The sequence below is a fragment of the Mytilus californianus genome, unplaced genomic scaffold, assembly GCF_021869535.1.
Source record: "Mytilus californianus isolate M0D057914Y unplaced genomic scaffold, xbMytCali1.0.p SCAF_2, whole genome shotgun sequence".
Classification (NCBI taxonomy): Eukaryota; Metazoa; Mollusca; class Bivalvia; order Mytilida; family Mytilidae; genus Mytilus; species Mytilus californianus.
Genome location: NW_026262668.1, coordinates 98,592,477 through 98,664,565, shown reverse-complemented (window position 1 = coordinate 98,664,565; position 72,089 = coordinate 98,592,477). Strand labels below are relative to the sequence as shown.

At 33.6% G+C, this 72,089-nt stretch overlaps 2 protein-coding genes across 2 annotated transcripts in view; both read right to left on the bottom strand.

Moving 5' to 3' along the window:
- Positions 1–32,579: 32,579 nt before the first annotated feature.
- Positions 32,580–43,780, bottom strand: LOC127730527 (mytilin-2). Its single transcript, XM_052238961.1, has 4 exons — positions 43,763–43,780; positions 37,320–37,348; positions 35,323–35,460; positions 32,580–33,535 (listed from the first exon to the last, which is right to left on the bottom strand). Exons 3-4 carry the CDS (start codon positions 35,429–35,431, stop codon positions 32,619–32,621), a joined length of 1,026 nt encoding a protein of 341 aa, XP_052094921.1. The 5' UTR covers positions 35,432–35,460; positions 37,320–37,348; positions 43,763–43,780; the 3' UTR covers positions 32,580–32,618.
- A 22,242-nt stretch (positions 43,781–66,022) lies between these two features.
- Positions 66,023–72,089, bottom strand: part of LOC127730525 (uncharacterized) — a 6,631-nt gene continuing 564 nt past the window's right edge. The window contains exons 2-3 of the mRNA XM_052238957.1: positions 71,298–71,391; positions 66,023–70,421 (exon numbers count right to left, since the gene is read on the bottom strand). Of these exons, the coding sequence (XP_052094917.1) occupies positions 69,007–70,421; positions 71,298–71,382 (1,500 nt within the window). The 5' untranslated portion in view covers positions 71,383–71,391 and the 3' untranslated portion in view covers positions 66,023–69,006. The remainder of the gene's footprint in view (positions 70,422–71,297; positions 71,392–72,089) is intronic.

Sequence of the window (72,089 nt, the reverse complement as noted above, 5' to 3'; positions counted from 1 at the left end):
ACTACAAAGTGTGACCTAGCTATTTCATAAAAAACACTCCGCTAAAAAGTGAATTTGATTGACTGATTGCTGTTTGCTTTACGTCCAGTGGCAAATATTTCATGCATGTTCAGGACGAGAAGTAAATTAACAATTAATACAAGAAGTAGGTCCTGAAATAGGATATCGCCTATATGCATATTCATCAAAAATCAAACTCTTAAAACAAAACCTAAACAAAAAATCGTTTATCGGTAATGAACAGCATAAGCAAACATAATGTGTGAAAATAACTCTGTTACAACAAAGTCATACAATAGCACAGGAATAAAATGAACGTGTGTACGCGTATAAAAATTTAACATACACAAAACTATTCATGCATTTTTAACGTGCTAGGAATAACGGGCATATTATTCACCAGTCTTTGCTCTTGCTTGGCATAGAAATAGCAAATACCAGAGTCGTTTATTTGACAGACCGAAGATCGACCTGACGTCCTCCTGTTTTATGCGAGACGAGCAAGACACCACTGATACGGTAGTATACGGAAATAATCTGGACTTGAGTTCTTGACCGAAAATCCAAATAAATAGGACAAGATAACCAGCGAAACCCTAAATAGAGTCCTGTATGGTTCCTATTCAGGCAAAGGAAACGATATTTTTTTTACACTCAAATCTTCCTCATCTTTTTGTATGTTTTAGAACTTTTTTGTTTATTTCAAGACTTAGTTTTTTGGCATGCAGGTATATCACCATAAGAAATGTTTGGCTTATGATTATAACTATTGCATAGCCTTCAACTTTTACATTGTGTAAAATCATTAATGTTTTGGCAAGTAAGTCTGACCGGGCCATTCTGTAAAATTATACATGTTTTTGGAAAGTAAGCCTGGGCGGGCCTGAAATTTCATGTTCAAATAACGTTTATCTGAAGTTACTTGGTGTCTTAATTATTGACCTTTGCTTGACATCATTTGATTTTCTTATTAGTTCTCTAGTTCCCCAAGTGTGACTGTGTATAGAAATAAGGTAATCACTTGGTCTTCTTCCGACCGACAGTATAACCCTTTTCAAAGTGGGGTGTCTGTTTGGATGTGCTGGATGTTTAAATTCGCAGCCAAGTCCGGTCAGAATAGGGACGTGCAGTTCGATGCCTCGTGAACAAGAGTGACAAACTCTTTGCACTTTAAGAACCACCATAGCAAGTCTTTGAAGGGTCCGTAGGTTACTCGTTGTAAGGCTATCTTTCTTTACTTTTCCAATATACCCTCATTTTTCAGCGGCATTCTGAATTTCCAGTCCTTAATTCCGGTAGACCCCTATTGCAGGACTTACTTGTATTTATTGTTAATTATGTCTCATCTTGAACAGTTATTAAATATTTGACATAAAGCAAGCAAAAATCAACACTATTAGTTTTTTTCTCTGCTCCAGCTTCATACATATGAGGAGTATTGGCATGTTCCTGTGATAAAAACAGCTAAACAAGAAATAAAAAAGTGGTTGGCACGGAAGGATTTGAATTGTTTTCACAGCAAAGAACCATACTGATTTTATACAAAACTCCAATAACTTTATGACCTCATGTCATGTTAAGGAAGATTGAACCACTTTACTCACTGTTTGAAAATGAGCAAAATTACTACAGAATAGTTCAAGACAAATTTTCTGCCATAATTTTCATTCTTTTTTTAACATTGGTGCCCATATAGACAAACTATACAGCATGGTGTTCCTCTTGAAATAATGGCTATACTGTTACCTTTTAGAAAAAATCAATTATAATAAGAAGTTATAAAATTAGTTAACCGTTATTCCTTTTTATCGTTTGATTTATACCAGAAAAACGTGCCCGTCTTATTCACTCAAACCATATTCACATATATAATCGTGTAAACAGCAGACCTTCATTTGTTCATTTATTTTCTTACTGAGACTCTTTAACATGTATCTGAGAGATAGTGTATCCAGAGATGTCTAAGTAAATCAAAGTATTGTGTGCTTATAGTTACATTGGTGATGAAATGCTGCTACTTCAGTACGAATACCTATCTTGATAACTTGCATCACATGTTCATACGAAGAACAAGGTCCTATTTTTATTTGGCTTTCTAATATAATAATAATATTTTTTTTAATATTCCGATGTCGGACCAATGGGTTGTTGGACTATTAGGGTGTCGGACCAATAAGGTGTCGGACTATTGGGGTGTCGGACCAATGGGGTGTCGGACTATTGGGGTGTCGGACTAATGGGGTGTCAGAATAACGGGGCTGCCCCACCTTAACAAAGGTCAATTGATAAACTTATCCAACTTATTCCTTGTTATTGGATGAACTCAAAAACCGTAATAGAACAATAAAACGTAAACGATGTAAAACGCTAGAGACATCAAACCGAAACTTTGTTATTGACCGAAAAATCATGACTCCTCTGTTCCGTAAGGGAGATACCGGTAATCCCCATCGGAGGTTACATAAATATCGTAAGTGCCAATAAGTCAAAAGTACATAAGATCTTCACCATTGGACTCAATAATATGCTACCTTGATAACGTTAACATGGTTAAAGGTCAAGTTAAAAAAAAAACGGAGTGTCTATTCGTCCGGCTAGCCGGACGAATAGTTAAAAATCTCTATTCGTCCGGCCATCCGTCTGCGGATGCGCAAATCTTCAATATCAATAAAAGTGTCATGTGACGCGGAAAGTGTCCCGGATGAGGTGTCGGATAACAAACGCGCGTATGCAATGGACGTTTTGAGAATCGGAGATCGTGATTTATATTTAACGATGTCATAAAGAAAACAAGAGAAAATGTGATTGCTTTAAACAAATTTCTATAGGAGTGATTCCAGAACAATAGCGTATACATGTTAACTGTGAGGAATAAGCCTGAAATCAAAGTGAAATTGATGATTTACCCCCATTTACCTTATGGAGGCAAAACGCATTCAGAAAATACTATATCAAACTTGCTTGGATGCATTATTTTTAAGTTATACTACAATGGAGATCTATGAAAATGCACTGATATGCCTGGACTGGGAATATGACACCAGGGTTGGGGTATCCCCCCTTTTTTTCTGTTGTATCTAATATTCATTTTTTTTTTAAATTCTATCGAAAACCCAATCCTACTGTTGGGGACATGTTACACGTGCCTACCCTTTTCTCTAATTTCCTATGAATTAAAAATCGCCGAACAATTTAAATGAAGAATCGTGCATAATCATTTCAGGACCTTACTTTAATCAAACTACACAGAAACAATAAATTCAGGATCTTTTGGAATCATAGATGTCTAATGAAGCCAATAATCATTGGCCCGACTATTTACCTTGCAGGAAATTCATACAAAAGAGAGAATCATTTTTGCCCCCCACCCCCCATCCCCAAATTCCTTTAGAATGAAAAAAATCTGAATCAGATGTATAGTTTATTTTTTTATTTGAATGAGTTCTTTTTCATAAAACGATGTTGGACAATATATTTTAAAACTACTCATGCTTTAATTATCTCCTTCAAAACACGATGTTATATCTTCAGCATTATATTTTGGCCGGACAAATAGCGAAAAACCGTAAAAATGCTATTTGTCCGGCTTGCCGGATGAAAAGACATTTTTGACTATTTGTCCGGCTAGCCGGACGAATAGCCACTGCCAAAAAAAAAATTCACATTATACCTTTTCATGCAAAATATTTCGGAAAAGAGATGTAAGGGATACAGAAAAAGTAAATGATAAAAAATGTGATAAGGTTTTGACAGAAAAGCTACGACCGATATAATCCTACCGAAGGTTCAGAAATATCCAAAGTATCCATAACTAGTAGCTATTAATCGTAGGAGCTTACTGTCACTATTGGACTCCTACACATGTGACCTTAATAATAAAAACAATCAAAGGTCAAGGTCACCTTAGTCAAACCGACGGTATCGTTTTTGTTCAGCAATGTACCCAGCAAAAATATACTTTTGGGTTTAGGAGAATGATGACAACGATGAATCCGTTTTTTTCATCCAGTGACAATTATTACAAGCATTCTCAGGACTAGAACATGTTAATGTGATACGGATAAGTACCTTGTTTTGTACTAGAACGACACACTTAGCCGGATTTTTAACGTTCTTAAGCAGAAAATACCAAATGTCTGGTTTTACCCGGCCGAGGATCGAACCCAAGACTATCCACTCACACTCGAGACGAGCACGCTACCACGAGACCACCTAGGTGGTTGGATTCATGAGGATCTTTGCATTTGCGGTTTTTAAAAGTCACATCCGGTTAACAAGAGTATATAACAATCATATATTTTGGGATTCGGTAGAGCATGCTCTATCCCATGATTCAATTTTCAGCCATTAAAGGATACCTAGTTTAACTACCTGTTTACACGTAATTAGTAACCAAATATTTTTGAGATAAACCAAGTATTTGCTTTTCCAAAAGGCTACTCTATTACGGGAAAAACAGTCTATTTCTGACGATTCATCTATGTTAACATGTCCAAAGACATAGCCTTTGAGTTATATGTGTTCATCGTGTGTGTATCTAATAGTTTTTGTAACCAACTTCAAATACCGGTAACATTCACACTTAAACTGTGTCATATTAAAATAATTCGCATCCAAACAGAGACTTACGTCTTCAGGCATGTAAAAATAAATAAACATGTACAAAATGTATGTTTAATATATAAATTATCAAATAAAACTAGCATTATTCTCAAGATATCTAGGTGTATAAGTCAAGGTTTAAAGAAGTAAAAAGGACATTTAGATATTATGGAAGCAGTTCCTCGCGCTAACTGAAATAAAAATTGATGTAAACGAGAATTCTGAGATAATAAATGTCTCCACCGTGACCATTTCATTTTCGTAGTAATATATTATGTATAAATTTTTACGAACATAAAATATGTATTTTAGCTTACACATATGAAGAATAGAAACTAATGAAAAAGAAGAGGCAAAGAGTACATGTAAATCCAATTCTTTAAAAAAAAAAATGAGAAATATGACAATTGTCTTTATCAGATATTTGAGTAATACTTCTCATAACTTTTAGTCTCGCAGACGTGATGAAGGTAAACCAGAAACACGTGACGTGTGCGGTGGAACATTTGGTATACCGAACAGTGTAATAGATTTCCCAAAAGCAAATGCAAAGGCTGATTCATATACATTGTATAAAACTAGTATTCTGAAAAGACCTTAATATCTTTATTTTTGTTTAGAAGAATATATTAAATACTTAAAAATCTTTGTAATGCTATCAACGGGTTATACTTATATTCTAAACAAATACCAGTACAACGAAAACTACTGCTTGTGTCATACTAGACTACAATAATTGTTCAATGCATATTTTGCATCTTTATCTTTTTTACTGTCTTGTTTTTATTGCATGTTTTATAGTGCGTGTTATAAGATGTTGTATCTAAATGAAGCTTGTTTATACGGCATTATATCTAGATACGCCATTACCGTGATTACGGTGCATTAAAATGTCATATTTACAAACAAACAAAAAGGGTTAAGCTCATACCATGAAATATAACAAAAGATATATTTTACTTCGTTTTATATCGTATTCGTCAGTTTGACGAGCTAGTAAAATTGAAAACATACCAGTTAACCCTTTTTATCCCATATTTTAAATTGAAACATTAAAAACATCAAAATTTGAAATAACTCAAGTGATTATTCGTTTCTATATATCATAAGGAAATCAAAACTAAATAATAAGGAGATAGGTATGCAAATTACGTACCTGAAATGAATTAAAAATCCCAGACCTTAACATTTAATATGCCATTGTTATTCTGGTAAGTTACCAATAAACCCAATAGATAGATATACATCAATTGCTTGACAATGACAAGGCCGGGGGAAATGACAATAAAACATTAACTTGTAGTGTTGATTCATTGTCCAGTTTGTTTTTTAGACAGAAATAAATATTTGTGAAATGCAATAAAATTTTGATAAGTAATGATTGTTTTAATTTGCAATACATACAGTCAGAAGTCAAAATTGTTTCACTATTTGAAAATTCCTCTATTTCATTTAAAATCAAATTTTAATAAAAATTCTCCTAGAGCTATTCCTTGTCCGAATTGCATGAAACTTTTACCATTAACTACAGAAATTTGTGCAATTGATTGCAATAATTTTGAAATATATTATGTATGATTTATACTTTTAATGAATTATCACTGTATAAAGAAAAATATGGATTCAAATGCTGCACGAAAGAAATAAACGGATATATAGGAGAAATTACGTTTAATTTAAATATTTGTATATAAATAATGATTTTGTCAGTAATGACAGTAATGACATGCTATTAAGAAATTTCTTAACAACCATAAGAAATTGTACACATTAAGGAGTTTAACAGTAAAAATTTCATAAAAATCTGACCTTAAATAAATTTTTGACAATCGTTAAAAAATGTGTTTTTATATGAAACATATAGTGGAATTTCCGAGTGGTGACACACTTTGTAGTCATCCCATCTATAATAATTGTATTAAGGAAATACACGAATTGATTTTTAAATGCATAAACTTGTTTTACATAAACGATGGAACACAACATGTCAAATATTTCTCCTCGACACATTTTAACGGAAAGTTCATTAATAGATGCATTTGAAACCGATATTAAATTTATATACATTAGAATTGAAATTATATCTTTCTGACGAGTTGCAAACCTACGTACATCTTCAGTGAAAAACAATCATATTAAGAAGAATACGCTAGAAGAAATTGGCGCAGTACATGTAACCTTGAATTAATTTGTCCACTAATCAAATAAAACTGATTTCGAGTTTACTTGCGACATTCGATAAGAAATATAGACACAATTGGTAGAAGTCATATTCTTGAAATTTTGTCACGAGTAAAAAAAATATCAGTTTAAAAGAACACAGTCACAAAGGAGACAAACAATGAGACACAATTAATCTTAAAATATCTTAAATTCATGAATATTATTATATCATATTAATTTGATTAGTTACTGTTTGTACGTTCACTTTGTAGTACCAGGTATTAAAACTAATTTACAATACAATTCCATAGTGCATCTCTTTAGGGAAGTATATTTGCAAACAATGTGTAATTGTTTTTTTTTTTCTAAAGAGCATGTACATGTATTAGGGTAATTTTAGATTGCATGTCAGTCACTGCACGAAACACTGTAAACACTATGTGTTATTGTCAAATCCTAAATTGAACGAGTAGGTGGTCATTAATAGTAGATTAAAGGTAGGTCATGTACTACTTATGTTTTATTGTTTAATTATATATCTGTCAATCAACAATGATTTTATGTACACGCAGTCCGAAATGTTTATAGCCATATTCACACTCCTTAAATCATATAGATCAATTCATAAATCTGGAATGTTAAGGACCAATATAGTAATACATGTATAGACATAGCAAAACATGTGATTATAAAATAAACATAAGGGTATACTAACACCTTTTGGGGATTCAACTCGCCTAACTTTAGTCAGGTGCACAAAAGTTTTCCAAACTACAAAATATTAAAACAGTTGAAATAGGATAACTTAAAAGTGTCTATAAAGAACCGACATACTCTATTTGGAGACGGATAAACACAATCTAATACATTTACTTCCGATTTAAATTCACTATGCTTGTTTGATTTGCCTATTCTTAAAAAAGAAAAGCTGAATGACTTTAATCATCAATAATAATACCTGGCAAGGTTAAATAAGTTGATTAAACCAGCAGTGATATGGCATCACAATGACTATTGAACCAACAGTGATATGGCACTCAACAATTATTTAACCAGCAGTGATATGGCATTACAATGACTATTAAACCAGCAGTGATATGACACTCAACAATTATTAACTTAGCGGTGATATGGCACCACAAAGATGATTTAACCGGCAGTAATATGGTATTTCAGCGATCATTGAACCAGCAGTAATATAGCACATTAACAACTATCAAACAAGAAGTGATATAGCACTACAATGAATATTAAACCAACAATGATATGGCACTCAACAACTATTAAATCAGCACTGATATGGCACTACAAAGATGATTTATTCAGCAGTCATATGGTACTTCAGCGATAATATACCAGCAGTGATATAGCACTTTAACAACTATGAAACCAGATGTGATATAGCACTTTAACAACTATGAAACCAGATGTGATATAGCACTACAATTACTATTAAATCAGCGATGATATGACACTACAGAGATGATTTAATCAGCAGTGATATGGTACTTCATCGATCATTGAACCAGCAGAAATATAGCGCTTTTTAAAACAACTATTAAACCAGAAGTGATATAGCACTACAACGATGACTAAACCAGTAGTAATATGGCACTCAACAACTGTTAAATAAGCGGTGATATGTCACTACAACGACTATCAAACCAGCAGTAATATGGCACTCAACAATTATTAAGTCAGCAAAGATATGGCACTACAACGACTATCAAACTAGCAGTGATATGGTACTCTACAATTATTAAGTCAGCAGTGATATGGCACTACAAAAATGATTTAATCAGCAGTGATATGGTACTTCATCAACGATTATCAAACCAACAGTAATATGGTTCTATAACGAGTATTGCACAAGCAGTGATATGACACTACAACAACGACACTATAACGACTATTTAACCAGCAGAGATATGGCACTACATCGATAATTCAACCAACAGTGATACGACACTCGACAATTATTAAATTAGCAGTATTATGTTAGTACAACGATGATAAACTAGCATTGATATGGCACTTCAACGATTATGTAACCAGCAGTGTTATGGAACTTTATTGATTATAAAACCAGCAGCGATATAACAGTTCAACGATTATCAAACAAACAGTGACATTAAACTTCAACGACTATCTAACCAGTAATGATATGTCACTTCAACGGTATTTTCGCTGTCGACTCTTTCTGTTTTCGTTTATAAAAGTTCTGACATTGAAAAACCTAGATTATAAGAAGTTAATAAATGAAAACAAATAGTTATAAAAATATAAAAGTAGAAATTTCTTGTTTAAAAATTCCCTTTTGTTGAATATCTTCTTTTATATAAACAAAAAGATTGGGTCAATATCCCCTGACATTTTATATATATATATATATATATTCAAAGTACTGTGGGTTTTAGCATCGTTCTGATTTGTCCTGCGAGTGAAACAAATATAGGAGAAATTGTCCATACCTCTTTTTTGCTCCAACCACATTACATATATTTCATCATATAATGTAATTAATCAAACTCAATTGGGAATTTTTAACGTCTTTCAAAAAAGTCGTTTAAAAAACAGTTCAATATTGGGACAGAAAATTTGGAGTGTGTTTGATTTCAGTCGTTAATTAGTAAGTTGGTTCTAAAATTAAATAACACACTTAAATGGAATATATCTTTTTTATGTTACGTTGCATCATTTCGATTTTAGTACAATAATAATTTTTTTTTATCAACTCAATAATGGACACTGAGAAATATTTTGATACCAAATTGAATACTATACACAAGAAAATATTTAATGAAAGGTATTGTAGCAAGCACATAATTTCCTCCACTTTAAATGATGTACTTTGTCATTTGAAAGGTAACCTAAAGACACAAATGTACCTGAAATTCATGTTACTAGAATATTATACATAAAGTTTCATTTCAATTAAAAGGAAACTGAGTTTATAAACATTATGCAAAATAAACTTTATTTTTAATTTTTAAGTTAGAAAATAATCACAAGTGTATTAAAGCGACAAACTGGCACGAAAATAATGTGAAACTAAACAATCGTTTAAATTTTTTTTTTTAAATGACATTGGTAGATATATCTGTTGCACTGTATGTATAAATAATTGGAGATAATACTATAATGGATATTCTTTAGTATATTCAAATAAGTTAGTAGAATCATAAACAAAGGTCAACATACGGTCTCCAACAATACACAAGTGTCCATATGATATGTCAGCTAAACTTCACCTCGAGTCCAGTCAAGTATTGGATTAATTAATCGGAGACTACCAAATATTTACCACCAACACTAAATTCCTTAATGAACAAAGTGCACTAAGAAAACTATAAGCTCACACATATACCCCGAATCCCAGTTGTACACATATACCCCGAATCCCAGTTGTACACATATACCCCGAATCCCAGTTCTATGGATACTGTCTATGTTTTGCTACAGAATCACTTAACATCATTCGTATAAAAAATAAAATATAAGGTGCACAATCGCATTAAAAACTGACTATTTTGAGTCACGTAATTGGTTCATGATGAGTTGCATACAGAAGATGTCATACTCTTTTGTCGTTGTTTTGTAATGGAAATTCCAAAAATCATTCTGATTCAAAAAAAAGAAAAAAAGGGAGTTGTACATTACGTTACAGAAATTCTGTAAAATTTCCATTGAAACCATAGTGAGAGTTTCAGGAGGACCCACGGACGTATTCCAAATTGTAGATATGGCAAGATCCGTATTGCACAGTGGCATTTGGCGTGAAATGTCAGAGAAATACAGGGAGTTTTAATTAGGATGACTTACGGGTACAAAACACATTTCCTCTTCTGTAGGTATGGCAAAGTATTTTTATTTCATATCAATTATAAAAATAAGAGATGCAAAATTGCACTATGTAAGACCTATCCAGTGAAAGTTTCCTTGAATACATATCCCTTCTTTAGATAGGTAAGTCAATTATTTGCTTGGTAAAATCCTAAAAATCTTTTGGAACAAAACAAAGTGAGAGATTCGCAATATCATTACATTTAAATTGATATATTGATTGTTGGTTGTTTAAAGTCCATTCAGTACGTTTAGAGAGTGTCTGGTTGTTTCATTGGAATACAGTCACTGGTTCAAGAGAGTGACGAACCCCAAAAGCATGCAACGAACAAACTAACAAGCAAACGAACAGAAAAGAGAACAGGCGAAAGAACGAATGGACGCTGCGATCACTAATATACCACCTGCTTCACTTAGCAGGGATATAATAAACAAAGACAACCTACGATGGTCCTGACTTAGAACTTTCACATGCATTTGGCAAGGTTATAAGGTGTTAATAGATTATTTCCCGAAAATATGAAGGGTATAGCGACTAAGTGAATGACCAAACCGAAAGGAGATATCGGTTTTGCCATATATGCGTGAATTATAAATAAGCAGCCACGTCTGGTCAAAATAGGACGTTAAATGCCTCGTACAGAGAAAGTTATAAGCTCTCTGCACGTTAAGGAACACTTGCAACTATTCTGCGGTGAGTTCGTAGTGCTTTGTTGCTACCTCTATCCAAAATACTCTCCTTTTCAGTGACTGTACAAATCTCGCATTTCATTCTGATAGTTCCTACAACAACCGTACGACACAAAAAAAAAAAAACAACAAAAAAATCCCAAAACATCTACAAGTCAGTATATGGTCTTGTAGCTAAAATTGAGAATGGAAATGGGGAATGTGTCAAAGAGACAACAACCCGACCATAGAACAGACAACAGCAGAAGGTCACCAACAGGTCTTCAATGCAGCGAGAAATTCCCGCACCCGGAGGCGTCCTTCAGCTGGCCCCTAAACAAATATATATACTAGTTCAGTGATAATGAACGCCATACTAAACTCCAAATTGTACACAAGAAACTAAAATTAAAAATAATACAAGAATGACAAAGGCTAGAGGCTCCTGACTTGGGACAGGCGCAAAAATGCGGCGGGGTTAAACATGTTTATGAGATCTCAACCCTCCCCCTATACCTCTAGCCAATGTAGAAAAGTAAACGCATAACAATACGCACATTAAAATTCAGTTCAAGAGAAGTCCGAGTCTGATGTCAGAAGATGTAACCAAAGAAAATAAACAAAATGACAATAATACATAAATAACAACAGACTACTAGCAGTTAACTGACATGCCAGCTCCAGACTTCAATTAAACTGATTGAAAGATTATGTCTTCATCATATGAATATCAGGCACAATCCTTCCCGTTAGGGGTTTAGTATCATACCATCATAACATATATGAGAAGAACATAACCCGTGTCATGCCAACAACTGGTTTTTAAATAAATGTGTTTAGTGCCGATGCAAAGACCCTATAAGTGAATCAATATTAACGCCAAAATATGCAATCTTTAATGACCTGACAACAGTATCGTAACTATATCCCTTCTTAATAAGTCTATTTAAAGGTTTTGTTAGCTTCAGAGGTGAATACTGACATTTTTGTGCTTTATAAAGAATATTTCCATAAAAAATTGGATGTGAAATACCTGAACGTATAAGAAGTCTGCATGTTGAGCTATATTTACGAATGATGTCCTTATACCGATGATAAAATTTAGTAAATGTTTTGACTAGTTTGTGATATCGAAAACCCTGGTGTAATAATTTTTCAGTAATACATAAATTTTTCTCGTTAAAATCTAAAACATTGTTACATACACGAGCGAATCGTACAAGTTGAGATATATAAACACCGTAAGATGGTGACAAGGGAACGTCACCATCTAAAAATGGATAATAAACGATAAACAAATATATATACTAGTTCAGTGATAATGAACGCCATACTAAACTCCAAATTGTACACAAGAAACTAAAATTAAAAATAATACAAGACTGACAAAGGCTAGAGGCTCCTGACTTGGGACAGGCGCAAAATGCAAAGTTAGTTTGTTCTCGTCATGAATATAACTGAAGCATTTGCCACTAATCTTGAACAAACAACATACAATGCATTAAACTATGTTACAAACAGCTTAGATAAAAAAAACGTAAATATTTTGACAGACGGAAATAAAAACGATTAAAATATGAAACTCCTTCAAAAATGTAAGACATCGTTCATACCCCCATCACACTAGGACCACGATCCCGCTACGACCTCAGAAATTGTGAAAACATTTGGAAGTCGTAGTAAGATCGTGGTGGTCGTGGTAAGGTCGTAGTAAGGACATGCCAAGGTCTTCATGATCAACTTTGAACATGCTTTAAACATTCGTAGTGCAGTCGTGGCCAAAATTAGTCATAGTAGAAGCGTAGGAAGGTCGTCGTTAGGACTTTGTAAGATCGGGATGGGCGTAGAAGCATCGTATGGGAATCGTGGTGCAATCAAGAAGCCAATGGAAAAGTTTTCGCTGAGACCTTACTACGATTTCACTGCGACTATCTCGATTTCACTACGTCTTTATTAAGCTTCTGCTACGATATTGATACGATATACTACGACGAGGAAGATAATAGTACGCTGCTACTAAGCGCTTGCCGTCCTTCGTACGAACTTACTACGATACTACTACGTCCTAGCCACGATAATTGCACGACCTCATTCTGTTGATATAAAAAAACGGATGCAATAAAAAATGAAAACAACACGTTATAAATTTTATGCAATAACTTCTACCTTTAGTTTAACCATGGACACACATGAGCAAACCTACTTCTGCAATCTTTAATTCGGCTGCACTGTATCGATTTGGCTGATACCTACTTGACTGACTGTTTAGCCCTCGCACGGTCGGCTCGGTGCCCCAAGGCATTTGGTGAGCATTATAATGTTGTTGTTGTTTTCGTCAAGTTGGAAAAAGGCAGCCATTTTGGTTTTACGTAGATCGATTTGGTATGTTTACTATTTTGGTTACTGCCTTCACAACGGCTGTTTCCAAGGCCAGGTTGATCAGCTGGGTAGCCCGCTAACCACGTTGAGTAGTACTGGTCGATGAATCGTAGACATAGTATTGATGGTTACAGCAATCATTATCGTGACCACTGTCGTGAGACGGTGAAATGGCGATGCATTACCCAAAATGGGTACATGCTAACTGTACGGCGTTGAGTTGGTTACTGTAAACATGGTAGTACGTCCTTGGACCATCCTCAGCACCACATGTTGTAGCTAGCAGATAATCAGAAGCTGATCCAGCACGTTCGTTCAGCTGTAAGGACTGAGACGTGCGTAATTGATCTATCGATTTGGCTTTTAACTTTTAGTTATAAGAAGAAGGAGAAGACATACTAGACAGCATAGGTCCTGTTGGGTGAGCCCTTGGCTTTCTGTTGAAAGAAGACTCCAGTTTGGGCATTACGACCAACTTATGAAAGCATTAAGGATGGAGGATCAACAGTCATTTGAAACGTAGTGGAGTGGCGGTTCGATGGTAGCAGACTCGTATTGAGATCGTAATACGATCGGGAAGGTCTTGATAGAAGTGTACAGAGATCGTGTAAGTCGTGGTAAGGTCTTACTAGACGTAGCAAGAGCGTGACAAGATCGTAACTAGAACGTGTTACTATCGTAGCGAAATCGTAGCAGGATCATAGCAAGGTCGTGGTATGAACATGAAAACTATGAAATATTGAATATTCAAGCCGACCATACCTGGATCTCATCGCTATCTTATCTTTTTATAGATCGTAGTAGGATCTTCGTGGTCTTGGTATAGTTTGACGGGGGCTTAGGGAAATGTACTTGTCGTTTCTTGATACAACCACTATAAAACGGGAGCTGAATAAAATATGAATTTGTATTTGTCACAACATGTTTTAAAATGATATTCTCATGAAATCCAATACTTTAACCATCATAGGATGTTATTACATTATCCACAAGACTTTAAAATAGTCACCAGTCTCTGCATGTAATAGGAAGCTTCCCTCCCTCAAAATAGGTGTGAGCTTTGTTGCTTTTTACTTTGTTGTATTTACTTTGGTTGAGGGTTGTTTGTTAAACAAAAACACAGAGAAAAGACAGTATACATGCAAATCATATTCATATTTTTTGTTGTATAAAAAAATATGTATGAATAATAAATTACAGTATGTGTTGTTTATATTTCACTGTTTATATATTGCATATATTAGTTTTTGTGTCTGTTGGTTATATTTCCTGACCTCTAAGACACAGGCTATGCATTATTCTGTTTTTAACCAGCCATAAAATTGAGAATGGAAATGGGGAATGTGTCAGAGAGACAACAACTCGACCAAAGAGCTGACAACAGCCGAATAAGGCCACCAATGGGTCTTCATTACAGCGAGAACTGTTCATAGTTTAGGTCACACAAATTGAGTTTTGTAAACGTTTCCAGGACTTATACTTGATAATCTGGACTTTTCCGTCCTGCAGTGCGATACTTACTTAGACGGCATCTGTTTCGTTGTGTGAGATGTTGAAATACTTAACCACACCCAAACTGATTTGTGATGTCAAATCCCGTATCGAGGCACTATGTTGTCAGGGTGGCGCTCTGCAAGTAAATGAACCTTAGCAATAACTTTTTAGTGGCCTGGTGATGATAGAAAACACTCCGTTCTAAAAGTTCATTTGCTTGTTATATTAGCAAACACCCAAATATTATCAAATATATAGAGGACATTACAGTGTTTTGGTTTTAGCATATTACCAATGTTGATTGATGGACTGAAATATAATTGACAAACTAGAACCAGAATATACAAAGGATAAAATGAATAGCCCAAAATATTAAACAGTGCAAATGGCGACACCAACCACCAACAACAGACTCTACACGGATCAGTCATGTCGCGTTTGATTTAAATTGCCTCAACAATTTAGTCGGAGTAGATCTTCCAAAACGTTTACGACGGAGATCTTTCAAATTGTTAACGACGGAGATCTTCCAAAACGTTAACGACGGAGATCTTTCTAAAAGTTTACGCCAGATCTTCCAAAACGTTTATGGCGGAGATCTTTCAAAAAGTTTACGAGGAAGATCTTTCAAAACGTTTACGACGGAGATCTTTCAAATCGTTTACGACAAAGATCTTTCTAAACGTTTACGAGTGAGATCTTTCTAAACGTCTACGACGGAGATCTTTCTAAATGTTTACGACGGAGATCTTTCTAAACGTTTACGTTGGAGATCTCTTAAAAAGTTTTCGACGGAGAAAATCTTTCAAAAGTAAACGAAATATGACAGAGGCCATGTGAAAGCAAAGTTTTAAAGAGCATATTCCCCTTAAATAGCGAAGTGAGCTAAGTGAGCTAAAACAAATTTAAAGTATAAAGCAATAAAAATGTTCAATAATAAAGCTAAAAAAAGAAGACGTTCTAGATTTCATGTGTACAAAGCGCTTTTCTGGACTTACCTTCATCAGGAACACTTAAAGCCGAATATTTTGAAAATTTATGATGTATAAAAACCAAAACATTTGGAGAGCTATATGACAAAAAAAAAGAAAAAAACCCAATTATAACCAAATTCATCTAAGGTCAAATTTGCCTGAGGGAGTTGAAACCTTAGTTTCTTAATAGTTTCTAAATTTAGAAAACGGACAATTTAAGAAAGATTTGTTATAAATCATGTCAGTACCTAAGTACTGACTACAGAGCTGATGATACCATCGGTGACTGATAGTCCACCAGCAGCGGTATCGACCCAGTGCTGTTAAAAATAAAAACAACACGTTATGAATTTCATGATCCCAAATCGCAACTTATTAGTCTTTATCAGTTGCTACATGAATTCAAGATCACCACATATTTAGCTAGCAGCAAAGTATCATCACTTGACTTATCATTATATGTGTGATGTGTAGGGAATTTGTTTATATTTTACAGGTTATCATTTAAGCTAAAAATCTTAAAAGAAGCCGAATTTGACTTTATGGAACCAAACAGTGTATACAAATGTTAGTCCAGATCAGTAATTGCTAACACGAGTTGTCGCGACTTGTGTTCGTAATTGCTGTTGTTTTTTGTAATTTAAAAAAAATTGAATATGAATTAAAGGAAATATGTGTTATACGTCTGTCATTCCCTTATCTCTGAAGTTTACCTTCACACCGTTACCCGTATAAACCCGGAAATAACAATTTTCTTAAATATTTGTCAACAAAGCATATTCGTTCATTGTAGTACTTTCCATTTGTCAGAATCTTTTTAATTTTATTGAAATCATTTGTAATTTGTAATCGTCCCGAATATGCGTTATCTATTTGGCAAACAACAGTCAATCAATCATTCAACAAATACAACTGGAAATATTATAATCTTTTATTGATGAGGATAGATTTAAACTAGTTGAAAAAGTCCATGACGTCGTCACTGTAACATGTGTAAGTGATGACCTTTTTTTTTAAGGAAAGTGCAGATATTTTTTTTACCTTATACGTTTAACCTGGATTGCAATTGTTCTGAAATTAAGGATGATTCTGATAACAAAAGGCTAAGTCCTAATTACACGTAGCCACCAACCCTCAATATGAAACTATAAAGCAAAGATTTTTAGATAAGTTGCATTCACAGAGTTAAAAGTAAAACAACAAAAATATCGAACTCCAAGGAAAATTCAAAACGGAAAGTCCTTCATCAAATGGCAAAATCCAAAGCTCAAACACATCAAACGAATGGAAAACAACTGTCATATTCCTGACTTGGTATAGACATTTCCTTATGTAGAAAATTGTGGATTAAACCTGGTTTTATAGCTAGCTAAACCTCTCACTTGTATGACAGTCGCATATAATTCCATTATATTGACAACAATTTGTGAGCAAAACAAACAGACATAAAAGGTAGAAATGTCAAAAATTGGGGTACAGCAGTCAACATTGTAATATAATCTTAATCACTATAAAAACAAATAACTATTTCAACAAAGAAAAACAAAATGGCATATAGACACTCTATAGACAAAGTACATAAGCAAAGATGAAAGACAAGAATACAAAAATGTGCATAGCACAATAACACAATGGCGGGATGCACAAATATCGAGACACGCCAAAAGTATATTACCAAAAATGGATTAAACAGTAAATGTTAAAAATATACAAAGACAAATAAAAAGAACACTATAAGACGTAATTAAGATGATGAACAACGTCAGTTCCTAGAATCTTTACTTCAAGACCATCATGTATTACGTAATATAGATACAATGAATAAGCGTTGATTCTTGAAGAAGAAACCATGAGCCCGGAGGGCGAATGGTTTGTTTTTTATGAATCAACGTTTATTATTGTATCTATAACTTAAACTATTGTGTTGATATCTTTTCAAAATCAAAGCATTTTCTTAATTAGAAGGTATTGTAAGTGAGTATAAATAACCCTGTTATCATGTTCAACGATGCATTAAAGTTCACAATTAATTGGTTGGAGAAATTCAAATATAACATTACACGTCTGCTTTTAAATTATTATGCATCTGAATATTATCCGTAATTTACGAAATAAGACATATTCGAACTTATTTTAAGGAATATATAATAAGTATATTACCAATATTTCTAGCAAGAAACCTAATTCTAGCACATCACAATTTACTCGCATAGGTATTTGCGAATAAACATTTGTAAAGATATGTAGCAAAAGAGATGAAATCATACCATATATATAAAACCAAAAATGCATAAATTGAATGTAAATACTTTTTTTCAGGTACATGAATTGGTCAATAATAATCCAAAAATAAACGGCAAAACCCGCTACTAGTCCGAGATTACTCTGACGTCCAACGGCTGTTTTGCCAGACCAGCTGGGGCCGTGGCCACGACCCCAGCTTGTCTGGCAAAACAGCTGTTGGACGTCAGAGTAATCTCGGACTAACCCGCTACTATTACAAAAATATCCACAATAACATACAAAATAAGAAAAACGGAAAAACGAAAGAATAGGGACAACAAAGAGAAAACAGGGATTCGAACCTAAACCGACATGTCTCTACTTCTAACTTGACTCTATAACTCACAGATCTTAACCTCGCGTCTACCAACTTATACTATACGATTGTCTATTATTCAAATTTAATGAAATTAGACACACAAAGGAAACAATTGAATATGATTTGGTGAGTCCATTTCAGCGACTAATTTAGGAAGTGTTGATTCTAGAAAAAGAATCCACGGTAAATGAATAGGCTGACGTCACGGCAATGGTTTAATTGTGAATATTTATCAATAAGGTCGTGGTATCTTCCGATGAACTTTTTTTTAGAAAAAGGACAAGACGCGTTTTTTGACATAACCCTGGTTCATCAACTTTTTGCTCAAAATTAAAATCGTCTCATTTGTCATAGATATCGGTACTGAGATGACCGCTTATGTCAAATTCGAGATATAAGTCTAAAAATGAGGCGGAGGAAGCCGTGTCTGTTGTTTCTTTTATTTCTTGTTCTGGAGGATATATTAATGGAACCCAATCAGAAAAGTTTGGATTGTTCATGGAAAGAACAGCATCAATATATCTGAAAGTGAAATTAAATGATCTGGCTTCTTTGATCTTCTTGTTTTTGACAAGTGTCTAAAGAAACTCCAACTCATATGAAAATAAGAAAATGTCGACAAGGAGAGGCGCACAGTTCATTCCCATAGGAATGCCGACAATTTGTTGAAAATGTCTACCTCCAAATTCAACAAATATGTTGTCAATTAGAAACACCAGCATGCTGATCACTTGTTAATTTGTGTAGCATGTTTTACCTTTTTAGAATATGGTTAATACCACTGCGCGAGTTAACAGTTTCACAGTATTTCTGAAGACCCTCTTTCACTGCGGACATAATTTTTGTCAATCTAATGGACATGCAGATGAGCCGGCAATGTACCGTTGTTTGTACGGAATTTTGTGAAGCTTAGGTATCCAATACAAACAAGGTAAGTCCTCAGATTTGCGGTTCAATGTAATGTTCATTGAAACCATGAAGGACTTAAAATGTGCGATTAAAATCATATATACAAACAAAAAAGTTCATATACAAATGTAGGAATAACGGTGATAATCAGCAAACATCCTGATTGTTAATGTAAGTTTTTGATATATAGAATGCGATTCCCTTAGGTAGTGTTCACCCTAGACGATTAAGTTTTCCCTCATGTAATGTCCACCATAGACGATTTAGTTTCCCCCTCATGTAATTTAAATGTTCACCCTAGAAGATGTAGTTGTAATGTTCACCTTGGACGATTAAGTTGTAATGTTCACATTGGACGATTAAGTTGTTATGTTCACAATAGACGATTAAGTTATAATGATCACCCAAGACGATTAATTTGAAATGTTCACCATAGACGACTAAGTCGTAATGTTCACCTTAGACGATTTAGTTGTAATGCTCAACTTGGACGATTATGTTGTGATGTTCACCCTAGACGATTTAGTTATAATGTTAAACCTACAAGATTCAGTTGTAATGTTCACCTTGGACTATTTAGTTGCAATGTTCATCTTTGACGATTCATTCGTGAGTTGAACTTAGAATCGTAAACATCGTTGACAGACATTATGGAACTACCATATGAACTGAAAGCCTTACTGGTAACAATGAGGAGGCAAAGACGAAGCGCTAACCGTTACGCCCAATGGATGGCCACAAAAACAGCCGTTGTACCCGCTGCAGAACAACAACAGACCACCGCGGCCAGCGCAGACAACAACACTCAGACCGAAGATAGAGACACGATAGTTGGTCAACTACTTACACCAACTAAGTACAGAGGGGAACCAGTTGGAGTCGTCATAAACAAGGATATTGTCATCAGTCCTTACAACCCCAACAAGGCATGTCATCGCCTCATCTACTATACCTCCACAACAGACAGAGGCAAGCGCAGTAGGATCGACTTCGATGAAGGGTTTGACATCAACGACCCTGACCTACTGACCACACCACCGCATACATCGCCCTTCAACATAGAATCTCAAGAGGCAATGAAAGCAACCATCCTGGCAGAACGGCCTAATACTCCTTACCAGCCACAACACCGCAGTAGGAGTAAGATGAAAGATAAAAGACAGACAGATCCTAATCTGTAACTATGTACATTAGTCCGCAATATCCAGAAGGAAAACAGGACGGTAAAACTCATCATCATCATCATCATCATCATCACCCTACAAGACTCAGTTGTAATGTTCACCTTGGACTATTTAGTTGCAATGTTCACCTTTGACGATTAAGTTAAAAAGTTCACGGTAGACGATTTATTTGTAATGATCACCCTAGACGACTAAGTTGCAATGCTCACCTTGGCTGTAAATGTTCACCATAGACGACTAATTTTTATTATTATACTTTTGGTCAAAATGCCAGATTTTGATTGGTTAATACGAGGGAGACAATTTACACTATCCCTTGCAAATACTCTATTACCCTTCAAGGAGACGCTTGCTCAAGTGTGCGCTTTAATAAATAATTAAATACGGATGATTGTTATGTGTAGGACGACATAGTTTATTACTTTGCATTTGAAATTTAAAGACAGAACATTCAGTATAATAAATTAAATAACACATATCTGAGAGGGTGATAGAGCAGATTGTCACCCCTCGAAAAGACATTGTCAACCTTGGCTTCGCCCCAGTTGACAATGTTAGTTTCACCCTATAATAGTTAGTTGTAATGTTAACCCTTGAGATTTAGTTGTAATGTTCACCTTCGACGTTTTAGTTGTGATGTTCACCTTGGATGATTAAGTTGTGAAGTTTACCCTAGATGATTAAGTTGTAATGTTCATTTTGACGATTTAGTTGTAATGGTCACCTTAGAAGATTTGTTGTTATATGTTCACCTAAGACGATTGAGTTTTAATGCTCGCCTTGGTCGATTTAGTTGTAATGTTCACCTTGGACGATATTGTTTCGATGTTCACCATAGACAATTAATTTATGATGTTCACCTTAGACGATTAAATTGTAATGCTCACCTTGGACGATTCAGTTGTAATATTCACACAAGACGATTTAGTTGTAATTTTCACCCTAGAAGATTTAGTTGTAATGTCCACCCTAGATTATTCAGTTGCAATGTTCATCTTAAACGATTTAGTTGTAATATTCACTCTAGAAGATTTAGTTGCAACGTACATCCTAGACGATTTAGTTGTAATGTTCACCCTAGACGATTTAGTTGTACTGCTCACCTTGAACGGTTTAGTTGTAAAAAAATGTTCATCTTAGAAGATTGAGTTGCATTGTTCACCCTAGACGATTTATTGGTAATGCTCACCCTAGACGATTTGGTTGTAATGTTCACCTTGAACGATTTAGTTGTAATGGTCACCTTAGAAGATTTAGATGCAATTTTCATCCCAGACGATTTAGTTGTAATGTTCAACCTAAAGGCCAAAAATTGTGCTTTTGATGTCATTGTACAAAACTAAACAACAAATTTGATGAAATGAAGCTTTTGGTGAAAGAGAAATATATGTGTACCGTTTTGAGCCAAAATTTACTTGCCCATGATTTTGCATTAAAAATTGAAAATTAATGCGCTCCATAGTATACTTGTTTAAGATTTCCAGAAAAGCAGGGGATATTTTAGTAGTATTTGACTTCAGAACGGTAGTATTTCACTATAAGACTTTAAACATCGGTAGAAAATTGGCATGTAGAAAGGTGATATATGTACAATTCAGGATATACCTGGTTTTTATGAAGTTAAACTTAAGGTAAAATATTTAGAAAGCTATGAAAATTGCAAAATTTGGTTGAATAGATAGGGATTTTGAATTGGTGGTCTGACACTTTGAATGTTTACCAAATACGATTTAGTTTTATTATACTTCACCATAGAAGATTTAGTTGTAATATTTAAACTTGAAGATTGAGTTGTAAAGTTCAACCTAGAAAATTTGGTCGTACTGTTCACCCTAGAAGATTTATTTGTAATATTTAACCTTGAAGATTTAGTTGTTTTATTCAACCTAGAAAATTTAGTCGTATTGCCCACCCTAGAAGATTTAGTCGTATTGTTCACCCTAGAAGATTTAGTTGTAATATTTAACCTTGAAGATTTAGTTGTAATATTTAACCTTGAAGATGTAGTTGTAATATTTATCCTTGAAGATTTAGTTGTAATATTTAACCTTGAAGATTTAGTTGTAATATTTAACCTTGAAGATTTAGTTGTTATGTTCACACTAGAAGATTTAGTCAATACGTATTGTTCACCCTAGCTAGAAGATTTAGTTGTAATATTTAACCTTGAAGATTTAGTTGTAATGTTCAACCTAGAAAAGTTAGTCGTATTGTTCACCCTAGAAGATTTAGTTGTAATATTTACCTTGAAGATTTAGTTGTAATGTTCAACCTAGAAAATTTAGTTGTATTGTTTACCCTTGGCGATTTAGTTATAATATTTACCTTGAAGATTTAGTTGTAATGTTCACACTAGACTTTTCCTTGTAATCTTCATCCTAGACGATTTAGTTGTAATGTTCAACCTAGAAGATTTTGTCGCATTCTCTATTCTTGATAAATAGTGCTCTGATTGGAAACTGGGCGTAAACAGAACAACAGCAAATATTGTTCTTTTTCAAATAGTAAATTAACTCAAAATTATTTTTTAAAATTGTACCAATAAAATATGGAGGTAAAAGTTTCCAACATTTATCGTTGCCTTTTGTTTGATTATACTGGAAATTTCTGTCAAGCTCGGAAGCATTAAGTGACCAAGCCTCAAAGCACCGTTATTTTCTTTACCAGGAGATACAACTAAGTGACCAAGACCCAAGCACCGTAACGCTCTTTACCAGGAGATGCAACCAGACTCAAGCTGGCAGCCACTTTTAGCAGCCACCTTTTCTCTATACAGGAAATGAAACAATTCGATAAACATGCTATGTGAATCTGTCTTTTAATGTGAACAAGTATTTTATATGAAAATTCTACGTTGACTATTTTGTACGGCATGCACCATTACCAACATATTAATGTGAACCTGTCAGTAACTGTGAGTACTCTCAGATCTGTACTTAATGTCTTTTTTTACCAACTTAGTAATGTAAACTTCTGCACTTGGGTCCAAAGTTGCTCCTTAACGTATTTTACATGTGAACCACAAATTCGGTACTCCTCGGCAAGTCCCTACGGTAAAATTCTGAACCGGACCAAGCTCATTTCAAAGGTATTGACCGAGGATATTCCCCACTTAAATATTTTTCTGGGACCCGGGCTCGTCTGGACACCACAGGGGTCCAAAGTTACTCCTTAACATATTTTACACGTCAACCACACGTTCGGTACTTCTCAGAAAGTCCCTACGGCAGAGTTCTGAACCGGACCTACCTTATTTCAAAGGTACTGACCGAGAATATTCTCCACTTAAATACTTTTCTGGGATCCGGGCCCGTCTAGACACCATAAGGGTCCAAAGCTGCAACTTTTCATATTTTGCTCGTCAAAAACAAATTTGTGGTATAATTGCCAATGAGACAACTCTCTACAAGAGACCAAATGGCATAGAAGTTAAAAGCTATAGGTCACTGTACGGCCTTGAACAATGAGCAAAACCCATACCGCATAGTCAGCTATAAAAGGTCCCGAAATGAAAAATGTAAAACAATTCAAACGAGAAAAACTAACAGCCTGAATTCTGTAAAATAACAATGAACGAAATACAAATATGATATACAGCCACAAACGACAACAACTGAATTATAGGCTCCTGACTTGGGACAGGCACATACAGAATATGGCAGGGTTAAACATGTAAGCGGGCACCCGACCCTCCCCTAGCCTGGAACAGTGGTGTAACAGTACAACATATGAACAAACTATAAAAGTTGAAGATGGCTTAACTCATCAGATCGATACAAAGCAGAAAAACAAGTAACAAAAACACATACCGGACGTGGCAAGGTATTTATTCATCCCTAAAACAAAACAGACATTAAGTACAGATCTGAGAGTACTCACAGTTACTGACAGATTCACATTAATAAGTTGGTAATGGTGCATACCTTTGCACCTTTTGTTTGCGGTATACCATCTTTTCCGCAAGTTTATTGTTTTCTGTTTAGTATTAAATTTATAATTAAGATCCATTTATTACATCGGTGATCCGTTTATTTGGCAATCGCCAATTGCAGGGTTTAAGAACATCAGTTGTTCGACCTGCTAGTCAAATGCGTTTTGTTAAAATATACTTTTTCACTTTTTTGGTCTTTTGGAAAATGTTGTTTGTGCTGTATTTAGACCCCTCTACCAAGAAATTTGTTTTGCATGCACACGTATAAAAATTGCGGTTTTTATCCAATGCAATCATAGGTTTGAACGTTGTTTTCAATTTAGACTTCTTTATATATTATTATCCAATGCAATCATAGGTTTGAACGTTGTTTTCAATTTAGATTTGTTTATATATATATATATATATATATATATATTATATATATATAAATACAACTCGTCTAAACATCAGCCCAACAATGTTAGATCTGTAAATTTGCTTTCGCAAATTTTTAGTTCTTCCCTCGCCGGGATTCGAACTCATGCTACTGAGATATCGTGACACCAATTCGCCTGCACTGTATCTGACGCGCTAGACCACCGATCACCTAGGCTTCTATAATAAAGCTTTCGGTGGCCAGGTGTTACCTTTTCTCGTCAGTTTTAATCTAGCGTCGTAATACAGTACATGATATATAAGGCATGAAGACGGAATAGTTACAGATCAGCTGAAATATCTATTGTAAAGGATCCTACAAATTAATGCAAGATACAGTCACAGAAATAATTATATTTATAAGTACGTCTGAACCAGTGACAACTCTACAACAGATTTATTCATCGGATCACCAGCAGTGATGGTGATACATGGCTGTGTACAATTTGTATATACAACTCGTCTAAACATCAGTCCAACAATGTTAGATCTGTAAATTTGATTTCGCAAATTTTTAGTTCTTTCCTCGCCGGGATTCGAACTCATGCTACTGAGATATCGTGACACCAATTCACCTGCACTGTATCTGACGCGCTAGACCACCCGACCACCTAGGCCTCTATAATAAAGCTTTTGGTAGTCGGGTGTTACCTTTCCTCGTCAGTTTTAATCTAGCGTCGTAATACAGTACATGATATATAAGGCATGCAGATGAAATAGTTACAGATCAGCTGAAATATCTATTGTAAAGGATCCTACAAATTAATGCAAGATACAGTCACAGAAATAATTATATTTATAAGTACGTCTGAAAAAGTGACAACTCTTCAACAGATTTATTCATCGGATCACCAGCAGTGATGGTGATACATGGCTGTGTACATTCTGTATAAACAACTCGTCTAAACATCAGCCCAACTATTTAGATCTGTAAATTTGCTTTCGCAAATTTTTAGTTCTTCCCTCGCCGGGATTCAACTCATGCTACTGAGATATCGTGACACTAATTCGCCTACACTGTACCCGACGCGCTAGATCACCCGATCACCTAGGCTTCTACAATAAAGCTTTCGATGGCCTAGTGTTACCTTTCCTCGTCAGTTTTAATCTAGCGTCGTAATACAGTACATGATATATAAGTCATGAGGATGGAATAGTTACAGATCAGCTGAAATATCTATTGTAAAGGATCCTACAAATTAATGCAAGATACAGTCACAGAAATAATTATATTTATAAGTACGTCTGAACCAGTGACAACTCTACAACAGATTTATTCATCGGATCACCAGCAGTGATGGTGATACATGGCTGTGTACATTCTGTATATACAACTCGTCTAATCGTCAGCCCAACAATGTTACATCTGTAAATTTGCTTTCGCAAATTTTTAGTTCTTCCCTCGCCGGGATTCGAACTCATGCTACTGAGATATCGTGACACCAATTCGCCTGCACTGTATCCGACGCGCTAGACCACCGATCACCTAGGCTTCTATAATAAAGCTTTCGGTGGACGGGTGTTACCTTTTCTCGTCAGTTTTAATCTAGCATCGTAATACAGTACATGATATATAAGGCATGAAGACGGAATAGTTACAGATCAGCTGAAATATCTATTGTAAAGGATCCTACAAATTAATGCAAGATACAGTCACAGAAATAATTGTATTTATAAGTACGTCTGAACCAGTGACAACTCTACAACAGATTTATCCATCGGATCACCAGCAGTGATGGTGATACATGGCTGTGTACAATTTGTATATACAACTCGTCTAAACATCAGTCCAACAATGTTAGATCTGTAAATTTGATTTCGCAAATTTTTAGTTCTTCCCTCGCCGGGATTCGAACTCATGCTACTGAGATATCGTGACACCAATTCACTTGCACTGTATCTGACGCGCTAGACCACCCGACCACCTAGGCCTCTATAATAAAGCTTTTGGTAGTCGGGTGTTACCTTTCCTCGTCAGTTTTAATCTAGCGTCGTAATACAGTACATGATATATAAGGCATGCAGATGAAATAGTTACAGATCAGCTGAAATATCTATTGTAAAGGATCCTACAAATTAATGCAAGATACAGTCACAGAAATAATTATATTTATAAGTACGTCTGAAAAAGTGACAACTCTACAACAGATTTATTCATCGGATCACCAGCAGTGATGGTGATACATGGCTGTGTACATTCTGTATAAACAACTCGTCTAAACATCAGCCCAACAATGTTAGATCTGTAAATTTGCTTTCGCAAATTTTTAGTTCTTCCCTCGCCGGGATTCGAACTCATGCTACTGAGATATCGTGACACCAATTCGCCTACACTGTACCCGACGCGCTAGATCACCGATCACCTAGGCTTCTATAATAAAGCTTTCGGTGGCCAGGTGTTACCTTTTCTCGTCAGTTTTAATCTAGCGTCGTAATACAGTACATGATATATAAGTCATGAGGATGGAATAGTTACAGATCAGCTGAAATATCTATTGTAAAGGATCCTACAAATTAATGCAAGATACAGTCACAGAAATAATTATATTTATAAGTACGTCTGAACCAGTGACAACTCTGCAACAGATTTATCCATCGGATCACCAGCAGTGATGGTGATACATGGCTGTGTACATTCTGTATATACAAGTCGTCTAAACATCAGCCCAACAATGTTAGATCTGTAAATTTGCTTTCGCAAATTTTTAGTTCTTCTCTCGCCGGGATTCAAACTCATGCTACTGAGATATCGTGACACCAATATCGCCTGCACTGTATCCGACGCGATAGACCACCCGACCATCTAGGCTGCTATAATAAAGCTTTTGGTGGCCAGGTGTTACCTTTCCTCGTCACTTTTAATCTAGCGTCGTAATACAGTACATGATATATAAGGCATGAAGATGGAATAGTTACAGATCAGCTGAAATATCTATTGTAAAGGATCCTACAAATTAATGCAAGATACAGTCACAGAAATAATTATATTTATAAGTACGTCTGAACCAGTGACAACTTTACAACAGATTTATTCATCGGATCACCAGCAGTGATGGTGATACATGGCTGTGTACATTCTGTTTATATAACTCGTCTAAACATCAGCCCAACAATGTTAGATCTGTAAATTTGCTTTCGCAAATTTTTAGTTCTTCCCTCGTCGGGATTCGAACTCATGCTACTGAGATATCGTGACACCAATTCGCCTGCACTGTATCCGACGCGATAGACCACCCGACCATCTAGGCTGCTATAATAAAGCTTTCGGTGGCCAGGTGTTACCTTTCCTCGTCACTTTTAATCTAGCGTCGTAATACAGTACATGATATATAAGGCATGAAGATGGAATAGTTACAGATCAGCTGAAACATCTATTGTTAATTATCATACAAATTAATGCAAGATGCAGTCACAGAAATAATTATATTTATAAGTACGTCTGAACCAGTGACAACTCTACAACAGATTTATCGATCGCGTTATATATATATATATATATAATTCGTCTAAACATCAGCCCAACAATGTTAGATCTTCCCTGGCCGGGATTCGAACTCATGCTTCTGAGATATCGTGGCACCAAATCGCTTTGCACTATGCCTGAGGCGGTAGACCACTCGACCACCTAGGCTCTATCAATAATAAAGCTTTTGGTGGCTATATATATATATACAAGTCTAAATTGAAACGTTCTAACCTATGATTGCGTTGAATAAAAACCGCAATTTTTATACGTGTGCATGCAAAACAAAGTTCTTGTTAGAGAGGTCTAAATACAGCACAAACAACATTTTCCAAAAGACCAAAAAAGTGAAAAAGTATATTTTAACAAAACGCATTTGACTAACAGGTCGAACAACACATGTTCTTAAACCCTGCTGACTGCCATTGGCGATTGCCAAATAAACGGATCACCGATGTAATAAATGGATCTTAATTATAAATTTAATACTAAAGAGAAAACAATAAACTTGCGGAAAAGATGGTATACCGCAAACAAAAGGTGCAAAGGTTTTTGTACACCATATCCGGATTTCGACAATTAATGTCTCTTCAGTGATGTTAGGAATCGAAACAGTGTTTGGAAAGCCATACAATTTACCTCAATTTAGGACAGACTCTTGAATTTTGAGGAGTCAAAATAGGGTGAACTGATCATATAAACCCGAAGGTAAATATAATACAAGCCCAAACAAAAATATATAAACAAGTCTAAATTGAAAACAACGTTCAAACTTATGATTGCGTTGGATAAAAACCGCAATTTTTATACGTGTGCATGCAAAACAAATTTCTTGTTAGAGGGGTCTAAATACAGCACAAACAACATTTTCCAAAAGACCAAACAAGTGAAAAAAGTATATTTTAACAAAACGCATTTGACTAACAGGTCGAACAACACATGTTCTTAAACCCTGCTGACTGTCATTGGCGATTGCCAAATAGACGGATCACCGATGTAATAAATGGATCTTAATTATAAATTTAATACTAATCAGAAAACAATAAACTTGCGGAAAAGATGGTATACCGCAAACAATAGGTGCAAAGGTTTTTGTACACAATATCCGGATTTCGACAATTAATGTCTCTTCAGTGATGTTTGGAATTGAAACGGTGTTTGGAAAGCCATACAATTTACCTCAATTTAGGATAGACTCTTGAATTTTGAGGAGTCAAAATAAGATGAACGGATCATATAAACCCGAAGGCAAATATAATACAAGCCCAAACGAAAAATTATAAAAAAGTCGAAATTGGAAACAACGTTCAAACCTATGATTGCGTTGGATAAAAACCGGAATTTTTATACGTGTGCATGCAAAACAAATTTCTTGTTAGAGGGGTATAAATACAGCACTAACAACATTTTCCAAAAGACCAAAAAGTGAAAAGGTATATTTTAACAAAACGCATTTGACTAACAGGTCGAACAACACATGTTCTTAAACCCTGCTGACTGCCATTGGCGATTGCCAAATAAACGGATCACCGATGTATATGGATCTTAATTATAAATTTAATACTAAACAGAAAACACTAAACTTGCGGAAAAGATGGTATACCGCAAACAAAAGGTGCAAAGATTTTTGTACACCATATCCGGATTTTGACAATTAATGTCTCCTCAGTGATGTTAGGAATTGAAACGGTGTTTGGAAAGCCATACAATTTACATCAATTTAGGATAGACTCTTGAATTTTGAGGAGTAAAAATAGGATGAACGGATCATATAAACCCGAAGGCAAATATAATACAAGCCTAAACGAAAAAATATAAACAAGTCTAAATTGAAAACAACGTTCAAACCTATGATTGCGTTGGATAAAAACCGCAATTTTTATACGTGTACATGCAAAACAAATTTCTTGTTAGAGGGGTCTAAATACAGCACAAACAACATTTTCCAAAAGACCAAAAAAAGTGAAAAAGTATATATTAAAAAAACGCATTTGACTAACAGGTCGAACAACACATGTTCTTAAACCCTGCTGCCTGCCATTGGCGATTGCCAAATAAACGGATCACCGATGTAATAAATGGGTCTTAATTTTAAATTTAATACTAAACAGAATACAATAAACTTGCAGAAAAGATGGTATACCGCAAACAAAAGGTGCAAAGGTTTTTGTACACCATATCCGGATTTCGACAATTAATGTCTCTTCAGTGATGTTAGGAATCGAAACGGTGTTTGGAAAACCATACAATTTACCTCAATTTAGGATAGACTCTTGAAATTTGAGGAGTCAAAATAGGATGAACGGATCATATAAACCCGAAGGCAAATATAATAAAAGCCCAAACGAAAAAATATAAACAAGTCTAGATTGAAAACAACGTTCAAACCTATGATTGCGTTGGATAAAAACCGCAATTTTTATACGTGTGCATGTAAAACAAATTTCTTGTTAGAGGGGTCTAAATACAGCACAAACAACATTTTCCAAAAGACCAAAAAAAGTGAAAAAGTATATTTTAACAAAACGCGTTTGACTAACAGGTCGAACAACACATGTTCTTAAACCCTGCTGACTGCCATTGGCGATTACCAAATAAACGGATCACCGATGTAATAAATGGATCTTAATTATAAATTTAATACTAATCAGAAAACAATAAACTTGCGGAAAAGATGGTATACTGCAAACAAAAGGTGCAAAGGTTTTTGTACACAATATCCGGATTTCGACAATTAATTTCTCCTCAATGATGTTCGGAATCGAAACGGTGTTTGGAAGGCCATACAATTTACCTCAATTTAGGATAGACTCTTGAATTTTGAGGAGTCAAAATAGGATGAAAGGATCATATAAACCCGAAGGTAAATATAATACAAGCCCAAACGAAAAAATATAAAAAAGTCGAAATTGAAAACAACGTTCAAACCTATAATTGCGTTGGAAAAAAAACGCAATTTTTATACATGTGCATGCAAAACAAATTTCTTGTTAGAGGGGTCTAAATACAGCACAAACAACATTTTCCAAAAGACCAAAAAAGTGAAAAAGTATATTTTTACAAAACGCATTTGACTAACATGTCGAACAACACATGTTCTTAAACCCTGCTGACTGTCATTGGCGATTGCCAAATATATGGATCACCGATGTAATAAATGGATCTTAATTATAAATTTAATACTAAACAGAAAACGATAAACTTGCGGAAAAGATGGTATACCGCAAACATGAGGTGCAAAAATGTATACACCATATCCGGATTTCGACAATTAATGTCTCTTCAGTGATATTAGGAATCGAAACGGTATTTGGAATATAATAACACAAAACATCACAACTTACTTAAATCAAATATTAAAAGTGGTAGTTGTACATAGATTTTTTTTTATTTTCTGTTTCTGTTACATTGTTTCTGTACCTCCTAATCTTAAGAAATTAAAAAACGAGAAAAGGAAAGGAAAAACGATTTTAAAGTGTAAATTTTTTTGTATTATACAAACAATATCCTCCGAAAAAAGTGGCTGCAGGCATTATTTGTATTCAAAACGGATTGTCATTTTATAAGAATATCAAGACGTGAAAATGTCAAATACCGCTGTTAAAGGAGGTGCTATTATATTTAACTAAGACTTTGAGATTTTTGGAACGTTTGAGTCTTATACAGTTTTTTGGATTTTAGACGTATAATAAAAATTGGCTGCTGGAAAAAAGTGGCTGCTATCTTGATTGGCTGCTAAAAGTGGCTGCCAGCTTGAGTCTGTTGAAGATACAAAATAGTTCTTCCCATTAATTTATTATAGTTTAAATTATCTAATTGGTGAAACCAACGTATCTATTAAATGTTAACTATACTTATAGTCAACGCAGCAACAACAGTTTTCTTATTATTCATTATAGTCAATGTCTAATCGTTATTCGGTGGATGATGAAAACATGAAGACTTAGAACCCATTTTATATAGATTTTATTATACTTGATACATGTGTTCACCCTCGTTGGTTGTCAATGAATTGCTCTAGCTGTCCATTCTCTGCTAGATTCCGTATGGCAGCAGTTTGACCGGGAGTAATAGCATTACTTAGAAACCGGTTCAGTACTCCTAGATTAGAAATTAATTTATCCATGTTTCCAGTTTCACTTATTGTAACGATCATTTGTACTCGGTCCTGAGTTTGAACATAATTTAATATTAAAGTAAATGCTGGAACATTTTCCAAAAGTTCTTGAAGTTGATCGTTTCCTCCTAAATCCAGAATGAGTTGCTTTTGACTTGAAGATAAAACGGTATTCGTAATTATTGCAAAGGCCTGTGGATAATCTATAAATTCTTCCATAAGATCTCTTCTTGCTAATGTTTCAATCCATCCAGCAATAACGCCATTTAGACTGGCTCTTAGTACTTGTTGCATGATCAATCGATTTTCAGAAACTTCCTTAAACCAACCCGTTGCTCTCAGTGTGTTCAATGTTCTAGTTTGACTATCCGTGTTCACTGCTGTTGTCAGACTATTTACTCCTGCCGTTGCCTGAACATTTACTCGTGCCGTTGCCTGAGCGTTTACGGTTGGGATCCTTCTTCGAACAATGTCAGACACATACAATCTGCCAATATTTCTTTTAAACATTCTTACATTTTTCAGAAGATTCTGAAGAACACCAAATACGTTTTGACTCTTTTGAGATCGATGATTATATAACCCACGACGTTGTGACAATACACTTTGCAGCATACCCAAAGTTCTCGTGACCGATTTTTTACCTCTGCCATTTATTTGTGGACCGGGTCTTCTGTTAATAGCTCGGAGAATTATCTGAAATGGCGAAGAATCACTCTTACCGGTGCGAGACAAAGCAGTTTGTCTCCTGGCATGATGATATCGATTGCTATAGTATGGAATTGTTCCTGAAAAAATACATTAATAATGAAGACTAGTATGTAACTAATTCTATATTTTCCAATTTCAACCTGTCCTTGTTTTAACTTCAAGGTTCAAGGCAACAGATGAACATGTAGTCCTCTTAAATTTCCTCCTTTTTGGATGCATTTTTATATTATAGGTATTAGATTGGCTTTATCATCACGTAAATTGGTGATCCTAAAAACTAAGTACTGACTAACAGTCAATTCACTAAACCCAAATCTGGTGCATATGACATGTGGAAGGTTTTAACTTCAAACATGTTTTTTTTCAAAATATGATTTATCATTACTATGACAATGAAATGCTTGAAGTGTGAAGATCAAATATAAAAGTAAGAAGATGTGGTATGGTCGTCAAATGATAAAAATCTCCACCAGAGACCGAATGGCATAGAAGTTAATAACTATAGGTCACCTTACGGCTTTCAACGGAGCAGAACCGATACCGCATAGTCAGCTATAAAAGGCCCCAAAATGACAAATCGTCGTGTGAGTGTTATACTGTTGTAAGTCCCATTTTTCTAAGTGTTGGAAAATTGAACATGAAGTTTAAAAACGCGATATCATAAATATTTGACAGAGATATAGAAAGTTATGTAGGAATTGAATTTATGGACATGAAGAGTAACTATTTGTTCAATTGTCCTTTGAATAGACAAGCACCATAAATAAATAAATCACCTCCTTTTCCGGAGATAGAACACTTTACTACAAATAATGTTGTTTTATAAATTAAGCCCTATATTTCTATCGGAGATAGATCATGGATTTTTCAATAGTGTTATATCACCAATTAGGGAATGCCTATTTTGATAAGAATTACTCAAATTTGAGCTCAAACCATGCAAACAATTTAAGCATAGTACTACTAAGATAAATTTAAGGTGGTACCAAACACCTTGCCTTAAATTAATTTAACTCGTTTAATTTTCATAAAATTTTTACAAAATATTTACTTTGACCCTTTGACAAAAATATAAAATTTCAAAAAATTTGAACCACACACTTTATCGGAAAAATTTCATTGGATATATAGCAGTTTGACAAACACTAATTTTGATCATTAAGAAGCTTGATATTGCCTTTACAATAGAACGTTATTAAAACGTTCAGCTGATTTTTACAGAGTTACCTCCCTGTAGTGTTATGTACCACCTTAATAACAAATATTTTACAGCATAAATACTTGAAGAAAAAAAATGGAGATTCAACACTATAAATCTATTTTTCTCTAAACTTCCGGTGTCCAACTAGATGAATAAGCTATTATAATTCAATGAGAGCGAGGAGATAGAACAGTATAGTTCTGACAAAAACTGGTAGAATGTAGAAATCTCGAATTGTAGATATATAGGGAGATAGACCATTGCACCTGGATATCAACATTGGACATATAATTTATCAGACTCACACGACGCAATGTAAAACAATTCAAACGAGAAAACTAACGGCCTGAATAATGTACAAAACAATGAACGAAATACAAATATGATATAAGTCTGTATTGGCCAAAAGCTTTTCATAGACTTACTTACCAAATTATAAGCCTGGTATCTTTGATGAGTTTTTACTACCTCTGTAATAATGAAATCTACAAACTGAATTGGTAGCCTCCTACAAAAGGATGTCTATATTTCCATATGTGTTTCATTTAGGTCATAGAGAGAATATCCGATCTGTACAACTGTTGCCTTCTTAATTTGATATCCTATGTAGTGCACGGATAAAAGAGTATAGAACATTGTGTTGGTTCTACAAAGATAACATACCTTTGTGTTTTTGATATTTCGATCGTTTACCATAGTTGCCTTTCACAGACTGATAGAAACAGACGAATAATAGAAACACGAGGCATAATTGGTAACTCTGTTTAAACATGGTGTTCAGATGTTTGACTTTACCATGATCTGAAGAACAAAACAATGAACAAATCAGATTCATATTTATTATCTTATGTTCGTATTAGTAGTAGTATAAGAAGTAGTAGTAGTAGTATTGATAGTAGTAGTAGTAGTAGAATTAGTATTAACAATAATAATTTCATGTTTATCTTAAGTTTGCCCATTAACTTAACTATTTTCTTTTTCAACTAAGGAAATTTGAAAGTGTTTCCCGAACGATTTATAAATACATATGTATTTATATCTATATAATTCTAATATGATTTGCATATTTACAAATTGTGATTGGTTTGTTAGAATTTGTTCCCTTAGTTTTCAATTCAATATACCATGTTGCAGGAACTACTTCCGTAACCAATATAAACCCTGTTGATTTCACTATGAGATACGAATGGAATCCTTGAGTTCCAAAAAACTTGAAATTTAAAGAAAAAATTACCGTGTTTGGTTTGAAAACTGTAAGGATTTAACATTTTGTCTAGAGGCAATTAATGTGTAAACTAGGCTGCTGACTCATAAACTATACATATTTATTCAATTTGTGAGCCCCCCCTCCCTTGTGGGAAATATTTGGTTCCCCCCCCCCCCCCCTTATGAAAAGTTCTGGATCCGCCACTGTGTTCACTATGGTAACCTTTCTTACATTTGCTATTTCAATAACTACGACCTGACAACTTACGAAATAGGATGGCTGTGAAATAAAATTTCGAAAAATACATGTAAATAAAACTTTTATTTTGGAACAATTTTTCCTCTTGTCTTGAAAGGACACCACCTTTTAAAAAAATTCGTCGTTTCATTTCATTCAATTCTACTACAAATTTCCTACATTTTGCGTTGACAACTTAGGAAGCTACCATTTGATTTTTATGGGGGGGGGGGGGTCTAGGATGAAAAATTTTTGTCCTGCATTTTTTTTTAGTTATAATCTCTGTCCTGCCTTTTTATTTTTCACTCATTTCGGTCCTGCCTTCTTTTTATCAGTTTATCCTGACTTTTTATTACATAAATTGTCATCCTGCCTTTTTTTTTGCAAAGTTGCTCATCATGCCTTTTTTTTTACTCAAAACTCCTGTCCTGCCTTTTTTTCAAATTTCATCCTAGCTCCCCCCCCCCCCATAAAAATCAAATGGTAGCTCCCTTATGTTACTCACTCATAGATGGACAAATGAAATAGAACTGAGAATGGAAACGGGAAATGTGTATAAGAGACAACAACTTAACCAAAGAGTAGAAAAACAGCCTAAGGCCACCAATGGGTCTTAACGCAGCGAGAAAATCCTGCACCCTGAGGCGGTCTTCAGTTGGCCCCCTAAACAATAATGTTACTAGTTCAGCGAAATGGACGCCACACTAAACTCCGAAACATATTAATGAACTTAATAAAAAAAACCACACACAAGACTAACAAATGATGGATGTTCCTGACTTGGGACAGGCTCAAAAATGCGACTGGGTTAAACTTGTTTTGTGAGATTTCAACCATCCCCTATACCTCTAGCCAATGTGGAATAAACAAACACATAGCAATATGCTCAGTAAAACTCAGTTTAAAAGAAGTCCGAGTCCGATGTTAGAATATTTAACAGAAGAAACTAAACAAAATGACTATGATTAAGATAATCAAATAAGGACTACTAGCAGTTATTGGCATGCCAGCTCCAGACCTCAATTAAACTGATTGAAAGATTATGTCTAATCAACATATGACAATGTAGAAAGGGATATAATCCGTACATTTAAAAAAAAAGAAAATGAGACAAAACAATCTTTGTTAATAATATATAAGACCGAGAAAGTCACGTTAAATTATGTAAACTATTTGTTCCGTAATATCAATAATAGAGTAGATAAATAATACTTACAATACAGGAAACGTTCGTGTATCCGTCTTCTACAAAAACATCAGTCTGGGGTTACATTTGTTTGGCCTTTATATTTAACAGGATAATTTCTTGCTAATTGATAATCATACCACATCTCTATAGTTTTAAATGATATGATCAATAACATTTTCGAATGCCAACAACAGAAGATTTGACAATTAATTTTGTTTCTATATATATAATTAGCATTTTTTATAAATTTATTTATGAATTATGCTAGTCATGAGTCAGATTTCTCTGCTTAATATTATTTTCATCCACAAAAAAGCAAAACAAAGTAATTAAAATCATTCGTTTAATTGAATGAGATGCATTCATTATTCTGAACTAGGTAATTAATTCAGTTAACATGAAAAACGACATTTCATTTTCAAATTAAGGCGCAGGTGACTGTCAGATACATATTTATTTTCGTCAGAGGACATGCACAGATCAAATTTTCAGCTCACCTGGCATAAAAGGGTCAGTGCGAACTTTTGTCATCACTTGACGTTCGCCCATTCGTTAACTTGATATTCTAAAATCATCTACTGAAACTACTTGTCCGAATTGAACAAAAATTATACGCAATCATCCTTAAAGAATTTTGTTTTCACCATATGTCCGATGCTACCGCCATACATGGCAACGTGGTCGTCATTGCTAAAATAAGAACACAGGGTAGAAATGCAATTAATCGTCTAATATCTTGAAAACCATTTATCGAGAGAAAATCAGACAAGGCAAACATTTTAAGAATGTTAACATCTACCTACTGTCCGTTTTGACCTAAAACTGTCAGATGACCTCTTGTAAGTGGTATCGATCTTAAAGGACGATTTTGCCTTAAAAAAAAAACTATTAACGATAAAATGAAAGTTTAACAGCAAAAATTATCAGCAAGACAAGATTAGCAAACACATTTGATTTTTTAGAAATCATCAGTCAGCTCCTTATATAAGTATTGTCCTTTTACGACGATTAGTTCCATTTTTTTCCGTTTTTTTTGTTGTTGCTATTATTTTGAACATTACAATAGATAAAAGGAATCACCGAAAAAAATATCACTCATTAAAACAGACCCCATCAACCACCAACACCCAACTTCTTTGAAAAAACATACAAACAACAATGGACAACACATCGTCCAGATAGCCTAACTGATAGGCTTATCATGTGGTGAGGTTAAACTAGTTTTACAGGCGCACACCCTCTTCCCCAACTATATATGCATTAGTTTTTTCTTTTTAGTAAACCAGTTTAAAAATGTACATGAATTATACCATTTCTAAATCACACAATTTAAAAAATATAGATCGCTCCCTTCTCTTCTTGATAAAAATTTATTAAAAAAAAAACTAGTGGCCTGTTGAAGGCCGCACTTTGACCTATAATTGTTTACGTTTTACACATTGTGACTTGGATGGATAGTTGTCTCATTGGCACTCATACCACATCTTATCTATATCAGCTGCAAAGGGAAGGTACCAGCAGGAACACTAATTTCGTTGATTGATTCAACCCGCAAAAATTAGTCTTAAACACGTTTTCAGTAAACAATTTATGTTTAATTTATATGTTTTATATACGAAATGAGACCAAACAGGACTTAGAAAATCGACATTATACTTTTTCACGTGTTTTAACTGTCTATTTTTAATTGTTTACCTGTCTGGTCACAAGTCCATCGACAGTTTTCGTTGGTCATGTCGGATGTTAATTAGATGGCGTCAATTCAGGAAAAAACTCCAACTATTGTTACTATATAACAATTATATACGTAATGTACGAAAGGGTAATAACTCCCATAAGGAATTTACTACTATACTACTATTTAATCCATGTTTGACTTATTTGTTCATTTTTTACTACTCATTCTTTTTTTTGCCATCTAAACGGGCATTAGTTGCATATGCTGCCAGATTCGTGCCCATCGAAATGATTCAGACTCTCAAATTTGATTTAATGTATACTGAATTCAATACAGAATATCCAAAAATCCAGGTGAGCGATACAGTCTTCTTGGAGCCTTTTCTGGTAGTTATATGAACTTAATTGCAGTTTCGCTATTAATTCATGACCGAATTATCTATCAGTAAACATGTCAATACATGTACAGTATATGTTATCTGCGAATGTTTAAAATTAACATTCTTATTCATTACTTAGTTACCGCGCAACTACTAATAAAGTCAGCATTCAAAAGAAAGTTAAGAATCCACAAGCAAACATGGAAAGTTGCCAAGTATTATTGTCATATTAAATATGATAGTTGGATTTATTGCAAGCCCTGGAAGTATTAAAATACATATATAAATGTTATCGTATTGAGATTCATAATTTAATCAGTGACATTCTGAGGAATCACCATATATTCGATTGTGAATGGAATAAGTGTTTATATGTTTAGAATTCGTGCAGGTAATTTAGATGTTAATTATCATTTAAAAAGTGGCTGTACAGAAGTGTATTATAACGGAAAAAAAGCATACACAGTAAACACAAAGTAAACTGATTGCTTATAGAGCTTTGATAATAATATGTTATTTTAGTTATTCTACAAGTGTAGAGACAGATAAGTGTGGATAGTATTTTTTGAGTAGTATTAGTAACTATGTTTGAACTTGGAAGTATTAAATGTATATGCGTCCATCGTTTGACTAACTTTTCTCCATTAGTTTATGTACAGGTGACCCTGTCAGATTTTATTGAACATTTTTAAGTCTTTCTCATAGGGTTCTGCGTTAAACTGTGTCCAATAGGCTTAAGTGAGATCCAACTTGTATTTCAGATTCGTAGCAAAAGTTCAAAATAAGCATATTTTCGTTCATTCAATATTTGATTATAATGTTCAGGACTGTTTTGGAGAATGAAAACTATTTGTATTGATTTTAAACATGATTCTATTAAAAACTACTTTACACAGTTGTGGTCGTTATTATTTCTAAATAATAAAAAAAACCTAATAGTTAAAGGAATATCCTGGGTGCATGTGTGCATAATTTGGTTTTGATGTATGAGATGGTTTCTCAGAAGCTGTATATATATGTATAACTCATATGTTTTAAGTGTATTTCACCCTGGTGGTCGTTTATTAATCAGTTAGACAACATAAACTGCAAATTGATATAGGATAACTAAGTATCATAAGTGCACGATTTCATATAAATGTGTAAGATTTTCTGAGATGAATCTATGTGTTATCTTGAATTTGGCCATTGGCAGCAAAAAACTCAAAACTAGTATTAGACTATCAATGGATCATTCCTTCAATAATTTAGATCAATATGATAATCAAAATATCTTTGCAATTTCAGGCAATCAATATACATTTCAGTCCTTGCAGTCATTTTTAAATTCAGATTCACAAATCGTACTTCTACATCATTTGGTCTCTGATGGAGAAGAGTTGTCTCATTGGCAATCATACCACATCTTCTAATTTTTATTTTGTAATGGAGAGTACATGTACCCTCAAGTATGAAGATTCCTGTTTGGTTCCAGTTGGCAAGAAAGATTTTGCAGTTGATTAAAATGTGCAAAGTTTAGACAGTATCTCACACAACCCTTTTGTCTAGGTGAGCTAATAGATGCAGAACGTATGTTTTGTTTATGTAATTTTTATTCTTTCTTTTGAAATGTTTTCTGCCTAGACTCCCAATGATTGAAAGTTCTTTTTTCAATAATAAACTTTATTCTAATAAAATGGTCTTTTTTCTTCATGATTATTAATTTTATAGAAGTTACTTATGATTGATTGTGTAGACTTTTAGAATTATTTAACATGATTTATAGAATTTTACTGAATATGAAATGAAAGAAGTATTTCAGAATTCTTGCTTCCATAGTTGTTACCTGGAGAAAGATATATCATATATATAATGAAATGTTTGAACAAACATGACGATGAAATCAGGAGCATGCAGTTTTTAAAACGTGTTTTTAAATGGTGGTATACAAATAGATTAGTGCTGTAATAACCATTGACATGATTAACTCGAATTTAGATCTAACAAACAATGACATAAGTTGAAGAAAACAACATTTGAGCAATGTAAGATAATGTTGGAATTTTTCTAGGCCTTTTGAGTTTCATTCTTTTTTGGGGACTCTTCAGAAGGCAGTACATGCAGATTGTTAAAATGTGTGAATTAAAAAAACACGTATTGGTGATAGTCGTTTTTTCTTGTAATATGCTAACTATTATTTGGCTCCCTGGAAGATAAATTCCAGAACCTTTAGTTGGCAAGCTCACATACCCCAGGCCTCTTATATAAAGGACAAACGCTGAAACTGTCATGATGGCATAGTTGTTCTGTTTACTTTAAGATATGAATTTTTGGTTATTGTTTTAGGCAGTAATTAAATGCTACACAAATATATTTCAGTAACTATGACGTTACAATTTACCTAGTGACTTAAAATACAATAGGGATCTTCCTCTTCTTATATGTGAACATATGTCCAAGTAAGGTTGAAAAAGAATTAAGGTTGTTTTTTATTCAGGAAACCTCTTTTCTGCAAATATTTCTGTCTATTTAATGAGGGTCGTCATGGGGGTACCTTTATGACGAATAACGGTAAAAGTTCTTGCCAAATGACGTTAACGGTAATTTTTGGCGCATGACGATAAAATGTAGAATCTACACTTTCTTTTAGACGATAAAAAAACCGACTGATTTTGACGAATCACGTTAATTTTTTCTCAAAAATAACAGTAACGATAATTATTTGAGACCTCTGACGAATCACGATAAGGATATTTTGACGAATCACGGTAAAATTTTAACCAATTTGACGCTAACGGTAGCCAAAAATGACCGTTTGACGACTGACGGGAAAGGGCATTCCTATCCTCTTTAATTAGAAGCTTTGACCTAGTCCTTTTATGAGGTGACCTCAAAACCTAAAGAGATCTTCCTGTCATTTCACTGCAGCTGTGCTATTTGCGCAGTCACATTGCATTGACCATTTAATCATTTGTGATATACAGTCACTGATCGTATATCGCCTTGTTTATGACGTTGACAATGCGTTTCCGAAGAGTTTTATTTATGACGTCATTGAAAGTACAGGTTCGCGGAATTTTTACGTCGTTCGCTCAAAATTAAAAAAAATGATGGTTTTACCCTGAATATTTCATTTGAAACAGTTATAGGAGTTGCAATATATAAAGAATAACCATACATTATCTCGAAACATAAATTTTATTTGTACTCGGCTCAAAACAGGATAGAAATGCTCGACAAAGCCTCGCTTTCTACCTGTTTCTAAGCCTATTTTAAGTAAGAATGACCTTGGATGACATGACTTCAAGCTCTTAGAAGTCTAAATTGAAAACAACGTTCAAACTTATGATTGCGTTGGATAAAAACCGCAATTTTTGTACGTGTGCATGCAAAACAAATTTCTTGTTAGAGGGGTCTAAATACAGCACAAACAACATTTTCCAAAAGACCAAAAAAGTGAAAAAGTATATTTTAACATAACGCATTTGACTAACAGGTCGAACATTACATGTTCTTAAACCCTGCTGACTGCCATTGGCGATTGCCAAATAAACGGATCACCGATGTAATAAATGGATCTTAATTATAAATTTAATAGTAATCAGAAAACAATAAACTTGCGGAAAAGATGGTATACCGCAAACAATAGGTGCAAAGGTTTTTGTACACCATATCCGGATTTCGACAATTAATGTCTCTTCAGTGATGTTAGGAATCGAAACGGTGTTTGGAAAGCCATACAATTTACCTCAATTTAGGATAGACTCTTGAATATTGAGGAGTCAAAATAGGATGAACGGATCATATAAACCCGTAGGCAAATATAATACAAGCCCAAACGAAAAAATATAATCAAGTCTAAATTGAAAACAACGTTCAAACTTATGATTGCGTTGGATAAAAACCGCAATTTTTGTACGTGTGCATGCAAAACAAATTTCTTGTTAGAGGGGTCTAAATACAGCACAAACAACAATATCCAAAAGACCAAAAAAGTGAAAAAAGTTTATAACAAAACGCATTTGACTAACAGGTCGAACAACAAATGGTGTTAAACCCTGCTGACTTCCATTGGCGATTGCCAAATAAACGGATCACCGCGATGTAATAAATGGATCTTAATTATAAATTTAATACTAAACAGAAAACACTAAACTTGCGGAAAAGATGGTATACCGCAAACAAAAGGTGCAAAGGTTTTTGTTCAACATATCCGGATTTCGACATGTGACTATATCTAAATGCTTTAAGGCGCAAGTTCTATATTAGGAAAGCCGCCTCCCAAATCATCAATAATAATAATAATAATAATAATGATAAATGCTTTAATATCACTTTAAATTTTACAGCTGCTGTTTTATGCTACAAATACCTTGTGCTGACAGCTACTAACAATAACTAAGGAGAAAATGCAAAATGTTTCAACCATCTTACCTCTCAGTCCATATGTAGATACATGTATCAGTTTTCTGTTTTTATAATTTTAATTTATACAGAATATCTATGCAGCTATGCATAACAATGGACTGAGCTCAATGCAAAGAAATTTAATACTTTACACTTAGACAGAGCGTTCAATCTATCGTTATACCTTATCAAACTGGTCATAATTTTAATTCCAAAAAAACTGTTTATTACAAAACTTCATGAGGGTCCTGAAAAAAGACGATTCAATTAATTTTATTAGATGTAAAACCCATAGGTAATTGTGGTAAGAATATTCAGTACAATGCAAGTAGTAGTTACTACATGTATAATTAAATATATGCCTAGCGCTTACTGTACTGCTCCTTTTGACACACGAACTGACTTTCAATAGAAAACAGGTAAACAAATGCTTATCCCATAAAAGGTTTTCAAGGTCTTTATATAATAATACAGTTGGGAGCTTATGACCTATCATGCCCGTCTTTATATACATTTTTGAAATTTAAAAAAGTTTCAAACTGCTTTTGTATATCATCCAAATGCATAACTTTGTTTTATGGATGTATGCAAGTTATTTACGCCCCATGAGTACGACTATCAATATTTATTCATATGATATAGATGAAGCCAGTGAGGCTGAGTGGTCTAGATCTAATTAGCACAAGTCTGAATCTTTATCGAATTTTATCCTACAATCAGCAGATAATGGTACAAATAAGGCCAACATGCACAATACTCATGTTAAGGGTTTCCCTGTCTATCCTATTTGGAATACCTCAACTTTTAGTGAAGGTTTGTTACTTATTTGATGAATAAATTGCAGGTCTATGCAAATATAACAAATTGAGTAAAATAAAAAAAAATCTATGCCTACCTACATGTACATATGTTTGTTCCCTGTTTTTTAATTTACGCACTAAGATGCAACAGAGACGTAGGTCGACATGGGAGCTTCTGATGGATATTTTCCAGATCACTGAAATACAGTAAGATATAGTACTGTCCAAGAGCCTTACAGTAGCATGCATGTTATATTTTGTTGAAGTCCGCATCAAGTATTTGAGTTTCGTAGTACTTTATCAAAAATATGATATGTTACTCGAAAACAGCACACACATTTCGTTATTCTCTCACCTCTTATCATTTCTACTTTACCCCTACGGATATTTGATAAATGAAGGCGTCCAAAGCAGGGTGTTCAAGGCTACTAGTCCAACTAATTAGAGTAATTAGAGGATGACCATTTGATAGGGGGCAGAGATATTTTGAGGATTGACTATTCAGTTTTATCTGTTGCTACGCATGTCCCCCCCCCCCCCCCCCCCGCGGATTAGATTTTCATATTCAAAATTCTCTTGCAAAATTTTTCAAAAAAATTTATATCCAAAAGAAACGATAAAATGTCCAGCTGAGATAACCGATGACCCAATTTTAAGTTATCAGACTATAAAATAAATCTTCTAACCGAACTCCATATCATTTCACGGGGCTGAATTTCCGAATAAGATAAATCGAACGTTCCGGAAATACGAGTTTGTCACATTTTGTGGATTTTGGTTTGTAGATTTATTTTATACATGTACTCTTTTTTTCTCAGGTGTCCCACCCATAGCAAACTAGTTTTTTTCTCAGGTGTCCTACCTACAGCAAACTCGTTTTTGTCTCTCAGGTGTCTAACATATAGCAAATACAAAAAAATAAGTTCAGCAATAAAGGCCTAATTTATATGTAAGATTATAGGGAAAAAGTAGTATTACATTTTCCGGCATTTGGTTGGCCTTTCGTGTACCCAAGGCAAGTGAAGGAAGTCAACTTAGGAGCGCTGTGATTGGATGTTAGGGTATAATATATTTTTTCACATTCATTTATGAATAACTGCAGGGTGTATATTTGTTCCGGACCATATGAGTATTTGGACCATACGCGTATGGTCATGACCATATCCGTATACTCATATAAATGGTCGGATCATATGAGTATATACTCGTTTGGTTATTAACGGGCCGGACTATATGAGTATTTAGACCATATAGGTAGTTTTCGAATAAATTCATACTTCCTTCGCAGGTTCTCTTAACTAGAATTGGCACAAGCTACTTACTGAAATCCTTTATATTTGATATCTTGTCTGAATATTGGTGAATCTGTTTTCTTGCCTTCCCATGAATTAGTTTAATGCGCTTTGATCCTGTCGACTTTTTCGTGAAACCACCGGCGTTTGGGGAATGGTGTTCAGATTATTTTATTTTTGTAATTCTTCTAATTTTTATTTATTTTCACTTAATTGATGTGTTCTTGTTTCTATTCATTATATCTTACAATAACGACAGTTTATACAAGTTGCCCCTCTTTTCTTATTATCTTCATAAGAATAGAGGGACAGCCCTTATAAACAACTGTGACTGTAAAATCGTATGAATAGGAGCATGAACACATTAAATAACAGAAACAAATGAAATATTTAAGAATATTTATTCATTAAAAACAAATTAAAACAATAAAATAAGGTTTAAACAAAAAAATAGGGTGCAATGCCCCAAGTGCCCGAACAGTTGACTTCTTTTCAACGGTTCATTTAGATTTCTTAACGAAAAATCGCTAATGACCATGTAAAATGCTATATATAACTATAATTTTATTTTTTGAGTAAAATTCACTCTATTTCATTAGTCATTAAACAAAGATTACAATTTGATTAAATAAGTCGCAATTTCATTTAAGAAACTGTTAATTTATGACACCTTGAAAAAAATTGAAAACAACAATTTAATAATTTTATGTGTCCGAATCGCTTTTCTGGATTTACCTTCATCAGGAACACTCAAAGCCAAACATTTGAAATCCGAGGGATGTATAAGTACCGAAACAGTTGAAGAGCTATATGACAAAAGGGTCGTACCTAATACAACATTCATCTTATTAGAAACCCGGACCATACTCGTATGGGCGGACCATGTGAGTATATACGCATATGGTCATGACATATGAAGGGCCGTTCGGGTCACAATTTATTTTGTTACACGTACGCTAGAGGTACGCGTAACAGGTCGTTCATGTACCCTAGAGGTACACGTAACACTTTGTTCACGTACTCTAGAGGTACACGTAACACTTTGTTCACGTACCCTAGAGGTACGCGTAACACTTTGTTCACGTACCCTAGAGGTGCACTAACAGTTTGTTCGCGTACCCTAGAGGTACGCGTAACTGTTTGTTCGTGCAGCTAACCGCTACAGAAAACCTATCATTCCTTTCCCTGAATAATGGATCATCTGTGTCAACATCCTTTCATTATCCCCCAATCTCAAACTACTTGCAACAGAAGAATAAATGTTTTGTGTCAGGAAAACTATAATGTATTCACCAGGGAAAAATTTCCATGAAGTGCATGCAGATATCTAAAATTATAACGGAAAGAAATTAATCATATCCTCTAAGGATGTGTATTGGATAAGGGAGATAACTATGTAAAAACTTCTTGAAATGTTGGCAACAACCGTCAACAAAACGAAGAACACTGTTTTCCATGTACACAATCTGTTGCCAAAATTAATGTTTTATATAAAAATAGGTTTAAGTCAATTATTTTAATCGAGTTTTAAAACTTTAAATCAAGTATTTAAAATTTAGTAAAAAAGGCCTAATTTAATTGGTCAATTAGTATTCTCCAGCAGACGAGTTCATTGTGCATAGGGTATAAGGGGACGACCATTTGATATTCTGGGGGGGGGGGGGGGGGGGTGGGTGGGGGGGGGGGGGGGGGGGGCAGGAGGAATTTGAAAATAAATAACTAAGCCTTGATAATCACAAAAATAAATGGTTTGTTCTGTGGTAGTTCGAAAATAAATAACCTGACTTACAATGTATTGAAAATGAATAACTCGGCAGGTCTTTAAGCCATTTTATAAATGCTATTCGAAAGTATGAGGTGGCACCAGATTCTTCATAAAATCTTTTTTCAAAAAAAAATTCGTGAAACACTTCCCAAATCTTTTAATAAAAAAGGTATAAATATTATTTAAATATACTTGAAATGTCTGAAAATGGGTTTCATTTAACTTGAGGTATATTGGCTCAGGAACACTTACCTCCCTTTTATTACAGGGCTGTAACTACATTGAGGCAAATGCCTTTATGTAGGAAATTTTAAAACCAAAAGCTTGTCTTCATATCAAATTGTTTTCACAGCAAGTGTTTGCAAGAAGCAAGTTCTATTCTCCCTTGGACGTAGCACCTGTTTTTTCGGGATAAATGTTTCTTTAAATTTGTCTTTTGTTCATTGATTGCCCTTCTGTATTCTCTTAGTGTTGCATTCCTTTTGTGATTTAGTAATTTTGTTTTCAACTTGATCATGAGTTTTATTTTATTTAAGACTTTTTAGCTAATTTTACAACTTAACTACTTTAAATTGTATCCCAGTTAAGAGCTACATCAAGTTGTAATTGAAATGTGTTATTAAAGATTACTTGACATAGTTATATCACTGATAATCAGCCCCCTCTTAACTTAATTTGAATAAAACACCATATAATTTACAGGTATAAAAGATTTAAATTCTGCATGCCGAAACAACAAAAAAAAAAAAAAAAAAAAAAAAAAAAAACAGCAGCCACATACTTAACTATGTGAATTACATTTTTACTTTATTCTTCATATTGGTCTTTTGATGTTGTCCATAAAAACTTAAGTCTTACGCTGAATCTATACATTTTGCTTTGAGACCAAAATATTGTCAAAAAATTATTAAAACAGAACTTGCGTTTTCAGAATAAGAAAGGGTCTGGGAACGCCCAGAAAGCACGATTTTGCATCATTTGTTCTATAGTTTCTTTGGGCCTTCAGCGGCTTCAAAACCCTTCAAAATTTGTTTGCCTCGCTCCGCTCGGCGTAAATATATTTGGCAATACTTTTAAAAGAGGCTAGTCACAGCCCAACTCTAATACCGTGTATGTATGCAATACATGTATATGCAGTTTGGAATTCAGAAGATTCATTTCCGCAGAGGATGATGATTACTTCTGATTAAATGGTACATTAATGACTTGACTGTACATGTATTATTTATAATAAAAAATTCGTAAGGGTTCCGCGGAACCCAGTGTCTCGCCTACTTTTGCTGTTAATCGCAGGCTCAACAAAAATGAGATGAGGAAAAAATTTAATAAAAATATTCCTCACGATACAATTTTATTTATTGTAAGAAGCTTCTGTCCAAGTTTGGTAAAAATCCAGGATAGTTTATGAATCTAATAAATGTTTTAAAAAATTTAACTGCAGACTGTATCTAATGTTAACTGAAAGAAAAACTAAGTCCATTTATAAGTAAAATACGGAAAAACAGAAATTTTTTTTTTACAAAATTTACTTCTGGATACTATCTTATGATCATAAACATGCTTCTGTCCAAGTTTGGTAGAAATCCAGGATAGTTTAAGAACGCCGACGCCGACGGAATGTAGGATCGCTATGTCTCGCTTTTTCGACAAAAGTCGAAGGCTCGACAAAAATGAATTTAAAAATAGAATGTTTTCAAATATTATTAATATAGTTATGAAAATAAATAATCAGTCCCTTGTTTTAATGAAAATGAAAAATCTTGCTTCAACAGTGCAGAAAATAAATAATCTGTCCTCTTAGTTTACAAAAATAAATAACCGATCCAAAACAAATCCTCCTGCCCCCCCCCCCCCCCCCAGAATATCAAATGGTCGTCCCCTAAAGGTTATTCCGCATACGTGAACACACAGTTACGTGTACTTCTAGGGTACGTGAACAAATAGTTACGCGTAACTCTAGGTTAAGTGAACAAAGTGTTACGTGTACCTCTAGGTTACGTGAACAAAGTGTTACGTGTACCTCTAGGGTACATGAACGACCTGTTACGCGTACTTCTAGCGTACGTGTAACAAAATAAATTGTGACCCGAACGGCCCTTCATATGTCATGACCATATGCGTATATACTCACATGGTCCGCCCATACGAGTATGGTCCGGGTTTCTAATAAGATGAATGTTGTATTAGGTACGACCCTTTTGTCATATAGCTCTTCAACTGTTTCGGTACTTATACATCCCTCGGATTTCAAATGTTTGGCTTTGAGCGTTCCTGATGAAGGTAAATCAATAAAAGCGCTTCGGACGCATTAAATTATTAAACGTGTTGTTTTCAATTTTTTACATCACTGGGTCGATACCTCTGCTGGTGGACTATCAGTCCCCGAGGGTAACATCAGCTCAGTAGTCAGTACTTCGGTCCTGACATGATTTATAACAAACCTTTCTAAAATTGTTCGTTTATAAATTTTGAAATTATAAAGAAACTAAGGTTTCATCTCCCTCAGGCAAAGTTGACCTTAGATGAATTTGGTTATTTGTTTTAGGTATTTTTGTCATATAGCTCTTCAACTGTTTCGGTACTTATACATCCTTCGGATATCAAATGTTTGGCTTTGAGTGTTCCTGATGAAGGTAAATCCAGAAAAGCGATTCGGACGCATAAAATTATTAAACGTGAACGACCTGTTAAGCGTACCTCTAGCGTACGTGTAACAATATATAAATAACACATAGCTGAGAGGGTGATAGAGCAGATTGTTACCCCGAGAAAAAATTGTCAACTGAGGTGAAGCCAAGGCTGACAATGTCTTTTCGAGGGGTAACAATCTGCTCTATCACCCTCTCAGATATGTGTTATTTAATTAATTATACTGAATGTTCTGTTATTACTGTCGATTAAATTTCAAATTCAAAGTAATAAACTATGACATCTTGTACATAACAACCATCCGTATTTAATAAAGCGCACACTTGATCAAGCGTCTCCGTGAAGGGTAATAGAGTATTTACCATAGAATAGAGTAAATTAACACCCTCGTATAAGCCAATCAAAATATTGCATTTTTACGTGAAGTATAATAAAATGAATTATGACCCGAACGGCCCTTCATAATGACCATACGCGTATGGTCCAAACACTCATATGGTCCGGAACATATTTACAATATAAATTTTGAAACACATGAAATATTTTCTTGAGAATTATTCGAAAAGGCTTCCAAATTTTCATAAATTTGATGTAAAATGACGAAGGGCAGGGATACCATAAACAAGCTCCGTTCGAAGATGGCAATGATACCGTTTGAATTCAATTTCTAAAACTGAATAATAAAGTACTAATAGCACATATAACTGTTTTGTGCAGGATTTGATTATAAAAAGTGGTAAATTTAGAAAATGTTAGTATTGTCGCCGATGGATGAATAAATACTACCGCTTTCCCTATAGTGTTTTGTGTCAACCCCCATAACAAATTGAGTTTCCAAATAAAACACTTTCGCCCGCGATGATCGAGTAAATATATATTTTGTTATAAAAGATTATAAATACAAATCGTACATTCTAATTTGGTCACTTGATAGAATATATAATATATACGTTACTCTTGTTTTTTCTGTATTATCATCCTTTACTAATCAACAAATCTTGTCTACGGATTATTACTTGTAACCTTTGCGGATTGGTATACGTCGGTGAAACGAAAGGAAGGCTAAATAAACGTTTGTGCGGCCATAGATCAGACATCGACAACAATGCAAGCGACATTGTTTACCAGCATTTTAACCAACCTGATCATTAAATGCTTTCTATTCAAGTTCTCATCATCGAAAAAAATATACCACAGGAATAACAATCCTCATCTTGGAACACCTTCCGTACATAAATGGAAGCCTACTTGATTCGCGAGTTGGGAACTGCGACATCATATGGTTGCAATGACAAAATTGATGCTATAGGTATTTTACAATGTATCTAGTCCTTCCTGTAGGCCTTTGAATGTGATGAACATTTTAAACTCTATTCCTTAACGCAGACGCATTCATGGTCATCGTTATTATGCATCACCTACTCTCAATTATGTCTCTATTAATTACCTTCTGCCATTTATACTAAAGCCGTTTGGTATTCATAACATTCGCACAAAGCTTTATTCACTACCCCTTTCAAAATACATTTTCTGTTCAACTTATGTTGAAAAAAAAACAGTTACAAACCTCTATTCAAAGCATTAAAACTTACAGCTATCATCTTGGATATTGTCAGTGACAGACTTTTCAAACCTGTTCGCTTTGGGAAAGATGAAAAGTAGAAAAGGTTTTTAAAAAAACTTGCCACCAACTTGGGCAATATATTTCATCATAAATCAGTTCAGTCGAAAATACCTCCCTGTCTTAAAGATCAGTCTGTACCTATCATTTCTTATACCTATATCAAACCAATTGCAACTTAAATTTTCAATAACAAACACGTGTTATAGGATCTCAGTATTAACGACTTCAAGTCTAAACCTCCTGATTGCACCTGTGCTAGTTCCCCATTCATATATAATTCGACTGGCCACGTTATTACTGGTGACATAAACATTGTCAATAACACTTCTCTGCGAAATGTGTTATCAAAAAGCCCGATATATCGTGAGCCTAAATCATTCAATTGGAAATTAACTTCAAAATACTGATGAATTAAGTCGATGATTATGCCAGGCAATGGGTAAAACGCGAGAAAGACGACGTAGACACTCTTTCTGAATGGATTAAGCTGTTAGATCGTTGATACAAATCAGCATTAAAAAAAACTGCATGGGTCTATGGATACGCATGCTACATCAATCTTTAAAGATCCAAATATTGCAAAGCAGCTGTCCTATCTCTATAAACATAGAGTTCCAAGTGGTGAAGTTGAAGTCATTTCTTTTTAAAATTTTACGGACGCCACCACGAGTTAGTTGGCCATTATGGATTATCTGTTTTACAGATGACAACGGATATGTTCCAATTGTAGTATCCACAATCCCTTCCTCTTTTCCTGGAATATTACCTGATGAATTTGAGTTATTGCATGATTTGTACCTACGTTAGCAACACGACGGGTGTCACACGTGGAGAAGGATCTGCTAAACCTTCCAGAGCATCAGAGATCACCCTTTTTTTTGGAGGTTCGTGTTGATCAGTCTTTATTTTTCTATGTTGTGTTTTGTTGACGGTTGTTTGTTATATGGTCGTTTTTCTATTTTTTTCCATGTCATTGGCAATTTGTTTTCGACTTAAAAGTTTGACTATCCCTTTTGGACCTTCAGCCTTTCTTTTTCAACATGACCAAAAACAAACTTCAGCGTCAAATCATCGTATTTCAGCGTGACTATCGCGGTTTAGAGTACCATAGCGGTTCAGAGTCCTACATTTATTTCATTTTTTCCAGACTATAATGTCAATCAGCACATATTCTATTGGTTTAGTGTAAAGACATACTAAACAGCAAAACATGTAAGTATCGACAGGATGTATGGCCAAAAGCGTTCACCATTACATGACAATAAATATTTAGTAATGTTTTGATTATGGAACTGTAATACAAATATAAAGTTGACCTACCGCAAAGCAGGCTCGGCTGTGGTACGTTTTGATGGTAAGGAGGGTTGTGAAGGTGTTTCTGGTCAGGCGTTTGAACGACCTTTTCGTTCGTTACGGTTTGTACGGTATATATATATATATATATATATGCTGTTAAATAGTTCCCCTTACTTCTGTGAAAGAACTTGTTATTATTTTTTTTTAATAAAGCATAATGAAAATAAGAGAATTTATTTGTTTTTAATTGTTAAAAACTTTTTGGATATTTTGTAAAAAAATACACTACACTTCCACATAGTCTTAGCAAACAGAAAGTCTCTTATCCTTTGAAAAATCTGATTGCAGATTTATTTATTGCAACTCATATAAAGCCTTCTTCTGTTGTGAAAAAGGGAAATATGCTAGATGTTTAAAGCTGCAAATCTATGTACGTTTTGGCAATAAAGTTTATCGACAGGTTGTAAGCATTCCTATGGGCACTAATTACACCTCTTTAATGACAGACACTGTCCTGTATTGTTATGAATCACAATTTATGGCCAAACTCATTAAAGATCCGTCTAAACTACATTTTATTCATAAATTTACTGTTACTTTGATGATATAGATTTAGATACGATTCATTGATCATTTGATTCTTATTCTTTAATGTTATCAATTCAACACCGTAGTAAAAATCTTTAAATTTTGTTTTTGTCGGTACTATCATTGATTTTGTTTTTTTGATATCTTAAAATGTAACTGAATATATAATGCTATATATATATCTGGATAGTTCTGAGTATTCATAATGATACATCCTGTCGATACGGTTTACTTATGTTTGGCATTGCACAAAATCATGCGTTTCACAGACTGCTTATGACTCCTTTACACTAAATCAATTGGAGGTGTACTGATTAATACTTTAGACTAGGAAAACATCATTAATTTTATTTAATAGTTGTAATTGGCATTGAAACAGCTTACCGTAACTTGGAATACTCTTATATCGATACTTTGTGCCTATTGGTTTTTATGTTAGTTGATTGTTCGTGCTTCGTACCGATCAATTGATTCAAGCCATTTGCAACTGACTTTTACAGTCTGTTTTTATGTTGATCTATTGCACCACTGTCGCAGGCTATGGGAAGGGCTGAGCGCTCACACACATTTCAACCCCGCCACATACTTTATGTGCCTATCCCGTCAGAAGTCTGTAATTCAGAGGTTGTGGTTGATTCATGTCTGTAATATTTGTTTTTCTTAAACTGTATTGTAATAAGTTGGGCCGTGAGTTTTCTCATTTGAATTGTTTCACATTTTTCATGTCGGAGATTTTTATAGATGATTATACAGTTTTTTGTTTTTCTCATTGTTGAAGGCCGTACGGTGATCAATTAATACTAACCACACCGATTGGTTTCCACACTTGTTTATTAAAAACAAACAAAATCAATGTTACTTTCTAGTAGAACCTTAAATTCGGGTTGCTGGTGATGCTTTGAAACAAAGAAAAAAACGTAAGTAAGTAAAAATATAACATTTCTTTTATCTTAGATTGGTAAGCACCAAATGATGTATTGCACAAAAGGTACTGACCAATAATCTATGTCCAGCAAGCAGAAGCAGACTTCCCCAGTACTCTGTTTTATCAAACACCCTCCCAAGATTTTGATTTTGCTTTTGAGACTTCAAGTGCAATTGTGAGGAGAAAAGTACTTTTTGGCGACCTATTTCCGTATATTTTATATAGAAATGAATTCATATCATAAAATAAGACATTATGCCTGCTTCCCATAGAAACTTGGTTTAAAAGTTATTGTTTTCCATTTTAATGTATTTTGCAGACTTCGCATCTCACTGAGCGGAGGCATTAATTAAACTATGCGATCTATTGCCGTCGTCGTCGTGGCCCATAAATGTTTCACATTTTTAAAGTAAATTTTCAAAAACGTTTTCAAAAATGTTTTAACCTTCTGTTCAATGGCATAGCTTGACCCTTATTTCTAGCACGTCTAGTGAGGTAAACGATTTCAGGCATTCGAGTCGAAGCCTCAGCATGGTTCAAATATAAAAATAAGAGTTGTTCATGCATGAGCTGTTTTGAGCATGGGTTTTACTGTTGGATATGGTCTGGCATAGAGTACGTACCGGTACACCCAGCAACGCCAAACAAACACCACAACCCACACTTTTTGGCATGGGCCATGAGAGAAAAGTTAAGATGACAATATATCGATATCCTAGTTCTATTCGTATGCGGGATAGAAATAAATTAACTTTATATTCATGATCATTAAAAAGTACATTTTTGCGGTCTCAATTAATTATTATTTGACAAAAAGGATTTTTCATACCTTTACATAAATTTCAACTGCGTTGTTTTTGTAAATGGAAACATGATTCCCATCTTTTAATTGTAAGTGGTTTGCTGTTTTTCTTCCCTTTCTCTCTCTCTCCCTCCCTTTTTTTTTAGTAAGGACTTGATTGCGAACACACTGGCACAAAATTGTTGCCTATAAAAATCCAGATTTGTGGACTTTTAATACTCGGAAGCCCGTATGAACAAAATAGTATTCAATCATGATAAAAAATCCAGATTTGTGGACGTTTAATACTCGTAAGCCCGTATGAAAAAAATAGTAATCAATCATGATAAAAAGTCCAGATTTGTGGACTTTTTATCATGATTGAATACTATTTTTTTCATACGGGCTTACGAGTATTAACTACAATTGAGTGAAACTGCTGATTAAAATTCTCGGTGTTCTTATTAAGTAAGGTCCTTATGAAAACAAAAATCATAACCACCTCTTAAATACTATAGTAGATACAGTTCCGATAATATATGTATACTCAACTTAATCTCCGCGATTATAAAGCTCGTTAACAAAATTAACATTATTTTGATTCAGTGGTCTATAACTTCGACCATAAAGTACATTACTCTTTGATGTTGATATAACAGTGTCATTTTATAAAATACATGGTTTCAAGTTTCAAGCATCACCGTATCTCAATCTTTGTCCGATAGAACAGTTATTTGGATACTAGTACTAGTGACAGATAGACACGCCTTCATAAAATGAATTATCATGCAGCGGCATGTCGACGTACTACAAGCCTCACTAATTATGCTTAGTGTAATATATTGTAATATTGGTCTTTCTTCGAAAAACAAAATTTCAAATGATTTCGTATACATATTATAAAGAGTCAGTGTTCTGTGTGTGTAAATGAAGCCGTGAGATATTGGGTAACGTATTTTATCGTGATAAAAACTTTTTCGTGCATGTACTTCGTATTCGGTTTAGCATTTTCAAAAGGGCGCGAAATGCCCACCGATAAATTAGGGATGGCAGTAAGAATTGAAAAAAGTAGTCCGCGTTCTCGAATGCAATTCGTTTTCTCTATATACGATCAAGATATTTAAGTTATATGTATATGAGGCAGAAGACCAGCAATATAAATAATAATAAAAGACTAGTTCATGAATTACACAATTTTCATTTTAAATGTAATAAAAAAATTCATTAAAAAACATGATAAATGAAAAAAAAATTGAATGTTTCAATCTTAAATTTATGATTTTTCAAAGACAATTGATTGAAACGAAAACAACCTGCTCAAAATACAAACCCCGTGTTCATTCTCCATGGAATCGAGTAAACACAGTCAATATGTATGTTTAACTGGCTAAATTATTCAACAATATATGGGCCAAACTGCTCCCAAAGCACATGAATTATTCGATATAAAACAAAGCGAACACACTATATAAATAACACATAGCTGAGAGGGTAATAGAGCAGATTGTTACCCCTAGAAAACATTGTCAACTGAGGCGTTTATAACTGTGTTATTTAATTTATTATACTGAATGTTCTGTTATTACTGTCTATTAAATTTCAAATTCAAAGTAATAAACTCTGTCGTCTTGTACATAACAATCGGTTAACAATCATCCGTATTATTTAAAGCGCACATTTGAGCAAGCGTCTCCGTGAAGGGTAATAGAGTATTTGCCCTGGGATAGAGTAAATTGTCTCCCTCGTATTAACTTATCAAAATCTGGCATTTTGGCATGAGGTATAATAATGTTTCTTATTCCTTAAATCCGAATAAATATAGACTGGAAAAGAAAGAACATGGTGTATTGATCCACGACACAAAATCCCTACAAGCAATTTGACAATTACAAAAGCAAAGGAACAGTGCTTTTATTGCTGTTATTCATCCGAAAGACACTTTAAGGCCTGCTAAAGGAGTAGGTACGGTAAGGGCCGATTTTGTCCTCAAAATTCAGGTTCATCTGATGAAAGATTTTGGACACTTTTTAAACACTTAAGTGTCTACTTCAGTCGATTCAATTAGTTTGTGTGAAAGATTTGAACTGAATTAGTCATTAAAGACGCTCAAATTTAAGCTTAAATATGAAAAATCTATCAAATATGCCATAATATGTCACTTTTCAGATGTTTTTTGTCAAAAATGAAAGTGGCCGCATCCGTGTTCATTCTCAACCTTTATATATGTTATGTATTATCATCAAATACAACTTACATTTAAATATTAAGAATGAACACAAATGCGGCCACCTCCATTTCAGACGGAAACCGTCTAAAAATTAACCAAAATGCTAAAATTTCGAAGATTTCAGTAATTAAGCATGACTTAATGATGCTAGTACCCGATACATATGCATTGTATTGTCAAAAAACAGCCTATATTTATGTAACAGAAGTATTCTACTTTCCAATAAATAGCTAAAAATTTACATTTTAACAATTTTGTAAAACTGCTATATTTTGGGGCCAAAAAGGGGCCTACTCCTTTGTATTTCCAACTTTTTACAATTTATTCGCAAAATGATGACCCTTTTAAATTCAATAGCTAAAATTATAATTGAAGTTTTGATTCCTCGACATACTGAAATACAAATTTCACTTTGCTTTTGAAATTACAAGTATTCACTAAATTATACGCTGTATAACATTATTCTTAGTCTTAAGTAAACCACTATTAGATATGAATCAGAAATTAGATAAGATTAAGCCTCATAAAAAAATAAATGTTAAAACTTTGCAATTCATTTTTGTTGTTCTTATTTTCTTCCGTTTTTCGATCATATAAAGCTCATGTAAAAATGTATATGTGCAGTGTTTTAAGGGATCTACAGGGATTGCCACTTGTTGAAAGTCACAAATGATGGCCAAAATATATCATGAAACAATGAACATATTTCATTTTAAATCTCGGTTCGGTATACCATAGAATAATGTATTTTAGTTTAACAAAGAAGTAATTCGGGATAGTAATGCCTAAATTGATAAATTTTACATTGCATTTAAAAAATCCTCGTTCATAACTGGAAGTTTTCGCCACTTTTCGTTCTCGACATGAGTAGATATTTAAAGGTTTCTATTGCCTACCTCAGAAAATCAAATAACGGACAATAAAAGCATTTTGAATCGCAACCTCAGAACGAGTGTCTCATTTTCTTCTAGCAATGTTTATCTTTTGTTAGATGCTATAATTTCAATGGTATTTATAAACGCAGAGTAAAATTTGAAATGTTTGATATAAATATGTTAAATCATGCATCTTCAAAACAAGATTTCAGAAGATAATGGGAAAAAGTTAACAGAGAAGAATGACAGAGAGATATAGAATGAATTTCATAACAGTGTGGACATGGACACCTGATATTTAAATGATATTGTGTCGGTCATTGTCGACAACAAATTAAGACTTCACGCAACTACAGTATGTCAGGGGCCTCTCAATGGGGATATACATAATTACTATTTTTCACATGTCCATTCATTAGTGAACGTACTTCAGTCCGGTCTTTTTCTCAGCGGTTGCAAAGCACTTTTTTTAAATAAATTAAGGTTTGAATCAGGATGACACAGTCACAATAGTATATTAAATAGTCTTTTGATGCTTTAAGACAATGTCATAAAACTATGACAATGTAATTTACACTGTTCAAACATCACCGCACGTCAAACATTGTACAACAGAAAAGCTGATTGGACATTAGTGACAATTTGTCACGCCCTCATGAATTGGTGTCCTATCAACGACCTTTAAAAAGCTTAAGTTTCATTAAAATTACCGATATTTCAAACACAAGCAACTGTATGTTTTAGACAAAACAAAAATATTAATTCAATTTATTTTGCATTGAACATACAATGAAACCACGGATTCATAACCTTAAAACTGGTTCACTAACGGTTGATAAAATGAAGAAATTCTAAATAGAAATATAAAAATTATTTCCAGCACGCGTTTAAAAACGGGGTTGAGATGTTTCAGTAATGTACTTGTTTATTGTGTAAAAAAATTTTGAGGTCAATTTGACTTTTTATCTGTTGGATTTCCAATTTTAATCAAAGGTGTGTTGAGTTTTCTTTTTTTTAAATTTATATCATTATTAACTGATATTTCCCATTATCTTCTGAAATTTTGTTTTGAAGATGAATGATTTAACAAATTTATACCAAACATTTAAATTTTACTCTGCGTTTATAAATACAATTGAAAGTACAACATCTAACAAAAGATAAATATTGCTAGAAGCAAATGAGCCACTCGTTCTCTGGTTGAGATGGAATATTTCTGTTATTTGATTTTCTGAGGTAAACAATAGAAACCCCTTAACTATTTTCTCATGACAAGAACGATAAGTGGCGAAACTGAACTTCCAATAGCGAGCGATGATTTTTAATTATATAATATTCTTGCTATGGATTTTTTAAATGCAATGTAAAACTTATAAATTTAGACATTTCTCATACCGAATTACTTCTAATACATTATTTTATGACACACCGACTTCAGAAAGAAAAACTAAGGTTTCAATTGCTCGAACTTCTTTCTGTCGTCCATAGAACAAAATTTTTAAAATTAATAAAATTTCAAGATTTGAACAATTTCATAACTCCGAGCATAACATAATTTTTTAACTTTCAAGTCGAAAGAAAATAAAAATGAAGATTTCCAAGAAATTGAAAAAAAAACCACTTTGACTGTGGGTTTTTTTTCAGCGTAAGTCATTTTGCACTTTCCGTCATTTTTCTAGTTGTTTTATTTTCAACAATAGAGAATTTAAGATTGAAACTTTCGTATTTTTTCATTTATCATGATTTTTAAGGAAACTTTGATTATCGATATCTTAAATTAGAATAGTGCAATTCGTTAAATGTTTTTTTTTTTTTTTACTTTGTATTGATGGTCTACTGCCTCCTTTACATATGTCCTACATGTACATATCTTGATCATATACAGAGAAAGATAATTGCATCCGAGTTCGCATTATGTAATGGACTAATCTAATAACTTTTTACTGTGACCCATTTTTTATCGAGGGTATTCCACTCCCTTTTGAGAATACTAAATCGAAAATGAAAAACATGCACGAAAAAGTTTGTCTGACGTGAAAATACGTTGTCCAATATCTCACGGCTTTATTTACACACACAGTGCACTGATTCTTTATTATATATTTACGAAATCATTTCAAATTTTGTTTTTCGAAGAAAGACCTATATAACAGTATATTACAATAAGCATATTTAGAGTACGTCGACATGCCGCTGCATGATAATTCATCATTTTATGAAGGCATGTCAAACTGTCACTAGTATCAAAAGTCCTAGTAATGGACTCGCATATAGATTGACGTACGGTGATGCTTGAAACAATGTAATTTATGAAATGACATTGTCATAGTTTTAGGACACTGTTGTTATCTGTATATGTATCTGTATCAACATCAGAGAATAATGTACTTTATTGTCGGAGTTTTGGACTACTGATTCAAATTAATGTTGATTTCGACAACGAGCTTTGTAACCGCGATGAAAAAGTTAAGTGTATATACTCACAGTAAAAAGTTTCTTTTGAAAGAATTAGTATATTCAGTGGTGATATCACCAAGTAATCGAGAGAGAAAAAAGTAAGAAAAATCCATTTCTGTCAATAAGTGAAAAATTAACTTGAGTAGTGTGTCAGTTATAGACAAGTAGTCCATCATGCTTTGCAAATCACTCAGTGGATTGGTCAATCGCCAAAATAAAAATAATAATGCTTTATTTGTAAACAAACACTAATACAGGCATTGACGGGGCATAAGTATGCTAAATAATACATGTTCGTGTCTGACCTGTTAAATGCAGCTGTTATGTTGATTTGAAAAACGAATGGACGGATCACAGCAATTTAATTTAGAATTGTACTTATTTTTTTTAATTTGTGTTTCAGTATCTATCCATGAATTAAATATGGTCATAATACCTTTTATACTAGAAGCGTTAAACGAGTGCACCCAGTTTGAAGGTTATTATTACACTGTTACGGGTTATGTTGACATAATAACCTGTACATTATGTCGTGTTACAGTTGACCAGTTTAGTGCACATGATTTATTTTTCCAAAACAGATGTATTGTGAACATATCATTATATTCATGGATATTGAAACACAGAAACCGAAAAAGTAGTGAGTACAATTTCACATTGTAAGGAGGCGATCATTCCTGATTCAGTTAAAATATGGGAGGGGCTGGCTATGCAAGAGGCTTTTGAAATCAGCATGAATAAAGCATGCTTCTTGATATTTTCACGAGTTATTATTATTGTTAGAATGATATTAAATGTTCACGAAAATCTGATCGTTGGAGTCTTCGATGGGAATTCAAATTTTTTCCGTGCTAAAAACTATGCAGCTCAGAGGACTAAAATGATTTTTTATGAAGGTCCGGGGTTCTTATTACCAACAAAAATAATATTAGTATTGAAGGTGATCGTAGGTTACTCTAAATCAACTCGTATGAATACATGTTTTCTTATTCTTTACATCGGATGTAACCTTGAGAGGTTAAACCGGTGTTATGTTGCAGCAGAAATTTCTGTTGCGCTTTTGACTGATAACCGAACGTATTTCGTATAAATACGCGGATATTATCGAGTGCAAAATAAACATTCCTTATCGCTTGTTATAAATTCATTTCTTCAATGAATACCCATGAAAATATTTTAAAAGATGTGAAAATGTTTTGTCGAGAGAAACATATTATATCAGTATCAAATCATGAATACCGAAAATGTGTGTTAACGCATGCGGAAGACTATCTCGAGGACGTTTTGCACTGACAAGGATGAAAATTTGCCTGTAGAGTTATTAAGATGATCTGCTATATATATAACTGTTATACAAATATTAATATAATTTATAACAACAAACAAGCTTTATTACATGTATATTGATAACAAATGATTATATCACTATAATATAATATTTATTACGGTGAGGTTGAATTCCCAGTCATTTATTCATCATCCACACAGGAACTTGTCTCAGAAAAAAAAATTTAGATCTATGTACCTTAACCTAACTTTCAGGTATAGAGATACGATTTTTTTCTGAAACAAGTGCCTGAGACCATCCACCAGAACTTGCGGTCATTCGATGTACAGTACTTCAGTACTTTGATTTTAAGGAGCCACAGAACGTTTGTGCAAGAAAAAACAGTACGTTTTTTTCTCTCGATTACTTGGTGATATCACCTCTGAATATACTCATTCTGTCATAAGAAACTTCTTGTTGTGAGTATATAAATATATATTCAAAACAAATTCCTATAAACTTTCATGCAAAATCTTTTATTTTATGAAAGGACATGTGTAAAATAGTAATTATGTATATCCCCATTGAGAGGCCCCTGACATACTGTAATTGCGTGAGGTCTTTGTTGTCGACAACCAGTGATACACACGATAACATTTAAATATCATGTGTCCATGTCCACGCTGTTATGAAATTCATTCTAATATGAAGAGCACATGCAGTTGGTTCCATCGGAGGTACATTGGTGGTACAAAGTATAATTTGTCCATTCTCAAAAAAACAACTGTCTTGTTATTTTTTTATGAAAACAAGTTAATAATGCGGAATGCGTGTGTTAAGGGTGTTGAAGTCAAATGTTTTGAACCATTTTCTATACTCTATATTATGGAATACATGTTACAAAAAATTGACAATGAAGTTGCCTTATTAAATAGAAGTTTCGCCGCTGCTGTTTCAATGGTTCCTAATCGTAAACTTGATGTCGAATAGTTTAACATGCCCAACCAAAACTTGGTCGATTATCACGATATGTCGATTTCATAGATTCAGTTAGTCATGGTCCCAATCCCATCTTCTTTTTCTTTATCACAACACTTTCTTGTATCCCTTAAGGAAGAGTTCGTCCATTTTTATGACAATAAATGGTAAAGCTTCCATGAATTCTTTAAAGGGTTCTTGATGGATTGATATCAGTTCTATAACTTTTAATACAAATTTTATATTAAATGAATCTTTATCTACGCATGTGCATAACTGATATCTAATCTAAATGAATTTGACTTTATACTTTAACTTTTTATCAGTTACTTCGACATTTCAATGGCATAAAAATGTAAACAAACCTGATGATTTTTTGATAATAAGAATGACTAAACAAACCTTTTATTCTGAAAAAATGTCGTTTCATATGACTAATACAAATGGTTCTTAAGTTATTTTGTAGTAGCCTAATCAGATATTTTTCAAAAAATGGAATATTTGTAAGAAATTGATAATTCGGATCGTGAACGATTGGGTACCGCTTGTTGATGATCGCGAAAAGGATCGTGAAAGATTTTGTGATGCTTATTTTATATTGCAAAATTACAAGAAAACGTTCAAATTAAACTTTTATTATTGGTTTAGCAAAAGACTGGATTTGCATAACTCATTGGATCTGATTATTTTATCGTATCGTTCAATTTTAAATTGTAAACAAGTATCAGCTCTTTCAAAAAGCTATCCGTCCCTTTTCAGTATGAAGTAAAAAAAAAGATTTAATATGAGCATTTGCCTACCAGTTACCCAGCCTGGCCGTGACGGGACTTGCTACCAGAAAGTTAAATTTCCCCAAAAACATGAATAAATACAATGCTATAAAACATACGAACACACCCACTCACCTGATTCGCTCATCCTCAAAATATAAATGGTGTACAATATATACAAAAAAGAGACAAGGAAACCCCGGATGCCTCACAAATGCCATGGCAACGAACTGGAAACCGGTAAGAAAATACTTGGATTTAATACCGATACCGCTAAATGCCCAGCTGTATTCCTGGTAGAGGAAAGCCTCAAAAACTGGGTAGGTAAATTACATTAAATTTGTGCCGATACAGTGTGCTTAATGTCCTCTCTTACACCATAACTCATGGTGGTGCTCCTAATAAAAGGAGGCTTATACGTAGCATAATACATTCAGCGCTCACTCCGAAAACTCTGCATCGCTCAACTCTTTATACCGTTTCCTGGGAGAATTAACGCACGCACGCACGCACGCACCCGTATCAGCCTCCGTCAAATTAACGATTTTTGATTCACTAGTATACGTTTTTTTTATAATAATTTCTTTTTTATTGATTTTCTTACTAATATTATTCAAAGTATTTTCGATCTTATCTATTTTTGATAATGAGAATATGCATTTGACACATTCAATCCAAATTAAACCCTTTTGATTTTCGTATGCATGAGATGGTGATTCTGGAGTACCTATGATATCATGTTCTTTCAAGATCCCCCCGAAAAAATGCTCAACTGAACAGCGGAGTTTAAAGTAGAATGTGTTCATGGGACACAGACGCCCCCGCTTGTAAATATGTAAGAGTTAATGTACTAATTCAAACCTATTGACGTTTTGTTTTCTTTGAAACTTAATAAAGGGGCATAACACAAGAACTGTGAAAGTGACGACACCCAAATTCTAATTTGACCTGTGTTTGGTGGTAATAAGTATTGGGAATAAGTTTCGTAACATTAGGTTGAGGCACAGTAAAGTAAGAGTGCAAAAATCGCAATTTTTATTCCATTTATTAAGGACATAACTCAAGAACAATGAAAGCGACCATCCAAATTCGAGCTTGATTTGTGTTTGGTGGTAATAAGCATTTTTTTTATAAGTTTCATAACATTTGCTTGAGGTAAACTAAAGTTAGAGAACGGAAAATTATTTCGGAACATACGCACGTACGCACGAACGGACAAAACTTAATGCCCTGTCGCCCAGTGGCGGATGCAAAAAAAACTGTAAAACAAGAGCAATAAAAATAGTTAATCACCTGTTATGATTCTTTTCATTTCTGTTCTGTCCTAGGGGGGCGACCATTTGATATTCTCGGGGAGGGCGCAGGGGGATGTTTTGCGGATATTATATCCATTTTACTTGTTGCTAATACGGCTCATTTATTCCGCACTGCTTTGTATTTTCATCCTTTTGCAAGGCAAGATTATTCATTTCCAAATCCACCGTATAGTAAATGGTTATCCCATGAATGTGAGAGATTACATAATAAGGAATTCGTCTACACGTCCGTGACTACATGAATTGTATACTAGTAATTATAATTTTTTTAGTAAAATTCCATGACCTTAATAAAACTAAAATAAACCATTTAAATCATACCGAATCATTGACTAATTAGTGAATGGTATGTTCCTTTTGTTTCTATATTTAGTTCCTTCCTCTTTTAACCACTAGAAGATTGGTTCTTTATTGGACAGAACAGTTAAATATCATTATTCAAATATGCAGTGCTTCGAAATAAATGACACGTTTTATTTGTAATTTTGAAAATGAAATGCTATCCAAAGATTTGACTATGTCCTTTAAAGTGTATGATATTATCTCCGTGCCTACAACACTCAACTAACCTTTTAACAACAAGACTGTCTTGCACGTGTAATTATTACCTTTCTCAATAACGTTCTTTTCTCCTTTACTGACAAGACGCAAACTACTATGGAAGAATCTAATTTCAATGACATATACATATATATTTATTTTTGGAGAGTAACAACAAGGAAGAGAAATTGACGTCTTATTTCAACTCAGCAAAACCCATTTGAACTTGAACTCTGCTACAATATATCATATTCTTAAACATCTAAAAAGGTTAATTTAATAACAGTAAATATCATATTTTAATATTCTTTTAGAATACAATGACAATGATTACATGTTATTAATGTTTTAATTTGAATGTCACTTCGTGTTACAACGTATTGACTTTTGACAATTAATAGGATCATAAAGATCATTCTCCCCATCGTGAATTAACATTTACTACCATAAGGATGTTCACAATGTAATAGATCAGTTTTAATGTCTGATAAAACCGGAATATATTTGACTTTTAGTAATGATAATTTAAATGTCGGTGCTACATGTTTTCTTGATAAACCTAATTTTTGCAAAAGGCAAATTTATTTCGATACATATTTGGAGAATCTTGTATGTAAAAGTCAATCATATTTTCAGTTTGAATGTCCCTTTGGAACCTTTCGTCTCACTTTCACTTTCGTGAATTATTTTTATGCTGTTCCGAATTCAAAGTTTTATAATAAAACATTAATATAAATCTTATTCTGAGGACTGAAGTCTTTACATAATTAAATGATGCGGTCCAGTATAATTATACAGCAAGACACATACATTTAATTAAAGAAAAGTACAATTGCATGTTATGTAGATACATATACATAAAATCCGAAATAAATTAAATAACAAACGTTAATGTAACACAATGAATTCAATTATGTCAATACTACAAAACTAGAAGATCATATCAGAACAGCACATGCATTCTTATAAGTCTTATAATGATCACGTTCCAGCTGTACATCACCAACCTCGTGCGAAAATGTTCTATTAAAGGGACATTAGCTGTCAAATTCATGTTCACCGATTTGACCCAAATTCTCATATTTGATTTATATTATATACTAAAACGCATATTCAAATTACAAATGTCCAAAAGAAACAATTAACAATATATGGACTAGTTATAATGATAATGTGTAGACTAGACGCCATCTAATTATCCATCGAGATGACCTCCGAAGACTGATGACGGTCATACAGATCCCGATATAAACATAGATATAAATATAAATAGACAAACAATCACGTGCAATCGCATATTGACGATTTTTCTAGGCCTGTTTGGTTTCATGTTATATATTAAAAATATATGTAAATCATCGTTTTACCTGTATAGATATTGATGTTAATGCTAAAAAACACATCCTTTTGACAAAGTATAGAGAAATACATATGTATACTATATACAATGAATACTGAAATACAATTAGTGCAAGACAAAAATAGGGATGGATTCATACTAGATTAATCCTGGAGTACACTCAGCTATATTTATGATTCTGATAAATTTGCAAAGTTTAATAAGCTTTGCTTGCGTTTTGAATGAGAATATTTTTTTCTCCACTAAAGCTCAAACTAAAAGATTTAATTGTTGACCTGTCAGTAAATAATACACCAGCAATGTTTTAATAGCTTATTTGACGAAATTGAAACAAGCTGACTTATAATAGCGAAATATTATTTCTATATTCCGTTTTTTAAAATGATTAATACCAAAAAAAAAAAAAAAATAACATTTAGATTTTTGTCTAATTCTTAGCGAATTCCCCTTCAACTTGATTTGCACTTCTATGTACTAAGTTTGTAAAACAACCGCCAATTCTTACAAATAACAAAGGAGAAAAAAAACTTCTTCCGAATAGTTCTGCTGTAGATAAATTTCCATTCTGTTTACCACGCGATGACGCACTCTTCCGACGTATAAAAATACCAAGCAGTTTTGACATACGCGTTTGCTGTGAATAAACCATGTAATCGTAATTTGATTTTACTTCTTTTGTGAAAGTCGGAGATGCCGGAATCACAATAATTTTTCGTGCAGGAGAGTTTTGTAAATTTCGTGGAGTAGAGTTTTGTAACTTTGAAGGAGATAATCCTTTATGAACTCATCATTGATTCTGCGAACGTATTTGAAACTAAAGTATTGACCCTTTCCTGAAAGAATATTGAAGATTTAAATTGTGTTCATATTCACGGAACTGACTTTTAACATTGTAAAAATGATAATGGCCATCATGCCATACAATACTTTACAAAAGAAATGTACTCCATTGTTACAAATGAAATATCGGTCCAGTTAAAAAAATTCAAGTAGGTTAATATTTTATAATAATTCAGGAAACGAATAGGTATATAATTATTGATTGTTAAGAAATTTAGATACAATATTTTTTACATGAAGAGATATTGGCGATTTAAAAAAATCATTTACCACACAGTAAAAACAATCATTAAAAAAAATAAGATAAAGAGCACAACAACAAAAACAAAACTACAAAAAAAATATGTTTGAAAAAAGAAGCAGAAATCCAAATGAAAAACAAAACCAAAAAAACACGCAATAACCACCCACCCCCTTAAAACAAAAACAAAGATTTTCTTAACTAATAACGAAATATTATTTCTATCATGATTCCGCTTTTTAAATGTTTGAAATTAAAAAAAAAAAATCAGATTTTGATTTTTTGTCTTATTCTTAGCTAATGCCCCGTATGCAATTATATGTTATATGTTCTAAGTTTGTAAAACAATCGCCAAAACGACTTCTGTTCTAATAACTTTCTCAGTAAATTAAAGATACTTTTATGAGAAAATTGATAGAAAGAAATAAAATATAAGAAAGCAATTTCAATCAGTCAATTGTTATAATGAAAATAACACACAGACAAAAGGTTGTGTCAATATATATAACAAGCAGACAAAATGTTGTGTATATTTGACTGTCATACTGTGATAGCTCAGGCGCTTCTTGGAATCATGATAATCATTTTTTTTCTTCAAATGTATATCAAAATCACAACTCTTAACATAGATAATGTATTGTAATAGTTTGAATCTTTTGTCTTTCTACTGAAAACACGTGTTATGGTTTCAGCACAAGTGACAAAAGCGTTGGGTCAGTCAACACTTGGTCTAGTTGCCCAGTTTGGGCTAATGTTTCAATAAACTTCCCATTTGTAGTAGTATTACTGTATTGTAAAATCTCTTCTAAAACGTTAGGTACAAGAAGAAGGTCCTGTATTAAGTCTACTCTCGATAATGTTATGAGAACGTCTATTTGAGGTTGCAGCACAGCATTATTTAGGACAAGAGTCATTAAGTGCGGACTAGCTACCAAATACTCAATGTCGCCCGAATGCGATAGAGCTACGATAAGTTGTATCCGACTTCCATTTGTAACGTAGTTTAAAACTTGATCGAATATTTTAGGATTTTCGATAAGTTCCTGTAGCATATCACCTAATCCCAATGTAACAATAGCGTCCTTTTGAAGGTCAGTCAGCACTTTATCGGTAATCATTTTGAAAGCAATAGGATAATCAACGAATTCTTCCAATAAATCTGTTGTGGATAGTTTCTGTATAAATTCCGCTATTGCAGGATTTCTACTTGCATTGAGTGCTTGTTCCATTACCTTCGGTGATTCAGCAACCTCAGAAATCCAACTGGTTGTCATTAAGGTCTCCAGTGTCCGTATTTGACTGGGTGTACCTTCAGCTCTAAGAACGATGACAAAACTAGCAGGTTGCTCTATTAAAATTTTGAGGTTATTATGACTTGCGAGGCTACCAATCATATCTAACTGGCCTTTGGTTGTAATGTTAAACATGTGTTTTGCCACTGATGGAAATTGTTGTAATAAATCTAACTGCCCAAACGATTCTAGTATTTGTTCAATCTCTTCTCTAGTTGGAGCGGTTTCATTCGTTTGAGTTACTTCTTGGAGTTTGGAAATAGGTATTCCATTTGATATAGCAGTATTTAGGTCTTTTCCTACAAATAACATAGGAGACGAAAAACTTCTTCCGAATAATTCTGCTGTAGATGAATTTCCGTTCTTTTTACCACGTGATGACGCACTCTGCCGACGTATAAAAACACCAAGCAATCTTGACACATGCGTTTGCTGTGGATAAACCATGTCATTGAAATTTGATTTTAATTCTTTTGTGTTTGTCGGAGTTGCCGGAATCACAATCATTTTTCGTGCAGGAGAGTTTTGTAAAGTCCGTGTGGTAGTAGAACTTTGTACATTTCGTGGAGTAGTGACTTGTAAATTTCGTGCAGAGAAGATTTGTAAATTTCGTGGAGGAAAGATTCGTACATTTCGTGGAGGAAAGTTTCGTACATTTCGTGGAGGAAAGTTTCGTAAATTTCGTGGAGGAAAGTTTCGTGAATTTCTTGGAGTAGAGTTTTGTAACTTTGAAGGAGATAATCCTTTATGAACCTCATCATTGATTCTGCGAACGTATTTGAAACTTAAGTACTGACCCTTTCCTGAAAGAATATTGAAGATTTAAATGTGTGTGCATATTCACGAAACTGACTTTTCCAATAAAAACATGATAATGTCCATCATAACAAACATTACTTTACAAAAGAAATGTACTCCATTGTTACAAATGAATTATCGGTCTAGTTAAAAAAAATCGATAAGGTTTATATTACAGTGTATATAGAATTTAAGTAATGGTAGATAAGTATGATTGTTGATTGTTATGAAATTTAGATACAATTGTTTTTACATGGAGGGAGTTTGGAGATTTAAACAAATCATTTACTACAAAGTAAAGAAAGCATTAACAAAAACCAAAAATAAATATAAAAAGCAAAACCTAAAGCTAAAAATAAAATATTAATTTTAACAAAAAATGCCAAATAAATGCCAAAAAAAAAAACCCAAAAAAAACAGGCAATGAAAAACCAAAAACAAAGTTTTTTAACCATATTTTTTCAGTCTACTTGTACTGTTAAAGTTCCCTCTCTCAAAATAAATACATTTCGGTAAATGAGTAATTTTTAGGAAATGCAAACTTTTATTGCTATCTAAATTCAAAAATGAAAATAAATGAAAACCTACTCTTCGAATAGTATATTTCTAGTAATGCCGAATTTATGTTATCTTGACGAAAGATATATTTTTACAAATGTTTTTGTGCGAATCTTTGAATACGATGAGGTCAAATGGCTTTTGTTTACACCAACAAAAAATAGGCAGAAATAATAAGAGGAAATGTAATATGGTGATGTATATACGGCAGCATCAGTTTACAAAACAAAACTCATAAAGATCGTTATAAGAAGATGATTAATTTCCCTGTATGCAAACCTACTCAATTATCAGTTGCACGATAACTTATGATATATACTTACCACTTAGTTTTCCAAACGTAACACATTCATTTCGGATGTCAAAGCTCACAAGTATCACAAGGATGGCCAGATATAGATGTAACATTTCTCGTAGCTGAAAAAAAATTGAATAGACTTTAGAGCTGGATAATACAAATTAAAATGCAAAAAGGTTAGTCTCTTGATGTGTGTGTACATATCTATTTTAAGTTTGATCTTTTGACCTAACGATACGACGATTTTGTCAACTGAAATGCAGACACATCAAATCTTGCTATGAATTTAAAACGTCATGTTGTTTAAAACGCTGGGGACATTTAGCGATTGCAAAACAAAGTATAACTAAATATGATGCATGTAGTACATATTATAAAAATGGACTGTTACCTTTATTATATTATTGCGTTTCCAAGTTTCCAGTCGTTGATATTTTTCAACATCAATGAATATCACAATATTATTCCTGGCAGCATTATCTTCTTACTAAGTGGCTTTCGTCAATCAGATCAATAACAGGATATTTTAAATTTTAATTTTGTCTCTGCATATAATACAATAGATTTGGGAGCAGAAACATTCAGAATTGCATGTTTTGCAACAGACTGAGTAAGATAAAAGCAAACCTGACAAATTCCGAACTTCCTTATTGTCTTATTAGTAAAAACTAGTCATCGTTACTTGGCATTCTAATCAACAAGTCATGTTTTGGTTAAATACAACATGCATATTAACATAGGACATACATGTTAAATTTATTTGATTCATAAATGACCATATTTATTTAAATCCAAAACCATATACTTAATTCAAAAA

Excerpts from the sequence above, each read along its gene's own strand:
- LOC127730527 (XM_052238961.1), bottom strand. The coding sequence starts at position 35,431 with ATGTTTAAACAGAGTTACCAATTATGCCTCGTGTTTCTATTATTCGTC. Across the intron at positions 33,536-35,322 it reads GAAATATCAAAAACACAAAG|GAACAATTCCATACTATAGC; the intron begins GTATGTTATCTT and ends GTATTTTTTCAG.